This window comes from Triticum urartu, chromosome 3A, assembly GCF_056163025.1.
Source record: "Triticum urartu cultivar PI428250 chromosome 3A, HENAU_Tu73, whole genome shotgun sequence".
Classification (NCBI taxonomy): Eukaryota; Viridiplantae; Streptophyta; class Magnoliopsida; order Poales; family Poaceae; genus Triticum; species Triticum urartu.
In genome coordinates, this window is record NC_141875.1 from 634,613,143 (window position 1) to 634,685,231 (window position 72,089).

The 72,089-nt window shown below is 48.1% G+C and overlaps 1 protein-coding gene across 1 annotated transcript; it reads left to right on the forward strand.

Moving 5' to 3' along the window:
- Positions 1–2,855: 2,855 nt before the first annotated feature.
- On the forward strand, positions 2,856–40,623 carry LOC147980953 (uncharacterized). Its single transcript, XM_087515811.1, has 2 exons — positions 2,856–3,852; positions 40,616–40,623. Exons 1-2 carry the CDS (start codon positions 2,856–2,858, stop codon positions 40,621–40,623), a joined length of 1,005 nt encoding a protein of 334 aa, XP_087371937.1.
- Positions 40,624–72,089: the final 31,466 nt, after the last annotated feature.

Consider the following 72,089-nt stretch of genomic DNA (forward strand, 5'->3'; position numbering starts at 1 on the left):
CTTGGGCTTCGTGGGCGCGGGTCGCCCTGTTCGAAATATGCCCTAGAGGCAATAATAAAAGTATTATTATTATATTTCTTTGTTCATGATAATTGTCTTTATTCATGCTATAACTGTATTATCCGGAAATCGTAATACACGTGTGAATACATAGACCATAATATGTCCCTGGTAAGCCTCTAGTTGACTAGCTCGTTGATCAACAGATAGTCATGATTTCCTGGCTATGGACATTGGATGTCATTGATAACGGGATCACATCATTAGGAGAATGATGTGATGGACAAGACCCAATCCTAAGCATAGTACAAAGATCGTGTAGTTCGTTTGCTAGAGCTTTTCCAATGTCAAGTATCTTTTCCTTTGACCATGAGATCGTGTAACTCCCGGATACCGTAGGAGTGCTTTGGGTGTATCAAACGTCACAACGTAACTGGGTGACTATAAAGGTGCATTACAGGTATCTCTGAAAGTGTCTGTTGGGTTGACACGGATCGAGACTGGGATTTGTCACTCCGGATAACCGAGAGGTATCACTGGGCCCACTCGGTAATGCATCATCATTATGAGCTCAAGGTGACCAAGTGGTTGATCACGGGATCATGCGTTACGGTACGAGTAAAGTGACTTGCCGGTAACGAGATTGAACAAGGTATTGGGATACCGACGATCGAGTCTAGGGCAAGTAACATACCGATTGACAAAGGGAATTGTATACTGGGTTGATTAATCCTCGACATCGTGGTTCATCCGATGAGATCATCGTGGAGCATGTGGGAGCCATCATGGGTATCCAGATCCCGCTGTTGGTTATTGACCGGAGAGTCGTCTCGGTCATGTCTGCTTGTCTCCCGAACCCGTAGGGTCTACACACTTAAGGTTCGGTGACGCTAGGGTTATGAAGATATGAATATGCAATAACCCGAATGTTGTTCGGAGTCTCGGATGAGATCCCGGACGTCACGAGGAGTTCCGGAATGGTCCGGAGATAAAGAATTATATATAGGAAGTGCTGTTTCGGCCATCGGGACATGTTTCGGGGTTATCGGTATTGTACCAGGACCACCGGAGGGGTCCCGGGGGCCCACCGGGTGGGGCCACCTGTCCCGGGGGGCCACATGGGCTGTAGGGGGTGCGCCTTGGCCTTCATGGGCCAAGGGCACCAGCCCTACTAGGCCCATGCGCCTAGGGTTTCCACCACGGAGGAGTCCAAGTGGTGGAAGGCACCCCGAGGTGCCTTGGGGGGGAGGGAAACCCTCCCCTGGCCGCCGCACCTAGGAGATTGGATCTCCTAGGCTGCGCACCACCCCCCCTTGGTCCTCCTATATATAGTTGAGGAGAGGGAGGACTTCATACCTCAGCCTTTGGTGCTTCCTCTCTCCCCGTTACGTCTCTCTCTCGCAGTATAGGCGAAGCCCTGCTACTGTGACGCCCTGCATCCACCACCACGCCGTCGTGTTGCTGGATCTTCATCAACCTCTCTTCCCCCCTTGCTGGATCAAGAAAGGAGGAGACGTCATCCGTTCTTTACGTGTGTTGAACGCGGAGGCACCGTCCGTTCGGTGCTAAGATCATCGGTGATTTGAATCACGTCGTGTTCGACTACATCATCCCCGTTCTTTGAACGCTTCCGCTCGCGATCTACAAGGTACGTAGATGCATCTAATCACTCGTTGCTAGATGAACTCCTAGATGGATCTTGGTGAAACCGTAGGAAAATTTTTGTTTTCTGCAACGTTCCCCAACAATGGCATCATGAGCTAGGTCTATGCGTAGTTCTCTTGCACGAGTAGAACACAAAGTAGTTGTGGGCGTTGATTTTGTTCAATATGCTTGCCGTTACTAGTCTTATCTTGATTCGGCGGCATCGTGGGATGAAGCGGCCCGGACCGACCTTACACGTACTCTTACGTGAGACAGGTTCCACCGACTGACATGCACTAGTTGCATAAGGTGGCTAGCGGGTGTCTGTCTCTCCTACTTTAGTCGGATCGGATTCGATGAAAAGGGTCCTTATGAAGGGTAAATAGCAATTGGCATATCACGTTGTGGTCATTGCGTAGGTAAGAAACGTTCTTGCTAGTAACCCATAGCAGCCACGTAAAACATGCAAACAACAATTAGAGGACGTCTAACTTGTTTTTGCAGGGTATGCTATGTGATGTGATATGGCCAAAAGGATGTGATGAATGATATATGTGATGTATGATATTGATCATGTTCTTGTACAAGGAATCACGACTTATATGTCGATGAGTATGACGATCTACAAGGATGATCATGGAGCCCCAAGATGGAGATCAAAGGAGCTGTGTGATATTGGCCATATCATGTCACTATTATTATTTGATTACATGTGATGTTTATCATGTTTTGCATCTTGTTTACTTAAAACGACGGTAGTAAATAAGATGATCCCTTACAACAATTTCAAGAAGTGTTCTCCCCTAACTGTGCACCGTTGCTACAGTTCGTTGCTTCGAAGCACCACGTGTTAATCGGGTGTGATAGATCCTTTCGTTCACATACAACGGGTGTAAGAAGTTTTACACATGCAAAAACACTTAGGGTTAACTTGACAAGCCTAAGCATGTGAAGACATGGCCTCGGAACACAGAGACCGAAAGGTCGAACACGAGTCGTATGGAAGATACGATCAACATGGAGATGTTCACCGACGATGACTAGTCCGTCTCACGTGTTAATCGGACACGGATTAGTTGACTTGGATCGTGTAACACTTAGATGACTAGAGGGATGTCTAATCTGAGTGGGAGTTCATTAATAATTTGATTAGATGAACTTGATTATCATGAACTTAGTCTAAAATCTTTACAATATGTCCTGTAGATCAAATGGCCAATGTTGTATTCAATTTCAACGCGTTCCTAGAGAAAACCAAGCTGAAAGACGATGGCAGCAACTATACGGACTGGGTCCGGAACCTGAGGATCATCCTCATAGCTGCCAAGAAAGATTATGTCCTACAAGCACCGCTAGGTGATCCACCCGTCCCACAAAACCAAGACGCTATGAACGCTTGGCAGACACGTACTGATGACTACTCCCTCGTTCAGTGCGGCATGCTTTACAGCTTAGAACCGGGGCTCCAAAAGCGTTTTGAGAGACATGGAGCATATGAGATGTTCGAAGAGCTAAAAATGGTTTTTCAAGATCATGCCCGGATCGAGAGATATGAAGTCTCCGATAAGTTCTTTAGCTGTAAGATGGAGGAAAATAGTTCTGTCAGTGAGCACATACTCACTATGTCTGGGTTACATAACCGCTTGACTCAGCTGGGAGTTAATCTCCCGGATGACGCGGTCATTGACAGAATCCTCCAGTCGCTTCCACCAAGCTACAAGAGCTTTGTGATGAACTTCAATATGCAGGGGATGGTAAAGACCATTAATGAAGTATTTGCAATGATGAAAACAGCAGAGGTAGAAGTGAAGAAGGAACATCAAGTGTTGATGATGAATAAAACCACTAAGTTCAAAAAGGGCAAGGGTAAAAAGAACTTCAAGAAGGACGGCAAGGAAGTTGCTGCGCCCGGCAAGCAAGCTGTCGGGAAGAAGTCAAAGAATGGACCCAAGCCTGAGACAGAGTGCTTTTATTGCAAAGGGAAGGGTCACTGGAAGCGGAACTGCCCCAAATACTTAGCGGATAAGAAGGCCGGCAACACCAAAGGTATATTTGATATACATGTGATTGATGTGTACCTTACCAGTACTCGTAGTAACTCCTGGGTATTTGATACCGGTGCCGTTACTCATATTTGTAACTCACCACAGGAGCTGCGGAATAAACGGAAACTGGAGAAGGACGAGGTGACGATGCACGTCGGGAATGGTTCCAAGGTCGATGTGATCGCCGTCGGCACGCTACCTCTACATTTACCTACGGGATTAGTTATAAACCTCAATAATTGTTATTTAGTGCCATGTCTGAGCATGAACATTGTATCAGGATCTCGTTTAATACGAGATGGCTACTCATTTAAATCCGAGAATAATGGTTGTTCTATTTATATGAGAGATATGTTTTATGGTCATGCTCCGATAGTCAATGGTTTATTCTTAATGAATCTCGAGCGTATTACTACACATATTCATAGTGTGAATACCAAAAGATGTAAAGTTGATAATGATAGTCCCACATACTTGTGGCACTGCCGCCTTGGTCACATAGGTGTCAAACGCATGAAGAAGCTCCATGCAGATGGACTTTTAGAATCTCTTGATTATGAATCATTTGACACGTGCGAACCATGCCTCATGGGAAAAATGACCAAGACTCCGTTCTCAGGAACAATGGAGCGAGCAACCAACTTATTGGAAATCATACATACTGATGTGTGCGGTCCAATGAGTGTTGAGGCTCGCGGTGGCTATCGTTATGTTCTCACCCTCACTGATGACTTAAGTAGATATGGGTATGTCTACTTAATGAAACACAAGTCTGAAACCTTTGAAAAATTCAAGGAATTTCAGAGTGAAGTTGAGAATCAACGTGACAGGAAAATCAAGTTTCTACGATCAGATCGTGGAGGAGAATACTTGAGTCACGAATTTGGCACACACTTAAGAAAATGTGGAATAGTTTCACAACTAACGCCGCCTGGAACACCTCAGTGTAATGGTGTGTCCGAACGTCGTAATCGCACTTTATTAGATATGGTGCGATCTATGATGTCTCTTGCCGATTTACCGTTATCTTTTTGGGGCTATGCTTTAGAGACTGCCGCATTCACTTTAAATAGGGCTCCGTCGAAATGCGTTGAGACGACACCGTATGAATTATGGTTTGGGAAGAAACCTAAGCTGTCGTTTCTAAAAGTTTGGGGATGCGATGCTTATGTCAAGAAACTTCAACCTGAAAAGCTCGAACCCAAGTCGGAAAAATGCGTCTTCATAGGATACCCTAAAGAAACTTATGGGTATACCTTCTACCTCAGATCCGAAGGCAAGATCTTTGTTGCCAGGAATGGATTCTTTCTAGAGAAAGAGTTTCTCTCGAAAGAAGTAAGTGGGAGGAAAGTAGAACTTGATGAAGTATTACCTCTTGAACCGGAAAATGGCGCAACTCAAGAAAATGTTCCTGAGGCGCCTGCACCGACTAGAGAGGAAGTTATTGATGATGATCAAGATACTTCTGATCAAGCTCCTACTGAAATTCGAAGGTCCACAAGGACACGTTCCGCACCAGAGTGGTACGAAAACCCTGTCTTGGAAATCATGTTGTTAGACAACGGTGAACCTTCGAACTATGAAGAAGCGATGGTGGGACCGGATTCCGACAAATGGCTGGAAGCCATGAAATCCGAGATAGGATCCATGTATGAAAACGAAGTATGGACTTTGACTGACTTGCCCGTTGAACGGCGAGCCATAGAAAATAAATGGATCTTTAAGAAGAAGACAGACGCGGATGGTAATGTGACCATCTATAAAGCTCGGCTTGTCGCTAAGGGTTATCGACAAGTTCAAGGGGTTGACTACGATGAGACTTTCTCACCGGTAGCGAAGCTGAAGTCCGTCCGAATCATGTTAGCGATTGCCGCATTCTATGATTATGAAATATGGCAAATGGACGTCAAAACGGCATTCCTTAATGGTTTCCTTAAGGAAGAATTGTATATGATGCAGCCGGAAGGTTTTGTCGATCCTAAGAATGCTAACAAGGTGTGCAAGCTCCAATGCTCGATTTATGGGCTGGTGCAAGCATCTCGGAGTTGGAACATTCGCTTTGATGAGATGATCAAAGCGTTTGGGTTTACGCAGACTTATGGAGAAGCCTGCGTTTACAAGAAAGTGAGTGGGAGCTCTGTAGCATTTCTCATACTATATGTAGATGACATACTTTTGATGGGAAATGATATAGAACTCTTGGACAGCATCAAGGCCTACTTGAATAAAAGTTTTTCAATGAAGGACCTTGGAGAAGCTGCTTATATATTAGGCATCAAGATCTACAGAGATAGATCAAGACGCCTCATAGGTCTTTCACAAAGCACATACCTTGATAAGATTTGGAAGAAGTTCAAAATGGATCAGTCCAAGAAAGGGTTCTTGCCTATTTTGCAAGGTATGAAATTGAGCTCAGCTCAATGCCCGACCACGGCAGAAGAGATAGAAGAGATGAGTATCATCCCCTATGCCTCAGCCATAGGTTCTATTATGTATGCCATGCTGTGTACCAGACCTGATGTAAACCTTGCCGTAAGTTTGGTAGGAAGGTACCAAAGTAATCCCGGCAAGGAACACTGGACAGCGGTCAAGAATATCCTGAAGTACCTGAAAAGGACTAAGGAAATGTTTCTCGTTTATGGAGGTGACGAAGAGCTCGTCGTAAAGGGTTACGTCGACGCTAGCTTCGACACAGATCTGGATGACTCTAAGTCACAAACCGGATACGTGTATATGTTGAATGGTGGAGCAGTGAGCTGGTGCAGCTACAAATAGAGCGTCGTGGCGGGATCTACATGTGAAGCGGAGTACATGGCAGCCTCGGAGGTAGCACATGAAGCAATATGGGTGAAGGAGTTCATCACCGACCTAGGAGTCATACCCAATGCGTCGGGGCCAATCAAACTCTTTTGTGACAACACTGGAGCTATTGCACTTGCCAAGGAGCCCAGGTTTCACAAGAAGACAAGGCACATCAAGCGTCGCTTCAACTCCATTCGTGAAAATGTTCAAAATGGAGACATAGAGATTTGTAAAGTACATACGGACCTGAATGTAGCGGATCCGTTGACTAAACCTCTCCCTAGGGCAAAACATGATCAACACCAGAATTCCATGGATGTTCGATTCATCATAATGTAACTAGATTATTGTCTCTAGTGCAAGTGGGAGACTGTTGGAAATATGCCCTAGAGGCAATAATAAAAGTATTATTATTATATTTCTTTGTTCATGATAATTGTCTTTATTCGTGCTATAACTGTATTATCCAGAAATCGTAATACACGTGTGAATACATAGACCATAATATGTCCCTGGTAAGCCTCTAGTTGACTAGCTCGTTGATCAACAAATAGTCATGATTTCCTGGCTATGGACATTGGATGTCATTGATAACGGGATCACATCATTAGGAGAATGATGTGATGGACAAGACCCAATCCTAAGCATAGTACAAAGATCGTGTAGTTCGTTTGCTAGAGCTTTTCCAATGTCAAGTATCTTTTCCTTTGATCATGAGATCGTGTAACTCCCGGATACCGTAGGAGTGCTTTGGGTGTATCAAACTTCACAACGTAACTGGGTGACTATAAAGGTGCATTACAGGTATCTCCGAAAGTGTCTGTTGGGTTGACACGGATCGAGACTGGGATTTGTCACTCCGGATAACCGAGAGGTATCACTGGGCCCACTCGGTAATGCATCATCATTATGAGCTCAAGGTGACCAAGTGGTTGATCACGGGATCATGCGTTACGGTACAAGTAAAGTGACTTGCCGGTAACGAGATTGAACAAGGTATTGGGATACCGACGATCGAGTCTCGGGCAAGTAACATACCGATTGACAAAGGGAATTGTATACGGGGTTGATTAATCCTCGACATCGTGGTTCATCCGATGAGATCATCATGGAGCATGTGGGAGCCATCATGGGTATCCAGATCCCGCTGTTGGTTATTGACCGGAGAGTCGTCTCGGTCATGTCTGCTTGTCTCCCGAACCCGTAGGGTCTACACACTTATGGTTCGGTGACACTAGGGTTATGAAGATATGAATATGCAGTAACCCGAATGTTGTTCGGAGTCCCGGATGAGATCCCGGACGTCACGAGGAGTTCCGGAATGGTCCGGAGATAAAGAATTATATATAGGAAGTGCTGTTTCGGCCATCGGGACAAGTTTCGGGGTTATCGGTATTGTACCGGGACCACCGGAGGGGTCCCGGGGGCCCACCGGGTGGGGCCACCTGTCCTGGGGGGCCACATGGGCTGTAGGGGGTGCGCCTTGGCCTTCATGGGCCAAGGGCACCAGCCCTACTAGGCCCATGCGCCTAGGGTTTCCACCACGGAGGAGTCCAAGTGGTGGAAGGCACCCCGAGGTGCCTTGGGGGGGAGGGAAACCCTCCCCTGGCCGCCGCACCTAGGAGATTGGATCTCCTAGGCTGCGCACCACCCCCCCTTGGTCCTCCTATATATAGTTGAGGAGAGGGAGGACTTCATACCTCAGCCTTTGGTGCTTCCTCTCTCCCCGTTACGTCTCTCTCTCGCAGTATAGGCGAAGCCCTGCTACTTTGACGCCTTGCATCCACCACCACGCCGTCGTGTTGCTGGATCTTCATCAACCTCTCTTCCCCCCTTGCTGGATCAAGAAAGGAGGAGACGTCATCCGTTCTGTACGTGTGTTGAACGCGGAGGCACTGTCCGTTCGGTGCTAAGATCATCGGTGATTTGAATCACGTCGTGTTCGACTACATCATCCCCGTTCTTTGAACGCTTCCGCTCGTGATCTACAAGGTACGTAGATGCATCTAATCACTCGTTGCTAGATGAACTCCTAGATGGATCTTGGTGAAACCGTAGGAAAATTTTTGTTTTCTGCAACGTTCCCCAACACGCCCTTCAGGCAGCGCGTCTTCGACCGTGGCCACCTGCCGACTGGCGGGAGGTGGCGCAGGGCCCTTGCGCTTGTGGTCGTTCGTGTGTGGGCGTCGGCTGGAATCCCCTGCCGGCGTCTTGGGCACCGGGTTGAGTACTTTCCCGGACGCGTCTACCCGGAGCTCGGTCTTCATCGAAGAGTCGGCGGTGGCGTATTTGTCTGCTATGTCCAGAAGCTCGTCGAGGGTAGTCGGCTCGTCGCAGAGGAGCTTGTGCTTGAGGAGGGTACCTTCTCGGCACCCGGCAGTGAAGTATTCGATGGCTTGCACCTCGTGCACCCCCTCGCAAGAATTGCGGAGCTTGGCCCAATGCGTGAGGTAGTCGCGAGTGGACTCGGCTGGGCCCTGTACGCATAGGGAGAGCTGCCTGGGCTTGGGGGCACGCTTATAGGTGCTGGTGAAGTTGTGGATGAAAGCTTCGGTGAAATCTATCCAGCTGTTGATGCTGAGAGGCTTGAGGCTGTTGAGCCAGGTCCGCACCGTGCCTTGCAGCATGAGGGGCACGTACTACACGACAACGTGCCGGTTGCCGTTGGCTATGCTGACCGCCGTGGAGTAGTCGATCAACCAATCTTCCGGCTTCACGGAGCCGTTGTACTTGGGCGTGTCTCTTGGGAGCGAGAACCCTTTGGGGAAAGGCTCGTCGTGGATGCGGGGGCCGAAACAAGGTGGGCCGACATCGTCTTCTTCTTCCAACGCCAGGGATCGCGCCAGGCGGTCGATCCGATGGCGGGCGTCGTTCTCGCCGACTCCTTCGCGGCGACCTAGTCGGCCGCTGAGAGTCGGGTGCGCCACTGGCGGTGGGGTGGGATATCTCTCTCCACGGGGTGGAGGCGGAGGCGGGTTGCCCCGCCATTCCATGGCTCGGGGATGGCCGTCCGCGTCTCGCTCGATGGAGATTCGGGTCCGGCTTCGGCTGGCCGCCGGCTCTTGCTCGCGCCACGCGCGGGCGTTGCACGTAGTCGGTGTCCGGGACGTCGCGCCGTGATCTCGGCGCGGGGGAGGGCTTCCCGCACGGGCGTCGGCTTCGTGCCGCCGTGCGGCCGCGTCAATCAGTTGCTGGATGCGCCGGGTCATGTGGGGGAGTTCTTCGGCCTCCAAGCCATCCAACTCGTCCACGGCCGCCTGGGCGGCACGCAAGTTCTCGAGCGGAGTAGCATAGACCGGGCGGTCGACTCCCAGCATGTCGGCGATGACGGCGCCGCGTTGCTTGGCAATGCCGGCCCGGCTTGGCCCGCCCGGGGCCGGCATGCCGAAAGCGGCGCGGTCAGCTTCGAGCTGGTAGGCCTCAGTGAGGCGTCTCATGGAAGCGAGCCTCCGGCCCTCTGCGAGGAGGGCGAGGCAGCGCGCCTCCAGTGCTTTGTCGTCGGCATCAGCCGGGAGGGGGGTGGACAAGTCGTGGCCGCCGCGTGCGGGGCATCGTGGGCGCTCTCGTCGGCCGGGCCGCCGTGGCCGACGACCATCACTTCGGTGGTGACAGTATTGCGGCCGTCGGTCCGGGGAAGAGGGTCATTGTAGATCGCGACGTTGGTGGGGAAGGTGTCGAAGGAGGCCATGTCGGAGTCGACAGGCATCGGGTCGGTGGAGCCAACCGACTCCAGATCCACAGCGGGCTCGCTGGAGACATGGAGCTGGCCGAGGAGGTTGGCGAGGTGGTCGGTGCCCGCATCGGAGGCGAGCTCGTCGGAGATGAGGGTTTCATCGAGGAGATTGGCGAGGCTGCTCGCCGCGCAGATGCTGGTGACGCCTTGCAGCGCGTTGTGGCAAGCGCCATCGGGCGTGCCGGGCTTGCTACGCTCGCTGGGGAGGAAGAGGGTTCCCGTCCAGAACAGGTCTCCGAACGATGGTGCACCTGGCCCCACGGTGGGCGCCAAATGTCAGGTGGTAGGTGCGACATATGCCAACGGGTTGCTTATCATTGTGGGAGCTAGTAAGACGTCTCCGGTGCCTGGAAACGGGATGAGGCGAAGACATGCACGCCGGCGAATCTTACCCAGCTTCGGGGCTCTCCGTGGAGATAACACCCCTACTGCTGCTCTGCGGGGTCTCCGCATGATCACTAGATGGACAAGTAGCTACACAATGCTCCTTGAGCTGTTCGGTGGGAGGAGGAAGCAGGGCACGGCTAGCTTGCTTCTTCTCCTTGTGTGGTGTCTAAAACTAGCTGGGGGTCCAACCCTTTGCATGGGTGTCCCGGGGGGTTTATATAGGCCTACCCCCCGGGGGTACAATGGTAATCTGGCTGGGCATGGGGCCCAGCCGTCTGTGTCTTCGCTCTCCGGCTTCTGCGCCGGCTGCTGGGGCCCGCCGGCTGGTGGGTCCCGCCGCTGCCGGCTCCCTGGTCGACAGGCAGGCCCCACTGTCCAGGGCCTTGTCGGTGGCTGGTTACTGTTGCTCAATCTTGGTGACGAGGGCTTCGCCGAGGTAAGCATGGCTACAGTGCTGCCGTCCGGCGGGTGACCACTGTAGCCTCACCGCGTCTTGTCTCCTTAATGGGGCGTCTCCTTCGAGGGGGCGGCAAGCCGGCTGGAGAGAGCCGGCTCCGTCTCGGGCCGACTGGGGGAGGCCAGGCCGCCTTCAGGTGTCTCTCTGCCTGAAGGGGCCCACCGCCCGTGGGCCGTACTGGTAGCCCGTCGTGGATGACATCAGGGTCAGTGTGGCAACAGTGCCGCGCCGGACGGGTCATGGCCACCCGTACGGCGCACTGTGCCAGGCGTGCTCCGGGATTCGGGGGTGGCAGGCTTCACTGTAGCCACGCCCCGTCACATCGCCGTTATGTGGATGCAGACTTCGGGGGTACGGTCTTGACCGCTTTATGGGAGCCGGCTCCTTGGAGTCAGCCTTCTCGCAGCCGGCTCCTCGGAGCCGGCCCTCCCGCGGCTTTCTTCATGAGGGCTGAAGTTGGGCCGCCTTCCAATAGCCGGCCTGGGAGACAGCCGGCCAGGGGAAGGCGGCCCCATGTCTTGGATTCTTGAGAGCCGGATCGGCTCGTAATTTTTTCAGAAAGGCCAGGGGGAGCCGGCTAGGCTACCCGTGGTCACTTACTCCGACAGGGATGTGCAATGATCTAGCGTAGCAATGACATAAAAAACGGACAAGCCATGAAAACATCATGCTAGCTATCTTACGATCATGCCAAGCAATATGACAATAAATGCTCAAGTCATGTATATGATGATGATGGAAGTTGCATGGCAATATATCTCGGAATGGCTATGGAAATGCCATAATAGGTAGGTATGTTTGCTGTTTTGAGGAAGATATAAGGAGGCTTTGTGTGCTAGAGCGTATCATATCACGGGGTTTGGATGCATAGGCGAAGTTTGCACCGACTCTCAAGGTGAGAAAGGGCAATACACGGTACCGAAGAGGCTAGCAATGATGGAAGGGTGAGAGTGCATATAATCCATGGACTCAACATTAGTCATAAAGAACTCACATACTTATTGCAAAAATCTATTAGTCATCGAAACAAAGTACTACGCGCATGCTCCTAGGGGGATAGATTGGTAGGAAAAGACCATCGCTCATCCCCGACCGCCACTCATAAGGAAGACAATCAATAAATACCTCATGCTCCAACTTCGTTACATAACGGTTCAACATACGTGCATGCTACGGGAATCACAAACTTCAACACAAGTATTTCTACAATCCACAACTACCCACTAGCATGACTCTAATATCACCATCGTTATATCGCAAAACTACTGCAAGGAATCAAACATATCATATTCAGTGATCTACAAGTTTTATGTAGGATTTTATGACTAACCATGTGAATGACCAATTCCTGTCATCTCTCTAAATAGATATAAGTGAAGCAAGATATTTGAATTCTTTCTACAAAAGATATGCCCACGCTCTAACAAATATAAGTGAATCAAAAGATCATTCTATAAACGATGGTTTTTTATGTGAAGAGAAACATGCAATCCAAACTTCAAATGATATAAGTGAAGCACATGAAGCATTCTATAAAGCCATACTCAAAAGATATAAGTGAAGTGCAATGAGCATTCTATAAATCAACCATGGACTATCTCATACCAGCATGGTGCATCAAAGAAAAGTGAAAACTAAATGCAAAAGACGCTCCAAAATTTGCACATATCACATGAACGAAACGAAACCGAAAACATACCGATACTTGATGAAGAAAGATGGGATGCCTTCCGGGGCATCCCCAAGCTTAGACGCTTGAGTCTCCTTGAATATTTACTTGGGGTGTCTTGGGAATCCCCAAGCTTGAGCTCTTGCCTCTCCTCCTTCTCCTCACATCGAGACCTCCTCGATCTTCGAACACTTCATCCACACAAAATCAACAGAAAGCTCGGTAAGATCCGTTAGTATAATAAAGCAAATCACTACTCTAAGTACTGTTTCAAACCAATTCATATTTTGTTTTTGAGTTGTAGATAATGTAATATAACTTTTCCATGGCTTACTCCACTGATAGAAATCGATAGTTTCGTCAAAACAAGCAAACTATGCATCAAAAATAGAATCTGTCTTAAACAGGACAATATGTAGTAATCTGAACATTCACCATACTTCTGGTACTCCCAAAATTCTGAAACAATTAGGAAAAATAAACAATTTGTATAGAAAGACAGCGCAAAAAGTTTCAGAACCATTTGATGTTCGAGTAAAAAATGTAAAATCACGCACTACAGCCAAAGTTTCTGTTTTGCACCGCACGAACCAACAAGCAATGTAAACATCCTAAAGGCAAATCTTGGCACATTATTTTTATAATACAATGGATTTGTACTTTATAAAAGCACACAACAGAAATAAATGACTCTCTAAAACATCTGCGTTGTCTCCCTCGCAGCGCTTTCTTTAAAGCCATTAAGCTAGGCATATAGTGCTCAAGTAATGGATCCACCCGGATCCCAAGGTATATCAAAGACAATTTTAATTAACAATGATTTTTGATTTAGTAGTGAGCACAAAGTAACATACATCATGTAATTATGAAGTCTAACTCTCTTCCTATGCATCGGCATGTCATAAAAGAACAATTCATGCACACATAGTAAAGACCAATGCATAATATAAACAGTTTCTTGCAATTTTATCATATTGGAAACATGGAGAGGCGGATATGTAGTTCCTCTCTCATAATAATTGAAAGTAGGAGCAGAAAACACATGCATATTATAGTCATCAAAATTATCATGTGCAACGGTAAAATGCAACCCATCAGTATAATCCTTAATAAGGGCAAACTTCTCCGATATAGTTTAGTCGGGAGAATTCAAAAAGATAATAGGACTATCATGCGTGAGTGCAATAGCAACAATTTCATGTTTAACATAAGGAACTATAGCAAGTTCATATCCATAAGCATAATTCATATTGGCATCTTGGCCACAAGCATAACAAGCATCATCAAAAAGGGATATTTCAAAATAATCAACAGGATCATAACAATCATCATAGCATTCATCCTTTGGTAAATTCGAAGGGAAATTAAACAATGTATGAGTTGAAGAGTTACTCTCATTAGAAGGTGGGCACGGGTAGCTAATCCTCTCTTCCTCCTTTTGTTCTTTGCTCTCCTCATCATCTTTTTCATCCAATGAGCCCACAGTTTCATCAATTCCTTCTTCCATAGACTCCTGCAAAATATTAGTCTCTTCTTGGACAGCGAAGGAGTCCTCAATATATGGTTTAACATAGGCATTAGAAGCATAATTATCATAACAATATTTAAGTATGGCAAAATTTCAGATTTGTAAAGAGTAGCATCATACTTTCCAATCAAAGAAGCAATTTCACAAGCACCCTTAAAGGCAACAAATTCTTCAATTTGTTGAACATCATAGTAATTATAAACACCCTTGGCATACGAAGATACGATTCCATTATCACTAAAATCACGTTGGTAGGGAAGGTGTTTCTTAGGTCTTCAGAACAACAAGTAAAATCAAATATTTCACATAAATTCCAAGCATAGCATTGCAAACGATGAATTTGATCCAGTAAAAGTTTCCCTTTTTGAGATAAGTCGTGTCGCACATAACAAGCATGCTCATCTAAAGATTTGCCCTCAACTAAGCTACTTGGGGTTTCAGCACGAACACAAAGGGATCGAAGATGATCCAAGAAAAAAGCTTCAGGAGTGTGATAGATTTTGAGTGGTTCTTTGCTACCTCTTGAGCATGCGTTAGTTTTCCCTTGAAGAGGAAAGGGTGATGCAGCAAAGTAGCGTAAGTATTTCCCTTGGTTTTTGAGAACCAAGGTATCAATCCAGTAGGACACTACACGCAAGTCGCTTAGTACCTGCACAAACAAAAGAACCTCGCAACCAACGCGATAAAGGGGTTGTCAATCCCTTCAAGGTCACTTACGAAAGTGAGATCTGATAAAGATAATAAGATAAATATTTTTGGTATTTTTGTTATATAGATTGGAAAATAAAATTGCAAAATAAATAGTAAACTAGAATTGTAGATTGGAAACTTATATGATATAAAGTAGACACGGGGGCCATAGGTTTCACTAGTGGATTCTCTCAAGATAGCATGTATTACGGTGGGTGAACAAATTACTGCCAAGCAATTGATAGAAAAGCACATAGTTATGATGATATCTAAGGCAATTATCATGAATATAGGCATCATGTCCATGACAAGTAGACCGAAATGATTCTGCATCTACTACTATTACTCCACACATTGACCGCTATCCAGCATGCATCTAGAGTATTGAGTTCATAAGAACGGAGTAACGGTTTAGGCAAGATGACATGATGTAGAGGGATAAACTCAAGCAATATGATATAAACCCCATCTTTTTATCCTTGATGGAAACAACACAATACGTGCCTTGCTGCCCCTGCTGTCACTGGGAAAGGACACCGCAAGATTGAACCCAAAGCTAAGCACTTCTCCCATTGCAAGAAAGATCAATCTAGTAGGCCAAACTAAACCGATAATTCGAAGAGACTTGCAAAGATATCAAATCATGCATATAAGAATTCAGAGAAGAATCAAATAATATTCATAGATAATCAAGTTCAGAAACCCACAATTCATCGGATCTCGACAAACACACCGCAAAGAGTTACATCGAATAGATCTCCAAGAAGATCGAGGAGAACTTTGTATTGAGATCCAAAGAGAGAGAAGAAGCCATCTAGCTAATAACTATGGACCCGAAGGTCTGTGGTAAACTACTCACACATCATCGGAGAGGCTATGGTGTTGATGTAGAAGCCCTCCATGATCGAATCCCCCTCCGGCGGAGCACCGGAAAAGGCCCCAAGATGGGATCTCACGGGTACAGAAGGTTGCAGTGGTGGAAACGGTGTTTCGTGGCTCTCCCCGAAGGTTTCAGGGTATGAGAGTATATATAGGTGAAAGAAGTAGGTCGGTGGAGCTGCGAGGGGCCCACGAGGGTGGGGGGCGCGCCCACCCCCCTGGGGCGCGCCCTCCTGCCTTGTGGCTTCCTCGCTGCTTCATTGACATCCACTCCAAGTCTCCTGGATTGCGTTTGTTCCAAAAACGACCCTCGCGAAGGTTTTATTCCGTTTGGCTTCTGTTTGATATTCCTTTTCTGCGAAACACTGAAGTAGGCAAAAACAACAACAATTTGCACTAGCCTTCGGTTGCTAGGTTAGTCCCAAAAATAATATGAAAGTGCATAGTAAAACCCATTAAACATCCAAAACAGATAATATAATAGCATGGAACAATCAAAAATTATAGATACGTTGGAGACGTATCAATCTTCCCCAAGCTTAATCCCTGCTTGTCCTCAAGTAGGTAAATGATAAAAACAGAATTTTTGATGTGGAATGCTACCTAACATAATTTTCAATGTAATTGGATTTATTGTGACATGAATGTTAAGATCCGAAAGATTCAAGACAAAAGTTTAATATTGACATAAAAATAATAATACTTCAAGCATACTAACTAAGCAATTATGTCTTCTCAAAATAACATGGCCAAAGAAAGCTTATCCCTACAAAATCATATAGTTTGTCTATGCTTCATTTTCGTCACACAAAAATGCTCTCATGATGCACAACCCTGATGACAAGCCAAACATTTGTTTCATACTTTAGTAATCTCAAACTTTCTTCAAGTTTCACGCAATACATGAGCGTGAGCCATGGACATAGCACTATGGGTGGAATAGAATATAATGATGGGGGTTGTGTGGAGAAGACAAAAAGTAAGAAGTCTCACATTGACGCAGCTAATCAATGGGCTATGGAGTTTCCCATCAATTGATGTCAATGCGAGGAGTAGGGATTGCCATGCAACGGATGCACTAGAGCTATAAATGTATGAAAGCTCAACAAAAGAAACTAAGTGGGTGTGCATCCAACTTGCTTGCTCACAAAGACCTAGGGAATTTGAGGAAGCCCATTGTTGGAATATGCAAGCCAAGTTCTATAATGAAAACTTCCCACTAGTATATGAAAGTGACAATATAAGAGACTCTCTATAATGAAGATCATGGTGCTACTTTGAAGCACAAGTGTGGAAAAAGGATAGTAGCATTGTCCCTTTTATTATATTTTTTATTTGGCCTTTCTTCTTTTTTTTCTCTTTTTTGGGACAATGCTCTATTAATAATGATCATCACACTTCTATTTATTTAGAACTCAAATATTACAACTCGATACTAGAACAAAGTATTATCCTATATGAATGCCTCCGGCGGTGTACTGGGATGGGCATTGAATCAAGAGTGACATGTAAGAAACTATGCATGGTGGCTTTGCCACAAATACGATGTCAACTACATGATCATGCATGGCAATATGACAATGATGAAGCGTGTCATAATAAACGTAACGGTGGAAAGTTGCATGGCAATATATCTCGGAATGGCTATGGAAATTCCATAATAGGTAGGTATGGTGGCTGTTTTGTGGAAGATATAAGGAGGTTTATTTGTGATAGAGTGTATCGTATAACGGGTGAGGGAGTCCTGGATTAGGGGGTCTCCGGACAGCCGGACTATATCCTTTGGCCGAACTGTTGGACTATGAAGATACAAGATTGAAGACTTCGTCTTGTGTCCGGATGGGACTCTAATTGGCGTGGAAGGCAAGCTAGGCAATACGTATATGGATATCTCCTCCTTTGTAATCGACCTTGTGTAACGCTAACCCTCTCCAGTGTCTATATAAACCGAAGGGTTTTTAGTCCGTAGGACAACAACAATCATACCATAGGCTAGCTTCTAGGGTTTAGCCTCTCTGATCTCGTGGTAGATCTACTCTTGTACTACCCATATCATCAATATTAATCAAGCAGGACGTAGGGTTTTACCTCCATCAAGAGGGCCCGAACCTGGGTAAAACATCGTGTCCCCTGCCTCCTGTTACCATCCGGCCTAGACGCACAGTTCGGGACCCCCTACCCGAGATTCGCCGGTTTTGACACCGACATTGGTGCTTTCATTGAGAGTTCCTCTGTGTCGTCGCCGTTAGGCTTGATGGCTCCTACTATCATCGATAGCGATGCGGTCCAGGGTGAGACTTTTCTCACCAGACAGATCTTCGTATTCGGCGGCTTTGCATTGCGGGCTAATTCGCTTGGCCATCTGGAGCAGATTGAAAGCTACGCCCCTGGCCATCGGGTCAGATTTGGAAGTTTGAACTACACAACCGATATCCGCAGAGACTTGATCTTCGACGGATTCGAGCCACAGCCGGGCGCGCCGCACTGTCGCGATGGGTATGACCTAGCTCTACCGCCGAACAGTACCCCAGAGGCTACGCCCGCATCAGCTCCAACCATTAGCTCGGAGCCAACTGCGCCAGTTGAGGATGGGTGGTTAGACACCACCTCAGGGGCGGCGGTCTCAACGGCGATCGAGCCAAACACCAGCCTAAACCTCTGCGCAGCCCATGACTCCAAGGTGCCGGACTCTTTTCCGGACTCCGAACCATCCGCGCCCCTGCCAATCGAATCCGATTGGGCGCCGATCATGGAATTCACCACCGCGGATATCTTTCAGCACTTGCCCTTCGGCGACATTCTGAATTCACTAAGGTCTCTCTCTTTGTCAGGAGAGCCCTGGCCGGATTATGGCCAACAGGATTGGGATGCGGACAACGAAGAAATTCGACGCCCACTCACCACCCACTTCGTAGCCACTGTCGATGATTTAACCGACATGCTTGACTTCGACTATGAAGACATCAACGGTATGGACGACGATGTAGGAGACGAACATGAACCAGCACCTATAGGGCACTGGAAAGCCACCTCGTCATATGACATATACATGGTGGATACACCCAATGAAGGCAATGGTGACGAGATAGCGGAGGATGACCCCTCCAAGAAGCAACCCAAGCACCGACGTCAGCGGCGCCGCTCTAAGTCCCGCCAAAGCAAAAGTGGTGATACCGGCACAGGAGATAATAATACTCCGGATAGTGCCGAAGACAACAACAATCCCCTCCAGCAAGATTTAGAGCAGGAGGATGAAGGAGCCAGCTCTCCTAAGAGAGCGGCCGATGGAGAGGAGGAGGATGACAATTACATCCCCCCCTCCGAAGACGAGGCAAGCCTCGGCGACGATGAATTCGCCGTCCCAGAGGATCCCGTCGAACAAGAGCGCTTCAAGCGCCGGCTCATGGCCACGACAAATAGCCTGAAGAAAAAGCAGCAGCAGCTTTAAGCTGATCAAGATCTGCTGGCTGACAAATGGACTGAAGTCCTCACGGCCGAGGAATATAAACTTGAGCGCCCCTCCAAGAGTTACCCAAGGCGCAGGTTACTACCCCGACTGGAGTAAGAAGTGTATGATACGGCTGATCGGCCACCTCGTGGCTGCAATAGAGAGGCATTCAAGCCAAAAGCTCAGCCTCCACCCCAATGTCATTCAAATAAAAAGGCATGGGGAGATACGCCAGACCTGCGAGACATATTGGAGGACAAGGCAAAGAATTCAAGATCGATCTACTGATCACGAGGGCGCACCACTCTGCGAGAGGACAAACGTCACCCCGGATATAGTAAAAGCAAATCCGGCCGGGCCAAACACAGCGGGCAAGACCCATTCGAGCTGCGTCGAGATATAGCCTAATACAGAGGCGCCGCACACCCCTTATGCTTCATAGACGAAGTAATGGAATATCAATTCCCAGAAGGTTTCAAACCTGTAAACATTGAATCATATGACGGCACAACAGATCCAGCAGTATGGATTGAGGACTTCCTCCTCCACATCCACATGGCCCGCGGTGATGACTTACACGCCATCAAATACCTCCCACTAAAGCTCAAAGGACCAGCGCAGCATTGGCTTAACAGCTTGCCAGCGGACTCCATTAGCTGTTGGGAAGATCTGGAAGCCGCATTCCTCGACAACTTTCAAGGCACCTATGTGTGACCACCAGACGTCGATGACTTGAGCCACATAATTCAACAACCAGAAGAGTCGGCCAGACAATTCTGGACCCGGTTTCTTACAAAGAAATATCAAGTCATCGACTGTTCGGATGCGGAGGCCTTAGCGGCTTTCAAGCACAACATCCGAGACGAGGGGCTAGCCCGGCACCTTGGTTAGGAAAAGCCAAAATCTATGGCAGCTCTCACGACGCTCATGACCCGCTTTTGTGCGGGAGAAGACAGCTGGCTGGCTCGCAGTAATAACATATCAAAGAACCATGGTACCTAAAATACCAAGGACGACAATAGCAGGTCACGTCGCAACAAGCATAAGCGCTGCATTAACAGCGAAAATACTGAGGATACGGCAGTCAATGCTGGATTCAAAGGCTCTAAACCCGGTCAGCGGAAAAAGCCATTCAAAGAAAGTACGCCGGTCCCGTCCAGCTTGGACCGTATACTCGATCGCTCGTGTCAAATACACGGCACTCCAGACAAGCCAGCCAATCACACCAACAGGGATTGTTGGGTGTTCAAGCAGGCCGGCAAGTTAATTGCCGAAAACAAGGACAAGGGGCCGCATAGCGATGACGAGGAGGAGCCCCGGCAGCCGCACACTGGAAGACAGAAGAGGTTTCCCCCACAAGTGCGGACGGTGAATATGATATACGCAACCCACATCCCCAAGAGGGAGCGAAAGCGTGCGCTCAGGGACGTATATGCGCTAGAGCCAGTTGCCCCAAAATTCAACCCTTGGTCCTCCTGTCCGATCACCTTCGATCGCAGGGACCATCCCACTAGTATCCATCATGGCGGATTCACCGCACTGGTCCTAGACCCAATCATCGATGGATTTCACCTCACTCGAGTCCTTATGGACGGCGGCAGCAGCCTGAACCTGCTTTATCAGGACACAGTGCGCAAAAATGGGTATAGACCCCTCAAGGATCAAACCCACAAAAACGACCTTTAAGGGCATCATTCCAGGTGTAGAGGTCCATTGCACAGGCTCAATTACACTGGAAGTGGTCTTCGGATCCCCGGATAACTTCCGAAGCAAAGAGTTAATCTTCGATATGGTCCCTTTCCGCAGTGGTTATCACGCGATGCTCGGGCGAACCACATTTGCTAGATTCAATGCGGTACCGCATTATGCATATCTCAAGCTCAAGATGCCAGGACCTCGCGGAGTTATTACAGTCAATGGAAACACAGAGCGCTCTCTCCGAACAGAAGAGCACACCGCGGCCCTCGCAGCAAAAGCGCAAAGCAGCCTCTCAAGGCAATCAACCAGTTCGGCGCTTCAAAGCCCGGACACCTTCAAGTGCGCTCGGGGCAATCGGCAAATAGACCGCCTGGCGCGATCTAAGCTCGCGTAGCAATACGGCGGCCACCCCAATCCCAGCCCAATGGCGATATTCGTGCCGCACGTACATAATTACGCATTAAAAATACCATGGGCATAGGTGGGGAGGGGGGCACAACTACGGCACGCCCCAAAACGCGGCCTAAACCGCACTAGGGGCTTCCCGTTTGGTTATTTTTCTTTTTCTTTCAGGACCTTAATCTCTGGAAACACTGTCCGGCAGCACTATTGTCGAACACATGATGCAACAACCAAGGAGGCAGACAGCTATGTTATACCACAGAATTCCCAGGTTGATTACAATAACGAGTGAAATATTCAATTCAATATCATTCCTCAGCTTGCCCTTGGAAGGGACATAGTCCTACTCTTTGCTTATCGCACTATCTGTATCACTCTGCTTTAACGCAATTTTTTAATAAACAATGCATGACATTATGACTATTATTGCACTATATATATAGGGTCACGCTATTCGTCACCCTGGATGAGGAATAGTTATTCTTCACCCCCCTCTATTTTACCATCAATGCACCATAATTTTACGTTCCGTAAGTTTTGTCTTATTTTCGACGCAAAAAGGGACCGTAAGAAAATATATAATCGTCATAAAAAATATTTTATGTTATGTAAAATTACAAACGTAAAAACATAGTCTAAAATACACATAAACTGCAAATTTTCTTGTCTTATGACCTATATTTTTAATTTTTTTATGTCAAATTTTACGTAGTGAATCAATAGGAATGTAACTATTTGAATTCAAAACATAATTTAATTATGAAGTGATCATAAGATTACCTCGGGTGAAAAATAACTTATTGTACACCCTGGGTGATGAATAACATCACTATATATATGTGTGTGTGTGTGTGTGTGTGTGTGTGTGTGTGTGTGTTCATTAATGACACCTTGCAACCATACACTCTGGTACGCCCAATACACCAGGGGCTTGCGTACCCCACAATGCGATGTGAAAAGTCCGAACACTTTCACAAGTGCGGCACCCCGAACTTATAGCATTATATGCATCAGCTCCGAATCATGTCTTTGGTCAAATGTTGGGTTTGCCCGGCTCCTATGTTTTGGTACCTTACGTTCCGCTCTATCGGCTAAGGTAGCGCTAGGAGAACTACTGCGATTGTGCCCCGGTTCTGCCGAGCTTAGCACCTCAGTAGAGAAAGCTAAAACTGACTGTCATGATAAGGCGAGAGACTGGTCGCTGTTCGGTGAGGTTTTTCGAGTCCCTAAAGACTTATGCCGCTTAGGGCGAGGGGCCTGCCCTGGCCGGCTTACAGGCGTGTATTGCGCCCCGAATTAGGCCTTCCGAATACCAGGGGCTTCGCCGAAATTTAAAATTATAGAATTCTATGGCTAAGTGAGAGTGATAAAGCATTATTAGTCCGGTTGCCTTGTTTGTTGTGCTGAGCACCTCCCTCGAAGGACCCAAATATGGGAACAAGAGTGCTCAGGTTTATCCCGAACACCCCAGCACTCGTGGCATGGGGGCAGAAGCCGAGGACTAGCCATATCTCAGATTGGATAAACAGTCAAACAGAAGGTAATATTTTAAATTCAAACAAGCGTTGCATAGCGCATATGAAACAAGTTTTCATAAATACAGGATAAAATGAGCAAGTTTACTCAAATATTACATATTTTGAACACTCGTCCGCGATGAGACGGGCACCCGACAGAACACCCTCGTAGTACATCTCGGGGTGGCAGTGCTCCTTGCCCTCTGGCGGCCCCTCCTTGATCAGCTTCACGGCGTCTAGCTTGACCCACTGCAATTTCACACGGCCGAGAGCCCGGCGTGCACCTTCAATGTAGACAGATCGCTTGACGACCTCCAGCCGCGGGCAGGCATCCACAAGCCGCCGCACCAGGCCGAAGAAGCTGTTCGGAAGGGCGTCGCCAGGCCACAGCCGGACTATAAAGCTCTTCATGGCCTGATCGGCCGCCTTATGTAGCTCGACCATCTGCTTCAGCTGGTCGCTCATTGGCACCGGATGTTCGTCCTCAGCATACTGAGACCAGAACAACTTCTCCGTCGAGCTTCCGTCCTTGGCCTGGTAAAATTGTGTGGCATCGGACACACTGCGGGGCAAATCTACGAATGCTCCTGACGAGCTCCAGATCCGGGTAAGTAATCGGTAATTTACTTTTACATGATTGCTTTGCATATAGAAAGCCTTACCCTCTGCTATCTTCTTCATTGCGTTGATCTCTTGGAGGGCCTTCTGGGCCTCGGCCTTGGCACTCTTTACGCTCTCAAGGGCCGCGACAAGCTCAGACTCTCGCGTCTTTGAGTCAAGCTCCAATGCCTCGTGCTTCGTCACGAGAGCTTGGAGCTCTTGCTACACCTCACCCACCCGAGCCTCGTGCTTCTCTCGCTCGGTGTGCTCCTTGGCCGCTTTATGTTCGGCCTTGGATAGCGCTTGCTTCAGGGTCGCCACCTCGGTCGTGGCCCCTGGCAAACATACGATGATCCTGTCATTTTGCAATCGCGTCCTTTTTCATATATACATATCTATAGACGGGGTACTACTTACCCTTGTTCTCCTCGAGCTGCCTCTTAGCAAGGCTGAGCTCTTTCCTGGACCCCTCGAGGTCCCGCTTTAGTACGGCGACCTCCGCAGTCAGTGCGGCGGACGCCAGCAGCGAAGCCTGCATATGCATATTGACATACTTATATTAGACTCCTGCGATATTATTTGATCCTCTGTTCGTATTTTCTTTGTGAACACCAAACAAAGCATCAAGGGCTACTGTATATGCGGTAATATTTCTACTACATTTTAAAACACTTATGTCGGTGTCAAAACTGGCGGATCTCGGGTAGGGGGTCCCGAACTATGCGTCTAGGCCGGATGGTAACAGGAGGCAAGGGACACGAAGTTTTACCCAGGTTCGGGCCCTCTTGATGGAGGTAAAACCCTACGTCCTGCTTGATTAATATTGATGATATGGATAGTACAAGAGTAGATCTACAACGAGATCGGAGAGGCTACAATGGTAGGAGATCTACATATCTGTATCGCCAAGCTTGGAGATCTACATATCTGTATCGCCAAGCTTGCCTTCCACGCCAAGTTGGTTACAATGGTAGGAGATCTACATATCTGTATCGCCAAGCTTGCCTTCCACGCCAAGGAAAGCCCCTTCCGGACACGGGACGAAGTCTTCAATCTTGTATCTTCATAGTCCAGGAGTCCGGCTGAAGGTTAGTCCGGCCATCCGGACACCACCTAATCCAGGACTCCCTTAGTAGCCCCTGAACCAGGCTTCAATGATGACGATTCCGGCGCGCAGATTGTCTTTGGCATTGCAAGGCGGATTCTCCTCCAAGTACTTCATAGAAGATTTTGAACACAAAGATAGTGTCCGGCTCTGGAAAATAAGTTTCCACATATTGCCATAGAGAGAATAATATTTACACAAATCTAATCTGCTGACGTATTCCGTAGTGTGACGCACCATGGCCAAGCCTTTATTCGAATCGTTTTATTATCCCACCTCAGCGTGTCACGCGAGGCGGTTTCCTTGGCATGTCTTGTTAAAGCAGAGATCGTGTCCCCTTATTCTGGGATTCTCATCAATACAGGCGTGGGTAACCCAACCGCTTCTAGGACTCCTAGACTATAGGCAAGTCCAAATGGCCACGGAGAGGACGCTTGATATTCACCCTCTTTATAAAGGGACAAGGCTTTTACTTTTTTCCCTCCCATGCTCAATCGAATCCTTCCCCCACCTCAAGCTCAAACACCTAAAGTTCAGGTCAGGTGCTCCGAACCTTTAATCATGTCCGGATCTAGCCTTCAAGGCCGATGGGTGCCTTCCTCCGTCACGGAAGAAGACATCAAAAAGTTGAGGGAGGCCAGATATCTGACCGCCGAGGTTGTGCATCGGCTGCCTGCCCGAGGGCAGGCCATCCCCTCCCCCAAACCCAACGAGAGCGTCGTGTTCGTCTCCCACTTCCTCCGAGGTCTAGGCCTTGCTCTGGATCCTTTCGTCAGGGGCTTGATGTTTTATTACGGGCTAGACTTCCATGATATAGCTCCGGACTCCTTTCTTCATATCACGACATTTATTGTCGTGTGTGAGGCCTTCCTCCGGGTTACCCCTCACTTTGGCTTGTGGCTCAAGACCTTTGAAGTAAAACCGAAGATGATCGAGGGGCAACATGCAGCGTGTGGAGGTGCCTCAATTGGCAAGATGACGGGAGCTCCATGGCCCAAAGGTCCCATTCCAGAGGTGTCTGAATTGTGGCAACAGGAGTGGTTCTACATCACGGCTCCAAGAAGTGCCAAGTGGGCGGCCGCCCCTGTTTTCCGCTCGGGCCCTCCACCACAACTGATGTCATGGATCAGCAGAGGTCTGAGCTGGGGTCCAGCCAAGGACATGCCTATAATGCAAAGTCGCATTCGAGATCTCTTCAATGGAGATTTTAGTTTGGTTGCGGTAATACAAGTTATGCTGGTTCGTCATGTCCAGCCTTGCAAACGCCGGCCCCTTCGCTTGTGGGAGTTCAATCCCGAGGGACCGCGTGTCATCCAAAATTTCCTCGACCTGACGCACGAGGAGATGTACAAGTCATTCTTTGGACCTTAGGTAGAGTGTCCAGAAATCACCGAGGACGTGGGCCTGAGCAGTAACCGCGCCGCCGAACAGGTAAGGAATCTTCCGGCCGAACATACTATCTCTCATTTGTTACAAAGTTATTTCTGAGAGTTCGCTTTTTGACCAGGACTGGCTAACAAAGGCGAAGTTGATTCGGTGTTCGGCCCCCCTCCCTGAGGGTTTGGAAAATCCGGTATTGGAAAAGATGCTCCAGGTCACACCTTGCCCGGAGCCCTTGAAGGAAGATACTGGGAAGGATAATACGGGCGGATGCGGGCCCCCAACGCTGCCCATTCTAACCGAGGGAGCGAGCGTCTCCATGAAGGAAGACGACCGGAGGAGGAAAAGGACTGTGCCCGGGGATTTGGACGCCGAAGCTTCCAAATGGGAGAAGAAGTCTCCTACTGAGGGTCCTACCTTGGGGGGTGCTTTTGCCGCACAAAGTCCGCGGGGGGATCAACTCTCCAGCGAGTCGTAAGTGACCCGAAATACTTTAATAGTACAGGTATGCCATCTTTTTCTTTTGAGAAAATAACCACCGCATATATCTTTGCAGTTCGGGCCTTTACCCTTCTCAAATGAGCTCGTCTTCGAGGGATCTTCTTCCAGAGATGATGGAGAGCGAAACGCCCCCTCCGGACTCCTCCGCTCCGGAAGCGGGCGACCCCGAAGTGTCGTCGCGGAGGGCCTCCCGGGTCCGGTGAGGCCAGAAGATAATCCCATTGACCCCCGAAGCTCCCAGTGTCCGGCTCCCGAAGAGAGCGGAAAAAAGAGGCCGGCACCATCTGGTGTGCGATCGGATATTCTGAGTGAGATCAGATGAACACCGTGTGCTGATGAATACGGTGATGGAGAGAATCTCGTCTGCTGAAAGCGGATTGCATGAAGCTTTTATGAGTCTACTGACAGGCTTTGAGGTACGTAAAATAATGTATGATAGTCCTGCACATGCTAGGTGTGCCCTGTGTAGATAGTAGCCCCTGAGACTCTGGTTGTCGTCGGAAACGACGACGAACAGAGGATCATATTCCCAGGTAATAGCCATACTGCCTCTATGTGTAGGTGATGGAAGCTCCGGTGGCTAGCCGGACTAGCGAGTTTGCCCATTTAAAACGGCAGTTGGATGCGGCAGACGCCGACATCGAGCTTGTTAACAAAAGGCTTGACGAGGCATAGGGTAAGTGCCATTATCTGGTAAACGCCACATAGTAAGAGCAGCATGATGCCAGTATCTTTAATATGTTGTGACTGCAGATGGAGCTGCCACTGTTGAAGCCTTGCGGGCAGAACTTGCCCGAGCCAAGGAACAAGCGAGGTTTAGTAATGCGGGTGCTTTGAAGGCGGCTGAAGAGTTGAAAACCGAGAAGGCCGCGCATGGTGAGAGCCGGGATAAGATGGCCAAGATGGCCATAGAATTAAAAGCCGCCGCCGACCGTTGCCGGGTTCTTGAAAAGGAAAACCTAGTGAAGGCATCGGACCTTGAGAAGGCTGCTGCGACGAGAAAAGACATCCGCTCTGCTATGAGGGCGAAGAAGGAGGAGCTGCGGGAAGCCGGGGGTATTGCAACTGGGAAATCCTTTATGTTGCAGAGGAAGTTCGGAGATCCATGGTATGCCTCTCTGGATCGGCTGTGGAGTTCGGAGGATGTGTATATGGATTTGGCAGCGAGCGCTGCCGATGCGGCCAAGTACTTCCAGGTTCAGACGGATCGTGAAGTGGACCAGCTGTTTTGGACACAATTCCATTCTCCCGAGCGTCCGCTTTCATTGACTGACCAATTAGCCGAATGGTCCGAACTGAATAGGTTGTCCGGACTCGCCATGAGGTCTGTTGTGGATCAGCTATGGCCGGAAAGGCCAAAACCGAACAGCTATTTCAGCTTGGTGTAGCAGCTCCTTGACGTGGTGCCGCGCATTGATGCGATGAAGAGGTCGGCGTGCATAGAGGGCTCACGGATGGCCTTTGCCAGTGTTAAAGCATACTGGGCGGAGATGGATGCTACCACTGTTGTAGCGCGGGATTCGGCCATAGGCCGAATGGCTGCTGAGCACTACTTTGAAGAAGTTCTTGAGGGTGCTCGTTTGATAGAGACCTAGTGATCAAAAAATATTATGTTTGAGTGATATGTAATCTCATTGTAAGCGAAATGCTTTTATAAATTTTTTATAAGGCTATTTTTATACTTTTTCCTGAAAGTAATATGATGCCTCCTGGGCGGCCGTTTATGTATACATGTGTATAACCTGAAAGATTGCAGCCGTCGGCTTCAACCCCCATGCATATAATGCGGAGGTGCTCGCAAAAGACACGCGTTCACAATTAACCCAACGTCTTGGTCCTATTAAGAAGGTGATAGCGGAGCGAGCGAGGCAACCAGACTATAATGCTTTAGCACTTTCACTTAGCCATAGGAGTTTGATAGTGGGGCTACTAGATAGCCCCTGGTGGCTCCGCACTCTCCCGATCCCGGGGTGCGTACATGCCTGGCTGGAAAACGGCCCTTCGTTAAGGCAGGGGAATTCTAACATTCCAACAGGTCATCGAGTGGTTGACCAGTCTCACGCTATATCATGACAGTCAGTTTTCGGCTTTCTCTACTGAGGTGCTCGTCCGGATGAACCAGGGCACAATCGCAGTAGTTCTCTTGGTGCTACCTTAGCTAGTAAAGCGGAACGTAAGGCACCAAAACACAGGAGCCGGGCAAACCCAACATTTGACCAAAGACAATGATTCGGAGCTGATGCATATAAGGCCAAACTCGCGACGCCGAACACTCCCTAAGGTATTCGGTCTTTGTGGTATAAACCGGGCCTGAATAATGGCCTTTGTAAGAAGCCCCTTGTGTCCAGGTACTTGCATTGTTCTGGCGTGGCCACATGCCAATACGCCAGCATCCTTCTCAACGGTGGATATGTATCAACAAGAGACAGTAAAAAAGGTTTACGCAGGGTCTTAATCTAAAAAGAATCCTTGGAGAAGGTCCCTGCTGCACGTCTGCGCCTGTGTCTCCATTGTGCCGTATCCTGGACGGATGTAGCACGATGATCGTCTGTAAAAGACAGGAATCTAGGTGAAAAAGTTGTCGTGCAAAAAGATAGTTTTTAAAGAAACCATGTATAATTCAAGATGAGAAAAAATTGCCACTTGTCTGCGCGCGTTGAGCCCCTTGTATTGACAAATAGGGGTGTGACCACTTATTCGGTATAAATAGCGGCGCCGGACTTGATTAGTTGTGTCTGAGGTCTTGACGACCTATTGGATGCTTTCGCTGGTCCGGGCGCCTTTAGTGTGTGGCTGCCAGGGCAGCCGCACTCTCTTCGGCGCGCAGAGATCACTTGATATTTCCATTCGCTGAAATGATGCCACGTGGACCGGGCATCTTGAGTGTGAGGGAGGCATAGTGTGGTATTGCATTAAAGCGAGCGAAAGCTTCACGTCCGAGCAGTGCTTGATAGCCACTTTGGAACGGAGCGATGTGGAAGGTTAAATGCTCGCGACGGAAGTTATCGGGGGAGCCGAATATAACTTGTAGTAGGAGGGAGCCTGTACAACGAGCCCCTGGGCCCGGCGTTACTCCTTTAAAGGTAGTATTGCTATGGCGAATTTTTGTTGGGTCTAACCCCATCCCGCGGATTGTATCCTGGCATATTAGGTTTAGATTGCTGCCACCGTCCATTATGACTCGTGTGAAGTGATATCCGCCAATTACTGGATCTAATACCAGGGCAGCCCCTCCTGCGCATCGGATACTTGCTGAGTAATCGCGATGGTCGAAAGTGATCGGTTGAGACAACCAGTGGCAGGACTTCGCGGTGACAGGCACTTGGGTATATTTTCCTGGGAGTGCCGCGTTCTTTTTTCCCTTGATCACGTGTAACACGTTTACTGTTTTAACTTCTCGTGGAAATTTCTTTTGTTCCCAAGTGTCTTGCTTGGGAGGCTCGTCCTCGTCTGCACTTGGTGTATCCTCCCCCTTGTGTACGGTGTTGAGCTTGCCGGACAGCTTGAAGACCCAACATTCTCTGTGGGTATGATTAGCAGGTTTACCAGGGGTACTATGGATCTGACATACTTGGTCCAGAATTTTGTTGAGGCTAGACAGTTCATCCCTGGTGCCTTTAGAGGGCGGCTTTTGCTGACCTGGCCGAGAGCTTTTGAATCCGGCGTTTACTGCCGTGCCCTTCGTGTTGTCTTCTTTATTCCAACGTTTGATATTGCTGTTGCACCGTGATTTCCCGTTTCCATCTCTAACTTCAGATGTACTGGGGTCGCTGGTGCTGCATCTGGCTAACCAGCTGTCCTCACCCACGAAAAGCGGGTCATGAGGCTTGTTAATGCGGCCATCATTCTCGGCATATTTTGGCCGAGGTATCTGGCGAGCCATTCGTCACGGACGCTATGCTTAAAAGCTGCCAAGGCTTCGGCGTCCGGACAGTTGACAATCTGGTTCTTTTTAGTAAGAAACCTGTTCCAAAGCTTTCGGGCCGACTCTCCGGGCTGTTGAGTTATATGACTCAAATCGTCCGCATCCGGAGGTCGGACATAAGTCCCTTGAGAATTTTCCCGAAAGGCGTCTTCACGCTCTTCCAAACTTCCAATGGAGCTTTCGTGGAGGCTTTTAAGCAAGTGACGAGCTGGCCCTTTGAGCTTGAGGGGTAAGTACTTGATGGCGTGGAGATCATCTCCTCGAGCCATATGGATATGAAGGATGTAGTCCTCAATCCAGACCCCAGGGTCTGTTGTTCCGTCGTATGTCTCTATGTTTACGGGTTTGAATCCCTCTGGAAATTCATGGTCCAGCACCTCATCGGTGAAACATAGGGGGTGTGCGGCATCCCTGTAGCTGGGTGTACCGCGTTGTTCGGATGTTTGTTATGTTGCATTGTATGCTGGGGCATGCTTGCGTGGTCCATAGATGGATCTTGTTGCGCCATCCTTTGGGTGCGAGCCCTCGCATGGGTCGCGTGTTGTATTGTGAGTGGCGTTGTATACCGCTCTGTGTTGGCAGAAGGGTTGTCTATCCGGCCAGGTGGCTGCTTTGATGTTTGGTTGTGGGGGGTCTGAGGCCTCCTCATCGAATTCAGGTAGCAGCTTCCGCTTTGGGTAGCTCTTGGAGGGGCGATTGTCGCCGTACCTCGCTGCTGTGTTGAGTATTTTACTCCATCTGATTTGGAGTGTGTCTTGCGCAGCCTTGAGCCTTTGCTTCTGCTTTTTAACACTCCTCGCGGTGGCAACAAGCCTTTTACGGGCATTCTGCTGCTCCGGGTGCCTGTCCGGCGTTATGTCGTCCGGACCATTATCTTTGATAGAATTTGTTTGTTCGGTTTGATTATACGGATTGCTGTTGTCCGGCAGCGGTTCGCCCTGCTCCAGTGCTGGGTCTGTGTGATCGTTATTTCTGTCGAGGCGGGATTTGGGGCGGCGCTTGCGTCGCCGGTTCTCGAGGGAACAAGACTTCGGTGCGTCCTTCCGCTCCTCGTCGTCATCTTTTGGTGCGTCCACCATGTATACGTCATATGACGGGGTGGCTTTCCAGGGCCCAATAGGCGCTGGTTCTTCATCGTGTATTTCATCGGCGTCCATACCGTCGATGTCTTCGGAGTCGAAGTCGAGCATGTCGGTTAAATCGTCGACAGTGGCTACAAAGTGGGTGGTGGGTGGGCTTTGAATTTCTTCATCGTCCGTATCCCAACCTTGCCGACCGTAGTCTGGCCAGGGCTCTCCTGATAAAGAGAGAGACTTTAGTGTCTTCAGAATATCGCCGAAAGGCGAGTGCTGAAAGATGTCCGCGGCAGTAAACTCCATGATCGGCGCCCAATCGGATTCGGAGTCCAGAGAGGAGTCCGGCTCCTTGGAATTACGATTCTCGCGGAGTGCGGGGCTGGTGTCCGGCTCGATCGCCGTTGGGATCGCAGCCCCAGAGGCAGCGTCCAACCACCCATCCTCGATCGGCGTAGTTGGCTCCGAATTAAGGGTCGAAGCCGATGCGGATGCGGCCTCCAGGGCACTGTTTGGTGGCAGAGCTAGATTATGCTCGTCATGACAGTGCAGCGCGCTTAGCAGTGGCTCAAATCCATCGAAGATCAAGTCCCCGCGGATGTCAGCCGTGTAGTTTAAACTTCCAAATCTGACCTGACGGCCAGGGGCATAGCTTTCGATCTGCTCCAGATGGCCAAGTGAATTGGCCCGCAGTGCGAAGCCACCAAAGATGAAGATCTGTCCGGGGAGGAAAGTCTCATCCTGGACTGCATCGCTGTTGATGATCGTAGGAGCCATCAAGTCTAACGGCGACGACACAGAGGAACTCTCAATGAAAGCACCAACGGCGGTGTCAAAACCGGCGGATCTCTGGTAGGGGGTCCCGAACTGTGCGTCTAGGCCGGATGGTAACAGGAGGCAAGGGACACCATGTTTTACCCAGGTTCGGGCCCTCTTGATGGAGGTAAAACCCTACGTCCTACTTGATTAATATTGATGATATGGGTAGTACAAGAGTAGATGTACCACGAGATCGGAGAGGCTAAACCCTAGAAGCTAGCCTATGGTATGATTGTTGTTCTGTATGTTGTCCTATGGACTAAAACCCTCTGGTTTATATAGACACGGAGAGGGTTAGGGTTACACAAAGTCGGTTACAATGGTAGGAGATCTACATATCCGTATCGCCAAGCTTGCCTTCCACGCCAAGGAAAGCCCCTTCCGGACACGAGACGAAGTCTTCAATCTTGTATCTTCATTGTCCAGGAGTCCGGCTGAAGGTATAGTCCGGCCATCCGGACACCCCCTAATCCAGGACTCCCTCAACTTACCTCGAAGCCGGTTAGAAGGCTGGCACAGGCTTCAGCCAATCCGCTCTTGGCGGACTGAACCTTCTGGATCACCGCACTCATGATAGTGCGGTGCTCCTCGTCGACGGAAGCGCTGCGAAGCGCTTCCAGCAGATTGTCCGGCGCCTCTGGATGGACAGAGGTCACCGGCACAGGCATCTTGCCCCTCTTAGAAGGAGGCCGCCTACCCGAGCTCGGAACCGCTGGAGGGTCTGGCGCGGTGTTCAGCTAAGGGCCAAACTCAGAGCTCTCGGGGGCGCCGTCCCCTCGGCTCCCGGAGTCCGGAAGGTCGCCTTGAGGCACCTCCGGGACTGTCTCCCCTCGATCCGGTGCCTCTTGAGACAACACCTCGGCGTCGTTGGCAGGATGAGGGGAGGTGGCGGTCGGGACTGGATCGCTATCCATGTCCGACGAGCCCAGGGAGCCATCCGATGATACCTCGATATTGGCTCGGGGCGGCCTGCATAATTATGTTCGGCGATTAGGGAAAGCAGTGCAACAAATGAATCCTATGAGTTACTCTGGTATCCGAATACTTACAATCTCCCCGGGGGCTTGACCCTGGGCAACCACTCATCTTCGCCTTCGTCGGCGGCGGTGGAACTGTCCGGAAGGAGAGTCCTTCCCTTCTTGGACCCTCTGGCCTCCCTAGTTGGGGCGGCCTTCCTTTTCTTGTCTCCCCCAGTCGGTGGGGGAGCATCTTATTCTTCCTCTTCTTCGGGGGAAGAGTGCGCTGCAGAGTCATCGGACGGTGAGTCCGACGACGCCTGGCGTTGGGAACTCTTTCGGGTTCCCTTGGCCTTCTTGGTCTTCTCCGGCACCTTATAAGGGGCCAGAGTCAGCATCTTCGCCAGAAGAGCGTCTACGGGGCCTTCAGGCAAAGGAGCCGGACAGTCGATCTGTCCGGCCATCTTCTGCCAGTCCTGTCAAAGGTACAGGAGTTTAGATCCTGCACAGAGTCAATCTATAGAAAATAAGTATCCTGTGAAAGGTAAAGCAGCTTACCGCACTAGCTTGGCGCTTCGCGCTGAATCTATGATCCTCAGTAATAGGGGGGGACCTCGGCACTTTTGAACAGCACCCTCTAGGCGTCTTCATGAGTCATGTCGAAGAGCCTGTTCAGAGTTCGGTGCTGCGCTAGATTGAACTCCCACAAGTTGAACTCCCGTTGTTGGCATGGGAGTATCCAGCGTATGAGCATAACTTGGACTATGTTGACAAGCTTGAGCTTCCTGTCCACCATGTTTTGAATACATGTTTGGAGTCCGGTCAGCTCTTTCTAATTACCCCAGGACATGCTCTTCTCTTTCCAGGAGGTGAGCCGCATGGGGATACCAGATCGGAACTCGGGGGCCGCTGCCCATGCAGGGTCGCGCGGCTCGGTGATATAGAACCACCCCGATTGCCACCCCTTTATGGTTTCCACAAAGGAGCCCTCGAGCCATGTTATGTTGGGCATCTTGCCCACCATGGCGCCTCCGCACTCCACCCGGCGGCCGCCCACCACCTTCGGCTTGACATTGAAGGTCTTCAGCCATAAGCGGAAGTGGGGCTTAATGCGGAGGAAGGCCTCACACACGACGATAAACGCCGAGATGTTGAGGACGAAGTTCGAGGCCAGATCGTGGAAATCCAGGCCATTATAGAACATGAGCCCCGGGACGAATGGATGGAGAGGGAATCCCAGTCCGTGAAGGAAATGGGTGAGGAATACTACCCTCTTATGGGGCCTGGGGGTGGGGATGAGCTGCCCCTCATTTGGGAGCCGGTGCGCGATGTCGTCGGGCAGGTATCCAGCTCTCCTCGGTTTCTTGATGTCTCCCTCCATGATGGAGGAGACCATCCACTTGCCTCCCGCTCCGGACATGATTAGAGAAGGTTGATGTGGAAGTGTGGACTTGGGCGCTAGAGCTCGAGTGTGCGGAAATGGATGAGCAAAGGAGGAAGAAGGCGTGGATAGAAAGGTGAATCCTTATCCCTTTATATGGGCAGACGAAACTAAGCGTCCCCACTTGCCTAGTAAAACTTGCTTATCCCCCAAGCGCCGCAATTGATGGCGCGGTTGGGTTACCCACGCCCGTATTGATGAGAATCCCGTAATAAGGGGACACGATCTCTACTCTGACAAGACGTGTCGAAAAAAATGCCTCGCGTTATGTGCGGGGCTGGTTAAAAGAAACGGTTCGAATAATCACCGTGCCATGACATAACGTCATGCTGCCAAAACAAGCCAGCAAATTAGATCTGCGAAAATATTATTCTCTCTATGGTGGAATGTGGAACTTATTTTGCAGGGTCGGACACTATCCTCGTACTCAAATTCTTCTGATGTATTTGGAGAAGGAACCCACCTTGCAATGTCAAAGACAATACTGCGCGCCGGACTCATTGTCATTGAAGCCTGGTTCAGGGGTTACTGAGGGAGACCTGGATTAGGGGGTCTTCGGACAGCCGGACTATATCCTTTGGCCGGACTGTTGGACTATGAAGATACAAGATTGAAGACTTCGTCTCGTGTCCGGATGGGACTCTACTTGGCGTGGAAGGCAAGCTAGGCAATACACATATGGATATCTCCTCCTTTGTAACCGACCTTGTGTAACCCTAACCCTCTCCGATGTCTATATAAACTGAAGGGTTTTTAGTCCGTAGGACAACAAAAATCATACCATAGGCTAGATTCTAGGGTTTAGCCTCTCTGATCTCGCGGTAGATCTACTCTTGTACTACCCATATCATCAATATTAATCAAGCAGGACATAGGGTTTTACCTCCATCAAGAGGGCCCGAATCTGGGTAAAACATCGTGTCCCCTGCCTCCTGTTACCATCCAGCCTAGACGCATAGTTCAGGACCCCCTACCCAAGATCCGCCGGTTTTGACACCGACAACAGGGGTTGGATGTACCGGCGAAGTTTGCACCAACTCTCAAGGTGAGAAAGGGCAATTCACGGTACCGAAGAGGCTAGCAATGATGGTAAGGTGAGAGTGCGTATTATCTATGGACTCAACATTAGTCATAAAGAACTCACATACTTATTGCAAAAATCTACAAGTCATTAAAAACCAAGCATTACACACATTCTCCTAGGGGGATAGATTGGTAGGAAGATACCATCGCTCGTCCCCGACCGCCACTCATAAGGAGGACAATCAAAGAAACACCTCATGCTTCAAATGTCACACAACGTTCACCATACGTGCATGCTACGGGACTTGCAAACTCTAACACAAGCACTTCTCAAATTCACAACTACTCAACTAGCATGGCTCTAATATTACCATCTTCATATCTCAAAACAATCATCAAGTATCAAACTTCTCATAGTATTCAATGCACTCTATATGAAAGTTTTTATTATACCCATCTTGGATGCCTATCATATTAGGACTAATTTTATAGCCAAAGAAAATTACCATGCTGTTCTAAAGGACTCTCAAAATAATATAAGTGAATCATGAGAGATCAATAATTTCTATAACATAAAACCACCACTGTGCTCTAAAAGATATAAGTGAAGAGCTAGAGCAAAATTATCTAGCTCAAAAGATATAAGTGAAGCACAAAGAGTATTCTAATAAATTCCGATTCATGTGTGTCTCTCAAAAAGGTGTGTAAAGCAAGGATAATTGGGGTAAACTAAAAAGCAAAGACTCAAATCATACAAGACGCTCCAAGCAAAACACATATCAAGTGGTGAATAAAAATATAGCCTCAAGTAAAGTTACCGATAGATGATTACGAAAGAGGGGATGCCTTTCGGGGCATCCCCAAGCTTAGGCTTTTGGTTGTCCTTGGATTTTACCTTGGGGTGCCTTGGGCATCCCCAAGCTTAGGCTCTTGCCACTCCTTGTTCCAAAATCCATCAAATCTTTACCCAAAAACTTGAAAACTTCACAACACAAAACTCAACAAAAAATCTCATGAGCTCCGTTAGTATTAGAAAACAAATCACCACTTTAAGGTACTATAATGAACTCATTATTTATTTATATTTGTATTAAACCTACTGTATTCCAACTTCTCTATGGTTAATACCCCCCGATACTAGCCATAGATTCATCAAAATAAGCAAACAACACACGAAAAACAGAATCTGTAAAAAACAGAACAGTCTGTAGATATCTGTAGGTTTCGAATACTTCTGTAATACAAAAATTATACCAAATTAGGAAGACCTGGGTAATTTGTATATTGATCTACTGCAGCTGGAATTGGTATTTTATCGCTCTCTGGTTAAAAATGAAAATTATTCTCGTGAGCGCATACTTTCTGTTTTTTTCCTGCAAGATCAAACAACAATCATCCAAGAAGATCCTAAAGGCTTTACTTGGCACAAACACTAATTAAAACATAAAAAACATAATCATAATAGAGGATAGATGATTTATTTATTACTAAACAGGAACAAAAAGCAAGAAACAAAAATAAAATTGGGTTGCCTCCCAACAAGCGCTATCGTGTAACGCCCCTAGCTAGGCATAAAACAAGAATAGATCTAGGTATTACCGTAATGATAAGGCAAATTGCGAAAAATCATCTCATACTACCTACGTTCAGCAGCAAGCTTTCTTTGTGGCAGGAAAAAGTAATCAAAAGTGCTATATTTAATGGGACAAAAGTCCCCAAGATGAAGCTCGGGAGGTATTGGTTCCTCCTTTGGCCCCTCATACTGCACAACCAATTCATCATTATAAGCATTCTTTTGGCAAAAAGTCATGAGCCTATGTTCAAGAGAGAAACCTAGCCCATTGTTCTGAATAGCAAAATTATCATTAAGCTCGGAAATTCTATTAACTAGAACATCGGTAGGGACCTTCTTTCTAAGATTTTCACTATAAGCAATATGATCTAAAGATTGTAAACGCATTATATATTCCTGATTAAAAAGGATAGCCTCTATGGGTGGACGGCCAGCATCCACCCTATAATGAGCAAAAATTTCCTTAGCCTCTTTCATAATAAATCTGAACTCATGTGCCAAAAAGATAGTAGCTGCATGTTTAACAAAAGAATGCTCAATATTGGAATATTCTAGAAAAATCCTTTGTATGCAAGGATGCATATGCATAAATTGTCTTTCAAGTTCAACTACGAGCAAAGATATAGTGTCGGTGTCAAAACCGGCGGATCTCGGGTAGGGGGTCCCGAACTGTGCGTCTAGGCCGGATGGTAACAGGAGGCAAGGGACACGAAGTTTTACCCAGGTTCGGGCCCTCTTGATGGAGGTAAAACCCTAGGTCTTGCTTGATTAATATTGATGATATGGGTAGTACAAGAGTAGATCAACCACGAGATCGGAGAGGCTAAACCGTAGAAGCTAGCCTATGGTATGATTGTTGTTCTGCATGTTGTCCTATGGACTAAAACCCTCCGGGTTACACAAAGTCGGTTACAATGGTAGGAGATCTACATATCCGTATCGCCAAACTTGCCTTCCACGCCAAGGAAAGTCCCTTCTGGACACGGGACGAAGTCTTCAATCTTGTATCTTCATAGTCCAGGAGTCCGGCTGAAGGTATAGTCCGGCCATCCGGACACCCCCTAATCCAGGACTCCCTCAGTAGCCCCCGAACCAGGCTTCAATGACGATGAGTCCGGCGTGCAGATTGTCTTCGGCATTGCAAGGCGGGTTCTCCTCCAAATTCCGTGTACCTATTGAATAAAGTGCGGTTTCTGGTAAATGTTGCGCTCCTTGGCTTCTACACCCAATAATGGCCGTCTCCCACGTGTCAAACGAATATGAAAAGTCTGAGTGTTTTTACATCCACACCCCTAGCCGCGTAAATGACTCGCGCATTTAAAGGGGACGAGGATTTCGATCCAAACCACACCTTCTCCCCTTCGCGAGTGTTCATCAGAGCACATCCGACAAAGGTCCATTCCACCATGGCCAGCCGTCACAACTCCTCCTTTCGCCCTTCCAGCCCTCAGCCTGGATATTGGGAGAGATGCTCCATCCCGCATAGCGAGCTAGTGACGCTCCAGACCAAGGGATTTCTCCCCCCAGCCTATATGGTCCCGGTTCGAGCCAGCCTTGCCATCTATAATGGCGGAGAGCAAGCAGAGAGTGCCCCTAATCCCTCCAAAGGAGAGCAGGTATGCCTTGTCCCTTATTTAATAAGAGGGCTCGGATTTCCAATCCATCCGTTTCTCCAGGGGCTCCTGGAGTTCTATGGCCTCCAGCTACACAATCTTACGCCTGCCTCCGTATTGCATATCGCGGGCTTCGTAGCCCTCTGCGAGCTGTTTTTTGGGTGTTGAGGCTCATTTCGGGGTGTGGAAAGAGCTATTCTGCCTTGTGCCCCGTTCTCAGAAGGGGTAAATATATCAAGTGGGCGGAGCCGAAGTGTGGCGCATCCCCGGGACCGGATATCTATCCGGAACCGCAAAGAAGGCGTCCGAGGACTAGCCTTCGGAATGGTTTTACATAGAGGACGTCCCGCTGCCGGATCCTGTCCGGATCGGCCTCCCTGAGTTCGACAGTGCTCCACTAAAGAAGCGCCTAAGTTGGCGTCCACGAAGCCCTCAGAGGGAAAGTGACAAGGACGTCCGTTACCTGATGAGCCAGATAAGATTGTTAGCTCATTCCGGACTAACCATGATCGGGGTCATGGCCGCATGCATCATGCGAGGGGTGCAACCGCTACAGTACAGAGGCCACCCCATGTGGGATTTCAACGGGGAGGACGACGCCACCCGCTACGGCCGTAAGGGACCGGATTCGGCTGCGGCTCTAACAAAGACCTTTTCCGCTTTGTACAAGGCAGAAGAGGAGGAATTTCTCCGCGTCGGCCCACAGGGTGGATTCTCTATGTACAATCCCCCAAGCTGGGTAAGTGGTCACATCTACTTGCCCATCCGTTTTATATTCCCATTGTTAAATATTCAGTCCAGCAACTTCAACGCAGGAACTGCGCCAGGCTGTTAAAGAAATAAACAACCCTCCTCCACAACCCGAGGACCCAGGACGGTCCCTCGACCCGGCCTCTCAAGAGGATCCGGACTTATTTGTGGAGCTGATTGATGGAGTGTTCCATCATTTGAGCAAGGACGACGCCTTGGTGGCCATTACGGCCGATTACCCAGGAATAATCTCGGCCTCCCAGGTAACTGAGATCGAAGTCCCAGTACCCCGAATAGGGGTCTGCCCTCTCGTGTTTTCAGTTTCCTGATTACAACCGAGCTTTGCAGGGGAGGTTTTTGAGACGGGAGGCCGAACCTGCGGCGACAAGCCAACGAGGGGCCGCAGGGCCCCGTGGGCAGAAAAGAGGTGCAGTCCGTACCGAGACGTCAGCGCAAAGGTATGGCGCGCCCCCTTATCCCAGGTCTTATATCTTCGAGGTATGTCAACACTCGTGCTCTCTTCAGGACAAAGAGACCTCGCCGGACTATATTCGGAGAGGCTGCCAATCGTGCTTCCACCAGCCAGGCTCCAAAGCCTGGTCCGGAGCCGGAGGCGAACACAAGGCACGTACCGGACGCTCCTCCGACGGAGGATGTGGACAGGTTGTCTGCCACCCATTCTGAGGTGGAGAGTGCCATGAACCACATGCGTCGCCGGACAATTATTCGCGACGCTTGTTTCCCCCAAGAGGCATTAGATGCCTTCAATTCGGGAGATGCGTACCTCCGTGCTGCTCAAAATGGTCTAGCCAGAGCCACGGAGCAATATGTAAAAGACATACGGGTAAGAAAATTTTGGTAATTATATATATATATATATATATATATATATATACCAGTAGCCCCCGAGACTTGAAACAGTTAGAATAACTGATTTAAGGATGATTTGTTATGCAGGTTCTTAAAGAAAATAATTCCCTACTATCCTAGGAGCTGGAAGAGTGCAAAGCCCAACTTGAGGCCGCACTAGCCGCGGCAGGGGAGCCCAAGGAGACCGCCTCTGGTATATACACTTCGAAAGATAAGTATTTTGCGAAGCACGGCATGGATGCGAATCTGATAAATGAAATTGTAGATGGCGCTGGATTGAATCCAGAAAGGCAACGCCTCCTACGCCAGCTAAAGGCTGGTGAGAAGGTGCTAACAAAGGTGAGGCGGGAGAAGAACGATCTCCAAGATGCCAACACCAAGCTAGGCGTCGACCTGAAAGATGTTCGTGCCCAGCTGTCAGACTCCATTAAGGAGAATCAGCGGCTTTGGCGCCGCATATATAGTAAGTGCTTGAACGAACCTTTGAAAAAAAGTTCGGCGGGGAAGTCGACTAACAGAGTAATGTCTGTAGGTGTGCTAACAGGTCGTCCTGCAGAGGAGATGCCTGGTTCTACGGGTGACCTTCTTCCCGAGCTCTCGCAACGGCTCGAGTGAGTTCGGCAGGCGATGCAAGGCGTCGCCCAGGACTTGTGGCCATCCATCTCCATGCCCGAAGGTCTTGGAGAGCTTGCGGAGAAGCTAAAGGGAGCACGGCGGCGCTTCCGATTGTGGAAGATATCGGCCTGCCGTCAAGGCGCTAGGGAGGCCTGGGCCATGGTGAAGACGCGGTACACAAAGGCTGACCCCAACCACATGGACGAGGTCGGTCCTGTGGGGCCCAATGGGAAGGAGATCCCTGTAAGCTTAGTATACGGTCAAGTAGAATTGGCCGCAAAGTATTCCCAGCAGGACTGTAAATTAGACAGCCTGCTAGATGGTATTGAAGAGGAATACAATCAGTCAGAACGACTATGTAATTTAATTCACATTTATAATGCCTTGTAGCCGGATTGTAGATCCTTTGTCATGGCCGACCTTTTCGCTTCAGCCTCGGGACCTGACGGTCCGGAGTGTGTCCGAATTCCCATGCGGTTATATAAGAACCGGGGAATGCATGGAGACCAGGCATAGGGGTCATTAGTGCGTGAACAAACAAGTGCCCAACTAGTTATGTTATATTATATGGTTAGTAAGAAACATCTTCCAGGGAGAATAGTTCCGTTAGGGGTTCCTTTCCCTGGGAGGCATGCCCTAAAGTGCATGCCCATTCTACGAAAAAAGACACGGGAAAAGTCATCTGGGGGCGCATAAATAAATAAGTGAAAAGATCATCTTTTAGGTCACCGACCGAATATTCCCACAAGAACGCTAGCTTTCGGCTTCTCCCAGTCTGAGGTACACATCCGGCTGATCCGGCAGTAACAATCACAGAGGTGCTCCCTTTACCGCCTAGCCGAATAATCCGGAACGTAGGGGTAAGCACAGGAGCCAGGCAACCCAGCTTGGCCAAAACTTAAGTCATATCGATGCATATAATGGTGAAATAAAAGGTACATGCGAAAGCGTAACACATGTGTTGGGCATGAAGCCCGTATAAATAAGCTTCTGTTAAAAGAAGCCCCCAGGTTTAATGAGTGCGAATAGCACGTCATGTGATGAGCCTTTAAGGGCTATAAGAGAAAGGAAGGGGAGAAGGAGAGAAATGTAAGACAGACAGTATATAAAAAATGGACAGAGGAAGGAGACGAACACAGAGTCCGGCGCTAGGCATAGAATCTTCGGAGACGGGCTGCGTTCCATGGGTTCGGCTCGAGTCGGTTATCCGATGCATCTCGCAGGCGGTACGCTCCACCAGTCAGGACTTGGTCAATTATGAAGGGACCTTCCCACTTGGGCTTGAGTTTGTCCTTTTTCTTGTCCGGCAGGCGTAGAACTATTTCGCCAACGTTGTAATTTTGGCTCGTACTTCTCTGCTTTGGTATCTTCGAGCCTGCTCTTGATAGAATGCGGAACGGGCTTTTGCCACGTCACGCTCCTCCTCCAATGCGTCCAAACTGTCCTGCCGATCGAGCTCGGCTTCTCTTTCTTCGTACATGCGCACTCGAGGTGAGTCATGAATTATGTCGCAAGGTAAAACTGCCTCTGCGCCGTACACCATAAAGAATGGTGTGTATCCGGTGGTGCGATTCGGCATGGTCCGTAGCCCCCAGAGTACGGAGTCGAGCTCCTCTACCCAGTGCGTGTTAGATTCCCTGAGGGACCGCACTAATTTGGTTTTGATGCCGCTCATGATAAGACCATTTGCACGTTCGACCTGGCCGTTAGTTTGTGGGTGATAGACGGAAGCATAATCGAGCTTGATGCCCATGTTTTTGCACCAGAGTTTTACCTCGTCGGCCGTAAAGTTCGTGCCGTTATCAGTGATGATGCTGTGGGGGACACCGTAACGGTGTACAACCCTGGATATAAAGTCTATCACCGGTCCGGATTAGACCGTCTTAACAGGCTTGGCTTCTATCCATTTGGTGAATTTATCCACCATGACCAGTAAGTATTTTTGCTTGTGGGTTCCGCCTTTAAGGGGTCCAACCATGTCAAGCCCCCAGACCGCGAAGGGCCAAGTGATGGGGATAGCTTGGAGGGCGGTGGGTGGCATATGGCTTTGGTTTGCAAAGAGCTGGCAACTGACGCATCGTTGGACTAAGTCCTGAGCGTCTGCCCGGGCCGTCGACCAGTAAAAGCCTGTACGGAAGGCCTTGCTTAGAAGGGACCGAGCTACAGCGTGATGACCGTCGAGTCCGGCATGAATTTCAGCCAGGAGGTTCCGCCCTTCCTCTTCGGAGATGCACCTTTGAAGGACTCCGGTAGTGCTTTTCTTATAAAGATCTCCCTCGTGGACTTTGTAGGCTTTGGATCACCGTACTATGCAGCGTGCCTCATTTTGGTCCTCGGGGAGTTCCTGCCTAGTAAGGTAGGCGAGGAATGGTTCTGTCCACGGGGCGATGACGGCCATTATTACATGGGCTGAAGGTGTTATTTCATTGGCAGAGCCTCTGATTGTGTCAGAATGTTTGGTACCGGGCAGTGCGGTTGCGTCCGGGCTGTTATTGTTCGGCTCCCCTTCCCATACTACGGATGGCTTGAAAAGCCTTTCCAAGAAGATGTTGGGGGGGACTACATCGCGTTTTGCGCCGATGCGTGCCAGGACATCTGCCGCCTGATTATTTTTCCCGGGCTATATGGTGAAATTCAAGCCCTTCGAATCGAGCTGACATTTTTAGGACGGTGTTGCGGTAAGCTTCCATTTTTGGATCCTTGGCATCGAAGTCTCCATTTATTTGGGATATTGCGAGGTTTGAGTCCCCGCGCACCTCTAGGCATTGAATGCCCATGGATACTGCCATCCGGAGACCATGTAAAAGGGTCTCATATTCGGCTACATTGTTGGAGTCTGTGTACATAATCTGGAGTACGTATTGAATTGTGTCTCCTATGGGGGACGTCAAAACGACACCAGCCCCTAGTCTGGCCAACATCTTGGAGCCGTCGAAATGCATGATCCAATTTGAATATGTGCCGTACTCTTTAGGGAGTTCGGCCTTCGTCCATTCTGCGACGAAGTCGGCCAAAACTTGCGACTTGATGGCTCGCCGTGGCTTGTAAGTTATGTCGAACGGGAGGAGCTCAATGGCCCATTTTGCAATTCGGCCCGTTGCATCACGGTTGTTTATAATATCGTTAAGTGGTACTTCCGAGGCTACTGTTATTAAACACTCTTGAAAGTAGTGTCGTAGCTTCCGGGATGCCATGAATACCACGTATGCAATCTTTTGATAATGTGGGTACCGTGATTTGCACGGAGTGAGGACGGTGGACACATAATAGACCGGCTTTTGAAGGGGGAATTTGTGTCCGTCTGTTTCTCGTTCGACGACGAGCACTGCGCTTACAATCTGATGTGTTGCTGCAATGTACAATAGCATTGGTTCGCCAATGTTTGGCGCGGCCAGGACTGGGTTTGTTGCCAATATGCCTTTTATTTCGTCGAGTCCAGCCGTGGCTGCATCCGTCCATTCAAAGTGTTCGGTGCGCCGAAGGAGGCGGTAGAGGGGTAGGGCCTTTTCTCCCAAGCGGGAGATAAAGCGGCTTAGAGCCGCCACGCATCCGGTTAACTTTTGTATTTGTTTGAGGTCCTTTGGAATATCCAATTGTGACAGAGCTCGGATCTTGGCTGGATTTTCTTCGATTCCTCTACCGGATACAATGAAGCCCAAGAGCTTTCCGGCTGGAACGCCGAAAATGCATTTTTCCGGGTTGAGCTTGATGTCGTATGTTCGGAGGTTATCAAATGTGAGCCTCAAGTCGTCTACTAGAGATTCGACATGTCTTGTTTTGACGACCACATCATCTACATATGCCTCCACTGTTTTGCCAATCTGGTTTGCCAAACATGTCTGAATCATGCGCTGATATGTTGCGCCGGCGTTTTTGAGCCCGAAGGGCATTGTGTTGAAGCATAATGGGCCGTATGGTGTGATAAATGCCGTTGCGGCTTGGTCTGATTCTGCCATCTTGATTTGATGGTAGCCGGAATATGCGTCGAGGAAACACAACGAATTGTGTCCTGCGGTAGCGTCGATAATTTGATCGATGCAGGGGAGGGGGAAGGGATCCTTTGGGCAAGCCTTGTTAAGGTCTTTAAAATCAACGCACAGGCGCCAGGATTTGTCCTTCTTTGGTACCATCACGAGGTTTGCTAGCCAGTCCGGATGTTTTATATCTCTGATGAATCCGGCCTCCAATAGCTTTGCTAGCTCCTCTCCCATGGCCTGTCTCTTAGGTTCGAAAAAATGCCGAAGAGCTTGTTTGAAAGGTTTGAATCCTTTTAGGATATTTAAGCTGTGCTCGGCCAGCCTGCGTGCGATTCCTGGCATGTCTGAAGGGTGCCAGGCGAAAATGTCCCAGTTCTCTCATAGGAACTCTTGCAGTGCGGCGTCTACATTAGGGTTTAACTGTGCCCCGATGGAAGCTGTTTTATTGGGGTCCGTTGGATGGACCTGGAATTTGACTATTTCGTCGGCCGGTTTAAAAGAGGTGGACTTGGATCTTTTGTCGAGTACCACATCATCCCTATTCACCGTGGAGCACAGCGCAGTCAGTTCCTCAGCCGCTAGGGCTTCGGATAGTGCCTCGAGGGCCAGTGCGGCTGTCTTGTTTTCGGCGCGGAGTGCTATGTCCGGATCACTAGCGAGAGTGATGATCCCGTTAGGCCCGGGCATCTTGAGCTTCACGTACCCGTAATGGGGTATTGCTTGGAAGATTGTAAATGCTTCCCGCCCTAGCAGAGCGTGATAACCGCTGCTGAACGGAGCCACATGGAACGTGACCTCTTCAGACCTGTAATTATCCGGCATGCCGAACACCACATCTAGTGTGATTTTTCCTGTACAACGCGCTTCCCGACTAGGGATTATTCCTCTAAAGGTTGTGCTGCTCCGCTTAATGCGGTTCCAGTCTATTTCCATTTTTTGAAGGGTTTCCTCATAAATGAGTACCTTGGTAAGACGAAGGCCGTCCACTATTGAACTGAGGACCAATGCGGCTGGTGCTCGGGCTGTTCGGAATTTAGGTTCATCGCTGGCGTTAAAGGTAATAGCCGTGTCACTCCATGGGTTTATTGTTGCTACTTGGTAGACTTCGGCAAGGCTGCGGAGTGTCCCTTTTCGCATATTATTTGATGCGAAAGTCTCGAAGACTGTTAATACCGTATTGGTGTCTCTGGGTTGCTTTCTATGGCCTCCGGAATTAGGAGATCTTCGCCAATTTTGGCCACCTGCCGGAGTATCCAACATGCTCTAAGGCTGTGAGTTGGTGTGGTGTCCTCTGTACTGTGAATTTTACAGGGTCCATTAAGCCATCCTTCCAGTACGGTTCCATGTCCTGTAGAGGGTTTTTGCTTTTTGGTGTTTGACCTGGGTGTCTGGCGATGATGCACCCTTTTATTTCGGAATGGGTTTGTATTCAGGGCCGGATCATCCCAAAATTTTATTTCGGTTTTCCAGGCGCTTTCCATCGCACAGTATTTTCGTACAATGGACGCCAAGATAGCGAAGCTTGTAATATCACGGCGACTTATGGCGTTGAGGATTCCCTTGTCCATGCAATTATTGCAGAAGATTGAGATTGCGTCTTCCTCGCGGCAGTCCCTTATCCTGTTCCTGACCAGGAGGAATCTGGCCCAGTAATGATGTACTGTTTCTTCGGGCTCTTGCCTGATTTGGGATAGATCGCCTATGTTCGGGTGGGTGGGTGGAATTAAATCCGCAGCCTCACCCAATCTGAGGCTCAGAGGCCGAGGAATTTCCGAACTTCAAAAATTTGGATTCCTGGATGTTGTCCAATGACTCTAAGTTAAGGTCTTGAGTGATATCCTCCCCTCCGCGGGTATCCAGCTTGGAGGGATCGGGAATCCGGACGTAGCTAGTCCTTAAGATAGATGAAAGGTCGTCGCACTGTCCCTCTACCACGGCAACGTGATGGGTGACTTGGGGAGAGTTAATCTCTCTCAGATCGGGTTTAGGCCCAATGTGGTTGTAAACCGTAGCGACTCCCAGGGCGGCGATGCGATCCAAGAGCTCGTTTATGGAGGAGAGCTCCATTGGATCTAACTGCTCGGCAAGTTCCGAGCTAACATGAAAATTGTTTTCGATGGCTCGAGAGGTCATCGTCGGTGCAGAAGCCGAACAAGCGGTCATAAGAAAACCACCTAGCCGCACCTAGCCGGAGGGTTTGGCCGACAGCCAAAGCTCCCTTAGCAACGATGCCGTCTTTAAAGACAGGGTGAGGCATCCTTCCTGATGGCGACGACACAGAGGAACTCTCAATGAAAGCACCAATGTGGGTGTCAAAACCGGCGGATCTCGGGTAGGGGGTCCCAAACTGTGCGTCTAGGCCGGATGGTAACAGGAGGCAAGGGACACGAAGTTTTACCCAGGTTCGGGCCCTCTTGATGGAGGTAAAACCCTACGTCCTGCTTGATTAATATTGATGATATGGGTAGTACAAGAGTAGATCTATGACGAGATCGGAGAAGCTAAACCCTAGAAGCTAGCCTATGGTATGATTGTTGTTCTGTATGTTGTCCTACGGACTAAAACCCTTCGGTTTATATAGACACCGAAGAGGGTTAGGGTTACACAAAGTCAGATACAATGGTAGGAGATCTACATATCCGTATCGTCAAGCTTGCCTTCCACGCCAAGGAAAGTCCCTTCCGAACATGGGACGAAGTCTTCAATCTTGTATCTTCATAGTCCAGGAGTCCGGCTGAAGGTATAGTCCGGCCATCCAGACACCCCCTAATCCAGGACTCCCTCATATAGCATCCGCAAGACTACTAGTTCTATGGAGAATAGGCCATCCCATAGTGGGCAGGGCTCCGACACAAGTAAAGAAATCTTGAATAACTCCTTTTCCAATAATATTACCACTACCAATCCGAAACTTTTTTGTTTGTAAAGTAGTAGGTTCTTTATGAGGTTCATCAAAAGCATCAAAGTTTCCCCCATTATTACTATTATCCTTTTAGACGATAACCTCCCCAGTTTTATACATGATGGCAACAAATAACACACAGAGTGAACACACAAGAAGCAAGCAAAAAGAGGCGAACAAAAAAGGGCGAATGAGACGGCAAAGGTGAAGTGGGGGAGAGGAAAACGAGAGGCAAATGGCAAATAATGTAATGCGAGGGATAATGGTTTGTCATGGGTACTTCGTGTGCCTTGACTTGGCATAGATCTCCCCGGCAACGGCGCCATAAATCCTTCTTGCTACCTCTTGAGCATGCGTTGGTTTTCCCTTGAAGAGGAAAGGGTGAAGCAGGAAAGTAGCGTAAGTATTTCCCTCGGTTTTTGAGAACCAAGGTATCAATCCAGTAGGAGACTACACGCAAGTGGCCTAGTACCTGCACAAACAAACAAGAACCTCGCAACCAACGTGATAAAGGGGTTGTCAATCCCTTCACGGTCACTTACGAAAGTGAGATCTGATAAAGATAATAAGATAAATATTTTTGGTATTTTTGATATATAGATTGGAAAATAAAGATTGCAAAATAAATGGTAAACTAGAATTGTAGATTGGAAACTTATATGATATAAAGTAGACCCGGGGGCCATAGGTTTCACTAGTGGCTTCTCTCAAGATAGCATGGTGGGTCAACAAATTACTGCCGAGCAATTGATAGAAAAGCGCATAGTTATGATGATATCTAAGGCAATGATCATGAATATAGGCATCACATCCGTGACAAGTATACCGAAACGATTCTGCATCTACTACTATTACTCCACACATTGACCGTTATCCAGCATGCATCTAGAGTATTAAGTTCGTAAGAACGGAGTAACGCTTTAGGCAAGATGACATGATGTAGAGGGATAAACTCAAGCAATATGATATAAACCCCATCTTTTTATCCTCGATGGCAACAATACAATACGTGCCTCGCTGCCCCTGATGTCACTGGGAAAGGACACCGCAAGATTGAACCCAAAGCTAAGAACTTCTCCCATTGCAAGAAAGATCAATCTAGTAGGCCAAACTAAGCTGATAATCCGAAGAGACTTGCAAAGATATCAAATCCTGCATATAAGAATTCAGAGAAGAATCAAATGATATTCATAGATAATCAAGTTCATAAACCCACAATTCATCAGATCTCGGCAAACACACCGCAAAAAGAGTTACATCGAATATATCTCCAAGAAGATCGAGGAGAACTTTGTATTGAGATCCAAAGAGAGAGAAGAAGCCACCTAGCTAATAACTATGGACCCGAAGGTCTGTGGTAAACTACCCACACATCATCAGAGAGGCTATGATGTTGATGTAGAAGCCCTCCATGATCAAATCCCCCTTCGGCGGAGCGTCGGAAAAGGCCCCAAGATGGGATCTCATGGGTACAGAAGGTTGCAGTGGTGGAAAAGGTGTTTCGTGTCTCTCCCCGAAGTTTTCAGGGTATGAGAGTATATATAGGTGAAAGAAGTAGGTCGGCGGAGCTGCGAGGGGCACACGAGGGTGGGGGCGCGCCCTCCTGCCTCGTGGCTTCCTCACTGCTTCCCTGACATCCACTACAAGTCTGCTGGATTGCGTTTGTTCCAAAAACGATCCTCGCGAAGGTTTTATTCCGTCTGATATTCCTTTTCTGCGAAACACTGAAATAGGAAAAACAACAACAATTTACACTGGGTGTTCGGTTAATAGGTTAGTCCCAAAAATAATATAGAAGTGCATAGTAAAGCCCATTAAATATCCAAAACAGATAATATAATAGCATGGAACAATAAAAAATTATAGATACGTTGGAGACGTATCATTCTTCAACCATTGGTGTAGTACGTACAACTATTTTTTTGGTATTTTGTGTTTCCTACCCATAACTAAAGATAGAAAACAAGAGCACAAAATAAAAACTACTTACTGATAAAGCAAACAAGCACACACGAGAATATTCACCCCACGCTATAACTTCCCGACAATGGCGCCAGAAAAAGGTCTTGATAACCCACAAGTATAGGGGATCAATTGTTGCCTCTTTCGATAAGTAAGAGTGTCGAACCCAACGAGGAGCTAAAGGTAGAACCAATATTCCCTCAAGTTCTATCGACCACTGATACAACTCTATGCATGCTTAACATTCGCTTTACCTAGAGCAAGTATGAAACTAGAAGTACTTTGTAGGTGTAACGGGATAGGTTTGCAAGAATAGAAAGAGCACGTAAATGAAAACTAGGGGCTGTTTTAGGTAAATAAGCAATAAATTTAGTATAGAGAGTGTGAAAAATGGTGGTAGGAGTTGCGAAATTGTCCCTAAGCAATTGACTACCACTACAAAATAGACACATCCGTGACATTTTGGGCCGAATGGATTTTTTTCTGCCATACCTATGACACTTCTATGACGATAATTGTGACAAAACCTGGTATCATCATAGATGTGGTGGGGTCCTACTACTATGACAAAAAATCATGACAAAAAATGGGCTTTTCGTCCTGGGCGGGCCGGAGACGCAGCTGCATGACATTCTTTGGGTCGTCCATGACGGAAAAAACCATGGTAGAAGCGAGGACGAGAAAAATATCAGGGTGTTCTCGGTTACGGTGGGTGGTCGGGGCCGAGCGATGTGCGTTTCTCTCGTACACGCACGCGCGTGGGTGCGAGGTGTTGGGCTCTAACTGAACCCGAGCGATTGCGCTGCTGGTTACGCGTTACTGAACCCGAGCGACCGATCGATGGCTGTTAACTGAACCCGATCGAGCGATTCCTTCGCTACTGCTGCTAACTGAAGCCGATCGATGCTGCCTCTGGATGAACAGTGAGCGTTGCTGGGGGTTTGGATGAACAGTTCCCGGTGGGGGTGGATGAACAGGACCCCGTGGTGTTGCCTCTGGATGAACAGGACCCCGATCGATCGAGCCGGTTGGGGCTGGATGAACAGGACCCCGTGGAGGCCAGGATGAACAGAACCACCCCGTGGAGGGCTGGATGAACAATAGACGGTGGAGGGTAGGATGAACACACTACAAAAAAATACACTTCCGTGATGATACGTGTATGTCACAGTAGGTCGCTTTTTTTGTCATGCATGTACATCCATGACAAATTTATGACAGAATCAAGATAGTCATACCTATGCTATCGTAGAAGTGTTCCATGACATTACCAAAATTATCATCGCAGAAGTGTCCACTTCCATGACGATAAATCACGCGTCACAGAAGTGCTTTCTTAAGGGTGAACGACACATGGCATCCACCGTAACGGAACGTCGTTAAGCTATCGGGTCGGGTTTTGGATCCGATAACCCGTTAACAGCCCCGACCAATGGGAATTTTCCATGTGTAAAATTCTTATTGGCTGGACGAAACACGTGTCAGCTCGTCAGTGGGTTAGATAGGCGCCTATGATACGTCGACACGTGGCACGGCCCAACAGAGGCCCATTCCTATGAAAAGGCCGGCTCGTTTGACTTGGTTAAAAGCTGGCGGGCCGGCCCATGGAAAGCGTGTTAATGGCCTGTTCGCATATAGCCCGTTTATAGCCCACTAACCGAAGGCCTGTTATGACCTATCCGTATTAGGCCCAGTAGCGTCATCTAGGCCATCCAATATGATTCCAGCCCATTTTCACTTCTGGCCCATGTATGGCCCATGACGTCTTTCGGCCCATATGAGGCCCTATGTAACTCTTGGCCTATTAACGGCCCGTGGTGAAACTGGCCCATAATGAACAGTGTATCACTTTACACCGATTAACGACCCGTGGTGAAACTGGCCCGTAGTGAACAGTGTATCAATTTATACCCATTAACGGCCCGTTATTCCGTTGGGCCGTTTCCATCCCATGTTATCTTTCGGCCTTCTCAGAGCCCATTTATTCTTGGGCTCATTTCCAGCATTCGTTTACTTACGGCCCGTTACTGTCATTTTCTGCTTGTGGGCCAAATTCAGCCTGTGGTTATAGTCGGCCCGTTTGTGGTCCGTTAATACATTGGGCCGTTTTCATAGCGTCATCAAATACGGCCTATTAATGATGGCCCGTTACGGTCGGCCCATGAACGGACGATTCCAACTCTAGACCGTTTACGGTCATAATGCGGCCTGTTATTGGCCCATGTTTGGCCAATTGATCATACGGCCCGTATAAGGCCCATTGATGATACGCCCCGTATAAGGCCCATTGATGATACGCCCCGTAAAAGGCCCACTGTTTCTACGGCCCGTAGGAGGCCCAGTGTCACTACAGTAAATATTACCCCATGGTTTATTGTGGCCTATTTTTAAAAAATATGTTCTTGCAGCCACTAGTTAACCGCGGAAAAAGAACTGCAATGACTACAATCAAACAAATAAACAAGACAACAAGGAAATAAATAAGCAAGCAACTAACGCTAGGCTATCACGGCTATTACACATATTACATCCACTCGGCATCAAAGTTTGCCACCAGTGCAAATATAGGGAACAAAGCTGCATATCATATACACTGTCCATCAAAATTGGCCACCAGTGCAAATAAACGCGGCAGCAAAACAAGAGCATAACTGAAACAACTTCAGAACAGCTCAAGAAACGTTATCCTGGGTATCCACCATGCTAGCAATAAGCTTAGCAAGCTGACTAGCTTTGTCCTGTTTGGCGCTAAAATCCTCCAACACTTGATGTTGCACCAGAAAGTATGCATCTGAATGCTCCAGGGACTTCCGCAGTCCTTCCACTTCTTGTCGCAGCATAGCTGATCGATGTCTTTCAGCTTGTAGTTGAGACTCAAGAAACCGAACTGATTTAGACAGTGAGTTTGAATAGCTTGTGCAAGCGGTAGTGGCCAGTAACTCCAACAATAAACCAAGACAGGGTGTGTCACTATCCTGAACCTTATCTGCATTACTTCCTTTACCGTTGCTTAATAAGGCACTCTTCCCCAATATTCTGTTAGCATTCTAAGAGAAGAAACAAGCAGACACATAACAAGTTTAGCATGTACTACTATATGAAAGTCATTTCGGTGAACCAGTTCATTAGTAAGGTGGACAGGATTAAACTACCAAGTCTTCTATTGCCAAGTACCAGTACATAATAAAAGCATCAAACAAACATATATCTATGTCCTATGGTAGCAATGGAATCTTAAATTAAAACAATTGTTCTTCAAGTTTAGGCACTTGTTCTACATGAACAGAGTACAGTAAAACACAAGAATATAATACTTAAAAATAGAAAATGAGCTCATAGACCTTACCACATTCTTGGTTCGGGACCAGTACAGAACAAGGCGTTCCCAGTCATCGTCCAGTAAATGTGTCTCACGAGAATGTAAGGGAATTTGATGAGTTTCTTTGCCAGTGAAGTACGTTTTCTTTAGGTAATTCCGATACTACCACCAAGCATTCTTGAAGATAGCAGAGGTATTAGCACAGGTTACCTCATCCTGAGTTTCCAAATCGGTCCTTCTCTATAGAGAAAAATGGGAAAATTTGCTGTATTATAACCATCATGGAGGTAGGATGTATGGGACGAAGCAAAGTAATTAACATGAATAACATTACTTACACATAACTCCAGGACAAACACCTGCAACTGGCATTTTCCTTCATCTTCAGTATAATATTTCCAAGATGGGAAGATACGCACATACGATTTAACAACATCAAATGCGATAGATGCTAAACTATGACTAGCTGGTTGTGCTTCCTCCACAAGAATAGGCGTACTAACTAGTGGAGTTGGGGTTCGCCGTGATAGTACTGGCCCTTTGGGCACTGGAGCTGCCTTACTAACTGCTCTTGTTTGGGAGCTCTGTGATGGAGATGATGCTGTGTCAACAGGAACTAGGTTACTATCGACTGGGGTTGGGGTTAGATTGGGTGAAGCTGGTTCTCTATCCATCGTAGTAGGGGTACAATCTGCGAGAGTTTGGGTTATGTGTGGTAGGGCTGGTTCTTGTGCATGTACAACCGGGGTGCTATCTCCACCAAGAGGTAGCACTATTTTATTTGAAGACCGTGTTTTTAGTCCGCTAGATACTAGCATCACCCGCTCCAATTCAAATGGCTGATAAACAGGAAACATAGTTGAATGTACAGACATTGTATGAGAGACAGATGCAATAGATAGTGTGGTAAAAAGAGGGCATGAAATAGTTGACATGTATATTGTTTAACTAAAACGGATAGCATGACATAATTTCACATATATGATGTCTATCTAAACTGGATAGCATAGCATAACATAATTCAAAGATATGATGAATAACTAAACAGGATCGCATGACATAATTCACCTACATGTTATCTAAGTAATCAGGATCGCATCATTTAATTCACATATGTGATTTATATGCTAAACAGAGGGCATTCGATATGATGTCTGAACTAAGAACATGGTGGTGAATATTGTGTATATGATGTCTAAACTATGCAATGCAAGACACTGTATGAATGTTATGAACAGTATAACCGTGCCAAGTTAGAGCATACACCTCAGTGGGGGAATAGGACTGGTCATCTATCTCTGAATCCATCTCTGAGGAGCTATCGGGACCCAACAAGAGATCTGCTTTGACAGGTAGCACTGTCTGCTCTGAAGGCCTTGTTTTCACTACAGATTTTTCCATCTCCCACCCAAATGGCTGATTCACAGGAAGAGTAGTTTAATGTACAATCATTGTCGACAAATGGAAATGTAATGAAGAAAAGGAAGGGCAAGATATCATTCAAATATATGATGCCTGGTTAAACAGGATGGCATTGCACATTTCACATATATTATGGCTGGCTAAAAGACATGAGACTGCATAATTCCCATATATGATATAGAAACTAAATATGTGGCATTACAGAACATGTCTAAACTAAGCAGATGACATATATGATGTCAAAAGTAGGCACTGCAAGGCAACATATGCATGATATGACTAACATCATCATGCCAAGGTAGAGCAAACACCTTGGGGGGTAAATAGGAGTGGTCAGCGGCGTCCAACTCCGCCTCAGAACAAATATCTTCCTCTAGATTACAATCTGGAGAGGGGTGGGGACGGTTTGCCATTGAACCCACCATGGAGCGATGTCTGCATGACATTGTATTGCCGCGCAAAACTCTTCTCTTTTTCTCTACATGTTCAGCATGACTGTGTACAATATCTGACATGCATACGAAAAAAATATGGTGAGATTATGTAAGGAGAGCATGCAGAAATTTAGAGTGATGGTAACAACCAGTGGATCGATGTTTTTCCGTTGAACCAAAATAGCCCTAATGGATCGACATGAGTGTATAGTAATAAGTGATGCAACAACTGTACAACCTCTTTGCCGTAGCCGTGTCGACCTCAGCATCATTGGGTTGGTCACTGAAGCAGTTGAGGCAGAGGTGGATGTTGAAGGTGTGGAGGAAGATCTGAGGAATCTGTAGACGGTGTCCAGGGCACTGCTCTGTTGTGATGGATCGTTCTGTCGTTGGAGCAGCTCCGGTGAGCCGTAAGACGTCAAGGCTGAAGCAGCACAAGACAGACATCGTCAATCTCAAGTGGGATTCTAATAGCATTTCCAATAGATGATGTAAAATGGATGTAAAATTAACATCACCAAAAAACACCTGACTACAATAGATGAGGTAAAAACTGTTGACTCTGAACTTAACTGTCGAAACTGAAATTTACTGTGGAATCTGAATGCTACTGTCGAAACTGAACGCAATGGTAGCAGAGAGGCACTTGACATGTAGTTTAGGGAGGGCCTGCAGTTCATCTTCAACCTGCACCCCGTGAGCCACCACCCACCACCGGCCGAACCGCCGGCCCCAGCGCCGCCCCGAAACAACTCGCCACCGCCGCCCCGGCCAGCCTTCTAGGCCCCCCGCTCCCACCCTGAACCCTAAGATAGATAGTGGGGTACCTCTCCGGCGAGCCCCCGTCCCCGCTGCGGGTGGTTCTTCCTTAACTCCGGCGAGCCCCCCCAACCCCTGAAAATCGACTGACCCAAAAGTCGATTCAGTCGACTGAAGTGTGGCTTAATCGGAGAAGAGCAGCAGCACGAGCGAGGGGGAGAGCAGCAACAGCTGGGCGAGCGAGCGATCGAGCGAGAGCCAGAGCAGCAGCAGCAGATCCGGCTGGTATGGACGCCACCGAAGGGGCCTCGCACTGGGGGAGAGCCGCCATGGAGATGTCGCCTGCGGCGCCGGCTTCAAGGTAGCCTCTCCATGGGGGTGCGGGATGGAGCACCATCGGCGCTGGGAGGTCGAGTTAAGGAGAAGGTGCGATGCGATGAGTGTACAACCTCTTTGGTGGCGCCGAGTAGGCCTCGGCTTCGTCCGAGGAGTCGGTGAGGATGCTGCGGTTCCGGTGGAGCAGGTTAAGGCGGCACTGTGGGGATGGAGCAGCCGCGATAGACGAGGCGATCGTCAGAGCAGCTCCTTGGAGGTGGAGGACGGGGCAGCTGAACCGGCGGGACGGCGAGATGGACGACGGATCCTCATATGGGGAGGTGGACGAGGGACGTCGAGCTGTTGCGGTGGACGACGCCGTCGGGGAAGAGGCTCCGGCTAGGCAACGGTGACGTGGCGGACGGAGGAGGGTGGGGTTTCACGGCTGGAGCGGAGAGGTTATGGCGGCCTGGGATTTCGAATGGCGAAAAGGGGGTGATGGGAGGGGGTGAAGCATGACTTAGGAACACGCTTGTCCAAAATGTAGGGTGTGTTACAAAAGTACCCCCCACTGATTTGAACTAGCGGCGCTTTCGGCTCAGAGTTAGAAGGGGGATTTCACGTGTCGGGATTTGGCAGCTGGAGGGAGTTTTCGTGCGCATTGTAATTTCGGGATAGCAAGGCGCGGGTTGTGAAGGCGCCAGTTTTGGGAGCACGATATCTGAATTTTCGGGATATAACAAGACGCGGGTTGAATTTCAGGGACAAGCCTAATGTGTCGTAATATTGTACTTGTATGTACCAAATCAATTCGCACTTCCCTCAACAAAAAAGAAAACGAAAAAAATAAAACTATTCACACCACACAAAGAGAGAGTCTTGCCCCGTTTTACTATACAAATGCTATTCAAAGCTACTCCCTCCTTCCATCTATATAGGGCCTAATGCGTTTTTCGATGCTAACTTTGACCAAATATTAGAGCAATGATATATGACATGCAACTTACACAAAGCACACCGTTAAATTCTTCTGTGAAAGGTTCTTTCAATGATATAATTTTCACACTGTGCATGTGATGTACTATTAATCTTGTCAATAGTCAAAGGCGGTCTTAAAAATCTCATTACGCCCTATGTAGATGGAAGGAGGGAGTATGAATCCATGTTATGTCCGATTAAATTTTTTCGCTTGCTGTATAATGCATGTAACTTACTCATACCAACATTTTAGTGCATTCCAAATGTCTATGCTTCCGCTGCAATTCGAACTAAATTTGAATTCGTTTATCTATTTCAATAAGAATCTACAATCATGATTGTTGCCAACTTCAACCATCAAAGTTTCCTTGCTATCCGCCAGATATAAATCAGACGACCTATAATGCAGGATGGCAGGCACACCATCATCAACAACTCCGTTTTTATAAGAGTAGAGATAAAATATATTAAATGTAGTATACCATGTTCATAACCACATCCGTCGGTTTTAAACACTATGATAAATTCTTCAAATATCCAAATTCACTTTTTATAATGAAGTATATATGATCTCTATTCATCTTTTACACCCACACAACCCTCTTATCTTTGTAGCTAGCGCTAACTTTCTCTTGTGCATGCACCCTCCCTCAGCATTCTCTAGCTCCATTGCGCAAATTCGTGTTTTCACTTTAGGTCGTTCACCCACGGTGTGTGTAGGCCCCCAGCTCCTTCTTTACGGCACACATCGATCGATATGCCTCTCTAGCTAGGTGTGCCTAGCACAAACACAAGCTTCCCCTCTTCTCTTGTCACCGTCCATGCCTCACTCCCACCACTCTTTTCATCGTTCTCGTACTCGCACACTCCTCCCCCTTGATATAGTATGCCTCTTGTACCACCTCCTACATGCACCCCTCTCTCTCTATCCTTCTCCTCGTGCCGCATTTGCTTCTAACACACACATGCATGTATACCGATCGATCTCCCAACATATACCTAGATCAACTTTAACTACCCCCCCCATCGATCGACGTACCTCACAAGTTATGTCTCTCCTTTCTCTTACAAAGGGTGATTGATCTTCCTATGTAGTTACGTCTGCTTACCACAGCCACATCGTCCCCCTCATCATTCGTGCATGCCTCCTGACCCGTCTCTCACACGCACGTGCACAGATAACAAGCAAACATCTCCTCTCTTATTGATATTGCGGGCGTGCCCTCCGTTTGTCTAGCAAGCCTATCCCACCATTTGTTAGAAGCAACTCCACTACCACCCCCTCCAACACTCTAGCTCTGTCTCTCTCCCAACCTTATTCATCTCCTGCACATATGCATGGATGCCGATCGATCTCCCTTAATACATGAGGCAGATCGATCTCCTTAATACATGAGGTAGGCCTCTCTCCTCCTCCACACATATACCAGCCATTGTACCTCTATAGTTAATTGGGCCTCCCTCTTCCCCCACCACACACCGATAGTCGAGCACTGCAGGTAGGTATCCATGCCACAGAGACAAACTGCACATGTCCCATCTCACATTCCAGTAGGCCAGCCACTCTATATCTTTGACGTGGGCACACACAAATTCGATGGCACTCTTTATCGATCGCGCGCGCGCGCACACACACACATCATCATCCCTCTCTTCGATTCTATAGACACCTCAAGCCGATGATACCTCCACTCTCTTCTCGTGGATCGCCCCCTCTATTTATATGTTATATCCAGGACTCTATTTCACACACATTGCATATGTTAAATTTTTTGATTAACCCCCCCCCAAAAAAACTCTCAAGAACCCACACACTATATCTCTCTAGGTTTGTGTCTCTCTCACACAACCCCATGTAGGTGGTGTACGTATACAAGAAGAGAATAGGTGCACCGTGCACGTACTCACGCTTCGTGCCCAGCCACACCCGCGCGGGTACACGGTGGAGCTCATTTCATTACGAAATGGCAGCCCACGTGCTAATTTGAACGCCTGTAGCGGTTGTTTACCTAGGGAGGTCGTGTACCACGCGTGCACGAAACAAAGTTTGACTTGACGCATTGCCGCGTTATTTTTAAATAAAGTTATAGCGCTCAATGGCACGTACACAGAATATAAAACGATTTTTATGGAGGAAAAGGTAGTCCCCTCTTCAGAGTATCTCACACAAGGCTCCGGTGGCCTCTCTCTCTCTCTCACCGTTGGTCACTGATCCGGCCACATCCCGTCCGCCGGGGGAAAGGGAGTGCGGTGGCCTCTCTCTCTCACCGTTGGTCACTGATCCGGCGGCATCCCATCCGCCGGGGGAAAGGGAGTGTGGTGGCCTCTCTCTCTCTCTCACCGTTGGTCACCGATTCGGCCGCATCCCATCCGCCGGGGGAAAGGAAGGAAGTGCATCGTTTCTCCGTTCAACGTCGCCGAGGCAGCACGTCCTGATCAGCGGTACACGACGTTCTCTCTGACCAAGCTCCGGCGCGGCAGGGCCTACGCCACCTGCTCGCAGATTCTGCCCGCCGCCACTCACCTAGTTACATCCCAACGACCTCCAGGTATCCCCTCCGGCCTTGCTCCACTGCCTGTTTTCCCACGTCACTGCATGTGGATCTTCCATAGTTCTTTGCCCAAAACGTAGCTCGTCCGGCGTACTTTCCATATTGCATTCTCGTCCTCACACCGTTTTAGACAAACACAACCGTGTTGTTATCTTCCCTTAGGACAAGGAATATACTTCTTTTTTGTCGTCGCATGTGTCGTCAATTGTTATTGGCCAATAATTGTTTCCTTTCTACCTCTTTTTTGCAAACAGGGCTATCCATTTCACCTCGTTGCTATTGCAACCTTTTGGTGAACTGCACAAATCACTTTTTTCTTAAGAGTGTTTTGTGCAGTTGTACTAAAATGTCACACGGGCAACGTCTCTACATTTCAATGCGACTGCACAAAGGGAGATTGGTTTTGCTCTATCCTCCTCATCCAACTCCGAGCCTAATCTTCTCCAACTAGTTAGTCTTAAGAGAGACCGCAAAGGTGACCGGTTTCTATTTGTGTGTTTATCGTTTCATCAGCAGTCCTCTATTATCGTAATCACACTTGATATCTTTGGAACAGGGACACTCAGCTCTATTTTAGTTGAACTGCACAAAATGATCGGAATGTTGCATGCTCCAGACAGCTACTTTTTTTCCAACATGCCTTGTTGATTTAGACAGAGCTGGGGGGACGTTGCTGCCAATGAAAGCATGGATCAATTTTAATTTCACACCTTCTCACAACTTTGTCTTCATTTGTGATGTAATTATTAGCTCTGATCTGCTAATAATTGACATGCATTGGCAAGGAAGTTAGTTTTTTTATTGTTTCCGAAAGAGCATCGATGGCAAGACACGCGAAACAAAAGCTGAAAGCTCACACCATTGTACAATGTCATGCCACTGGAAAATTATTTGTATAGTATGTCAATTATGTAAACAAATGATGGAAGCTTGATAGCATTGCCAGATGCCTCTTCATCATCCGGGTCCATGTGCCATGCATGTAATTATACTCCTTCGTTCCTAAATATTTGTCTTTTTACAAATTTCAAATAGGCATATTTTAGAGTGTAGATTCACTCATTTTGCTTCGTATGTGTACTCCCTCCGTTCCTAAATATTCTATTCGTCCTAACAGAGATTTCAACATAGTTTAGAAAGACAAATACTCCGGAGTATATTTAAGAATCAAGGGGGTAGTGCACAACCGCATGGGAGACTCAGCCCGGTCGTTGCACCGCATTAATAGTGAGTAATGAGCAGTCAAATCATAAGCCCCACCTTTCCAACTGTAAGTTGCTCTGAAGAAGCAACCATCAATACACTCTTCTTTGAATCCGCTCATACTACTCCATCCGTCACTGTTTATACAACGCGCTTCAGAAAAAAGAAAAAAGAAATCTGTGGGACCAAGGCGACTAGCGATCGGCCTAAAAAATAGCATTGGTAGTTATAGCACGGCGTCTATTACTATAGGGAATAATGCGTACACACATGCATGCAGTGCTTCCACCCCGGGTACACACATACATGCACTCCGTAGTAGTACAGTACATGGAGAGAAAATTGTAGACTTGATTGCGGTCACCACGCCCTAATTAATTGAGCATTAAACCAAACGCGTCTAAAGTCTCTCTAGTGGTGGAAATGCATTGAGAGAAATGCATCATAATGAAGCGCGCCCTGTAAACTGTGACGGAGGGTGGAGTAGTATGAAGGTGCAAAACCAAGTACGCGTACTAGTACTGTGCTTGGCTCTTCGCCCCTTCGTGAAGTCGAACAATGATGGTACTCCGCATGTTGGGTACTACAGTGTATGCCGCTAACAATCTGACACCAAATGGACTAATGCATGTCCACCGAGGGTAGGTTGCATTAGTCAAAAGGCGTAAGCGAGCTTCACCTTGTGCTGCAAGCTTCTCCTTGTTCTGCAAGTTGACGGGACACACCAAAAAGTAGTGCTAGTCCATACTCCCTCCTTTCTGGTTAATATGGCTTAATCTTTTTTGCGGGTAAATGAGAGAGCTTTATTCATATATAAGCATTCTTAGGACGATCCGCCAAGACACTGGTCACTAGGAAGCTAAAAAAAAGAAGTAGGAAGCGAGGTGTTTCATCAAGCTAGCTCTCGGCCACATTCAAAGTGCAGCAAGCACGGTTCCCACAAGATGCGCCGCAAGGTTTGCTGACCTGTTTACATGCTGAATAACAAAAAAGAGGAAATATTACTGAGCGCTACTATTTGTAACAGGATATGAGCCAGAATTAAGCGAGAATTCTGGTGAGTGTTCCATGCAATCAACTTCCATTATCACATGCGAGAACCCTCAAAGAGAACCAAATGTGTTGAAGATTGCTTTATCACATTTTAAAATTATAATAAGAGTGCAGACGCTCCTCCATCCAGTTCCTAGTAGTATAGTGTAGTATGCTTCTGGCAATCTGACACCGAATTACCTGTTGCACGTCCATCGCCTGAGCGAGGGAGAGCTTGCATTGGTCAAAAGTTTCTCCTTGTCCTGTGAGCCACCGCGCACAAGCTTCTCCCGTCCTGCAACCTTCTCCTCGTTTGGCAAGTTGACGGGACACAGCAAAGTAATGCTAGTCCATGCTGCCTCCTCTCTGGTTAACATGGCTTAATTTCAAACGAGATAAATACACTGTCTGTCACTGTATATTTGTAAAAATACGGTCAATGACTTCATAATATGCTCATTGCGCTCAATATATATATTTTCCGGTGTTCATACGGTCACTAGCTCACCCTGACTGAGTATGTGTGTGCATGCACGTGTAGGTTGAGCACTTGAGCGTCACCGTGTGTGTTCCGTCGTGTGCTCGGACATGCATGCATTAGGGCGTCGCGCGCGTTTTTGCGTCCATGTGTACGTGTGACTGTTGCATACACGTAGGGGGAGTACGTGTAGGGGCCACTAAGGAGTAGTCAAATCACACAGTAAGTTAGTCGGAAGAAGCAACCATCATTTCACTCTTGAATGACATGTACGCAATATAAAATGGTTGATATGGAGAGAAAAAGAAAACCACTATATATACACTAGCAGGAGCCTAAGCTACAAGCCTGCTTTCTTAGGTTGCTCTCTTCACAAGCATAGAACGACGGGCCTAATCCTGCAGCTGGGGGAAGGGAACAATGTTCTGCGTAGACGCGGTCGACATCGGCGAGGGAGAAAACCCACAGTCGGTGCGTCCCAATCGGGGGTCACCGCGGTATGGGCCGATGTCGCGTCCCAAACGCCCTTCTAGCTACATCCCGACGTCCTAGGTAGTCCATCTTCCTTTTGGAGCCGGCTTGCTCCACTGCCGTAGCTCCATCTCCATGTCGATCTTTCTCTACTTCTATCGGCTTCTACTTGTGATGAGTTTATGTCTCATGAACTAGTGCCAGTACTATTATTCTAATCACACTTCTTCAATATCTTTGCCATCAGGGATGCTTAGGTCGATTTTAGTGGAACTGCACAAAAGCATCGTATGATCCGAGGGTGCCAGCCATCTTTCCTTCGACAGGTTCTACCTGGCCAGGAAATTAAATCATGTTTAGGGTTTAGGGTTTAAGTCGTAGTGACCCCATCAGTAGTTTTTCTTTAGTACACGCTCTCACAACTTTTTTCTTTAGTTGTGAAGTAAATATTGGCTATGATCTGTGAATCATTGAGATGCATCAGCATGCGTGTTAGTTTTCCTTTGTATTTGATGGAATGTTGTAACAGGGCAACCTTGGAATAGGAATGAAAATGGAGTGGAAAAGTTTCCATTTTTCTGAAGAAAAAATGGAAACGGACAGAAACCAACGTTTCGTTTTGTTGGATCGCGCCATCGAGCAAAACCAACGTTTAAATCACGTTTGTCGTGTTCGTGTCTCACACGGTCGCTCGGCATGCCACTCACCGCAAACTGAGTAGTATACCATAACTTTCCCGCCTGCTTATCGATGGATCGCGCCATGGAGTACTAGCACTACTGGAAGAGATTGACGAGTTGGGGGAGGACAGCTAGCTGTAGCACGGACTCCCAAGAACTTTTTACATGCATGTTGTAGCCGACTATTGCGACCTTTGAACGCGGAGCAGCCGCGTGCACCCGGAAGTGGCGCGGGCGACGCTGTCTCGGCCGGCGCCAATGAGAGGTCGCGTCCGCTCTAGCCGGGCATGAATGCGGCACTGACCGTTTCGGGCGGGAAGCACGCGCGGGTGATGAAGAGGGTTCGGGTTGGTCAGGACCGACCGTGGCAGCTGTCCGGACGTGCGCAAACAAGAGATGTTGTACGTTAATATTGCTGCGTATATAATTAACAGCGTAAATAATGTGCCAGTTGGACAAATATGGTTGGAGATGGAGATATATAAGTGGGAGCCTCAGTGCTTGTTCGCTAGGGTTTGCACTCTCCACACGCTCGCCGCACTACATATATGTTACACGCTGGAGGCTCATCGTTCATTTGCTAGGGTTTGCTATATTCATAGTCTCTCACCCTCTCTTCACCAGATCTAAACAAGACTGCGTTGGCCTCTTGTCTCTCTCCCCCCCCTCACAGCTGGCGGAGGAGGCGTCCGTATCCCGTCGCACCGGGAAGGGGAGGAGGTGCAGCGTTCACTCTATCGCCTTCGGCGAGGGAGGCAATCCACTGCCGGCTACGCTGTTCTGTTTCACCAAGTGCCTATGCGGGAGGGCCACCGACCCCTTCTTCCTCGCTGCTGTACGTAGTGTGGGCGGATCCGGCCTCCCGCCGCATGCCTTGCCACATCCCGACGACCCTAAGGTATAAGTTTCTTTGAAACCGTCGTTGCTCTAGCTGCATGTGGATCTTTTTCGATCTATAGTCGATTCTAGGTCTTGGTTCAAAGAGGAAAGAAGGGTGCGGTGGGCTGGAGCAAGAATCTAGGACGTGGTTCAATGAGGAAAGGAGGGGCGGAAAGTAGTATAGACTGGCTATCGAGCCGCTTTGTAGGTCGAAAAGGGAAAAATGGGGTAACCCAGTACACACATCTGTAAGGAACCGATCTCTTTGTTGAAAAGGGAAAGAAATTGGGGGGTCGGGTAGTTTGTGCACGACTAGATTTGCTGCCCTCACATAGGAAGAAGGTTCAAAGAGAACAAATATGGGACCAGCGCATATATGCTGCTGGGCTACATACTCTACATCACCCATTTATACGTGTGGACGCACATGGTGCTGGCATGTCCCATGCAGCTATTTTGCTGTTGTTAATGTAAGAATGCCGCCGGAAAATTGAAGCAATGCCACTGTTAAAAGTAATTACATTTTTTAACGAATGTTGTTTCAAGAGAATGTCTCTGTTAATATGAATCAATGCAACCGTTTTAAATAAATGATGAATTGAAGCTATTGTATTGCTGTCTTTTCCCATTAAGTAGTGAACAAAAATGGGACCAACCCAGACATGATGCTTGTTGCTTTGTTATAACAAATTCAGCATCACCCCCTTTATAAGCCAGTAATTGATGCCACTCTCAGAATTAACTACTAATCTGTTTTAAGAGAATTTCTCTGTTAATATGAATCAATGCAACCGTTTTAGAAATGCTATTGTCCTATACTTTGTTTTCCATCAAGATAAGGTAGATGCTTCTTTTTGTGGCCGCATGTTTCACCCTCCTTTATTGGCCAGTAATTGTTTTCTTTTTTGCCTCTTAAAACAGGGATATCTATTCAACTTGTTGCTATAGAAAACTTAAATGTCACACCGGCAACTTTGCTTGATTTCAGTGCAACTGCACAAAATTTGATTGGATTTCCTATTCGTGTTGGTAGATTCATATTTTATCTTGGTCGTCTCATGAAAGGTCAGTACAGACCTTCATCCACATGATTGTGCAGTGTGCTTTGAGATGTTGTGCTACTTGTATTGGTACTATTTTAAATAAATGATGAATTGAAGCTATTATATTGCTGTCTTTTCCCATTAAGTAGTGAACAAAAATGGGACCTACCCAGACATGATGCTTGTTGCTTTGTTACAACAAATTCAGCATCACCCCCTTTATAAGCAAGTAATTGATGCCACTCTCAGAATTACCTACTGAATCTTATTTCAAAACTACAACACTTGTTAGGGATTGGCGGGATTGCCATTATTGTGGCCGCATGTTTCATCCTCCTTTATTAGCCAGTAATTGATTCCTTTTTTGCCTCTATTTAAACAGGGATATCTATTCAACTTGTTGCTATTGCGACATTCTGCTTCGCTACGCGAAACACTTTGCTTGATTTCAGTGCAACTGCACAAAACGAGATTGGATTTCCTATTCGTGTTGGCAGATTCGTATTTTATCGTTGTTGGTTTCATGAAAGGTCAGTACAGGCCTTCATCCACATGATTGTGCAGTGTGCTTTGAGATGTTGTGCTACTTGTATTGGTACTGTTTTAAATAAATGTTGAATTAAAGCCATTGTATTGCTGTCTTTTCCCATTAAGTAGTGAACAAAAATGGGACCAACCCAGACATGATGCTTGTTGCTTTGTTACAACAAATTCAGCATCACCCCCTTTCTAAGCCAGTAATTGATGCCACTCTCAGAATTACAATGTTTTACAAATGGTACTATCCTGCTTTGTAGTTCTTTCTACATGTTTAACCAAGGTATTGTTAAGATAATGTATCTGTTAAAATGAGTCAGTCGCATTGTTTTAGGAATGATACTTTTCGGCTTTTTCGTTCTTTATACATCTTGAAACAAGGCATTGTTAAGATAATGTCTCAGTTAATATGAATGAATCACACTGATTGAGAATTGCTACTCTCCTGCTTTGTTTCCCATTAAGATAAGGTAGATCAGTAGATGTTTTTCTTCTGGGAGTACAAGTCATCAACCGTTATTTCTCAGTAATTCTTTCCCTTATACCTTTTTTTGCTTACAGGGATATCAAAATTAAAGCTCGGTTTTATTCCGACTTTGATTTTAGTTCAACTGCACAAAAGGAGCCAATGTGTCCAAGGCAAACTGCTGCATTACTGGGTCCAGTTGGTCGTTCCACTTTGCAGAAATAAGCAGTCACTGTTTGCACTACATTACAGAAGGAATGACCGAGAAGCTTTACAGAGTATTATTAGACACCGGTGACATGACTAGTCTGCAGAGACCATTGGCAATTTAACAACACATGGAGTGCCTCCACGATCATAGGCATTACATATTTTGAATGGGAAAAGCATGTCAAAGTTTAATCATTGATGTTAGCAAGAAGCAACAGGACTCCACGATCATAGGCATTACATATTTCGAATGGGAAAAGCTTGTCAAAGTTTAATCATTGATGTTAGCAAGAAGCGACAGGACTCCATGATCATAGGCATTACATATTTTGAATGGGAAAAGCTTGTCAAAGTTTAATCATTGATGTTATCAAGAAGATGTTAGTTTAGTATATTGGAGTTGGAAAACCTTGTCAAAATTTGCTCATTGATGTTAGCCAGAAGCGTCGAGTGTTTTTTCCTATTCCTGTGTTCAGTTTAGAAGTAGATAGTTACTCTGCTGAGATATTCCTGTGTTAAGAGTTTGTTCTGAATACTGTCTATGTAATGCCAGGCCTTGTGTTTGATTGCAAAGTTGAGCTTGGAATGTTGTGGCATGCGGCATCACGAGCTGTTCACCGTGCCTCCTGAGAATAATGCTTCGTATTGTTTTGCATGTGGATCTAATGCCAGTGATTTTCTTGTTAAGAAGATCATCCTCTTCTGTTGTTTCCGTGCTTAAGAAGTTCATCGTCTGATGTTTCATTCATAGCCTATGCGTTAAGTCGGGTTGGTTAGACGTGAAACCATATGATCTTCCGACCAACTCATGATATTAGGCCGTGATTGGATCGTCGTTTTCCAACCAATACCGCTTGTAAAACTGATGCTTGTAAATTAAAGCAGATGGTCTTGGGCAAAGGCGCTTGGTTGGTCGATTTCCACTAGTAAAATATCGGAAGTACTTGACACATGATAAAAACGCCGGACGACACTCAGACGATTGCTAATCCAGCCGTTAGCTACTGTTTCAGCCTTGCCCATGGATGGCATGATACGCACGTCGTGCATGTATCGTCTAGTAATGTCGTCCATATAGAAGTGCTCGTAAAATATACATTGGTCTCTCAACTTACACGCGTAACCTGCTGGTTTTACATACAGACCTCGGGCCCTCGGTTTCATTATGCCTGTATTTTACGCGTTGTTTTCGATGACGAGTAAATTACACTTGTATGTTAATACAGGTTTGAAATAAACCAGAGCTCCCAAGCGCGGCCTTAATATTTCATGCCGTCTCAGTTTCTCGAAGGTGCTCATAGGTGTCCGATGATCCTGGCTTCCTGAATGAGTAGCGGGCGCTGTATCAGACCATCCATAGGGCCCGCAAGGCCCTCTCCGTTGTCCTTCGAGTTGTTGCGCTCGCCGTGGCGCCGAGCATTGTTAACATCGTCAACGAACATGAGGATTCAGGAGATGACTTTATTTTGACTGGATGACACTAGGGACCCACTAGGGCCGTAGCCGTACGTATGCAAGTGCCTCCTTATTATGTACAACTATATTTTTTTTGCTTTCTCCTGGTTTCCTGACATCACGGTCCCACACCATTGTCAACCTATGTAGTCAATATAAACGAGAGAATTGCACAAGGTGCTGCCGACAGTTGGGACCAAGCAGCTCGAGCAGTATTGAGGAGAGCAGGGTATTAACTGGGTGGGCTGTGGCCCATCTAGCCCAGGCCAGATATCCAGCCCAGATACTAATTTTTTTCAAGATGAAAATGGCTAGCCCAGCTATACGTCTTTTTGAGGAATACCCGCTGGGCTGCAAATCTTTCCTAGGAGGGATGCATTAGGCTTAACAGGAAAATGGGCATTAAAAAATAATAAATGGGATGTAATTATAAGAACTGGGCACTAACTATAAAAAATGCACCAAACACGAAATTAGTTTATAAAATATTATTTATGGATTTTGGAAAATCTTAAATTTTCATTGTTGCGCGCACAATGATTCGTTAGATTTTTAAGTAATACAAATTTATATTTAATCTGACTAGAAATTTCGGGATAAAAATACTTTGGAGCCCATCAAAATGTGGGAAATTTTATTGAATTCTATCTTCAACGGTTGGTTGAAATTATTAATCATTGTCCTATCTCGAAAATGAGCTGTACTTTTAACAAACTGTAAATGGGCTGTTGTAAATTCCATTAGAATTCCAAAATGGGTTGTACATTCTTACAAAACGTAAATGGGCTATAAGTTCTCTGCCACACACTTGTGGGCCTACTAAGTGACGCGTCCCCTAAAAAAATAAGTTGACGCGTATGCAAGGCTTTGCCAACTTATTATAGTCAACACACGGTTCTAGCAGCAGTGGCCGTTGGATGTCTATCCAACGGATGTCGTGCTTCTTCTTCAATTTCGGATATTCTTAGCTTCGGCCGGCCAAAAAATGATTCCTCCCCCTGACATCTGGGGCACACCGTTTTGGAGGCTGACCTATGGGCCTACTAAGTTGGAGCGTACCAAGGGCTTTGTCAACTTAGTCAATAATAAACGTTTCTAGATTCAGTGACCGTACGATGTCCATCCAACGGTCGTAGTGCTTCCTCAACCTCTGGTCTTCTTGGTCCAGCCGCCCAACGCAGCGCCGGTCGTGCCACCTGCTCCTGCCTCCCGTGGCCGGCTGTGCTGCCGCGGAGGCCTCACCGCCCCCATACTACTCCCACCGCTGTCCAGGTCATCCCTCCACTCACCCACACCCCCTGTTATTCTGCGGCGACGGCAGCCTCACACCGCAGCCGAACCAGTGAACCCTCGTACTCCTCTCCGCGCGGGCTTCCACTGCTGCGTCTTCCCCGGCTCCGCGTCGTCCCCTTCCTAGGCCTCACCATCCTCCAGACCACCGCCCTGGTGCTCTCGGCGCGGCGTGGTCAACGTGGGTAACGACCGACTTCCATTGGAAGAGTACTGTATATGGAGAGGCTGACAGCTGGGTCCAGGCAGCCGCAAGGAAGTGCCTCCTTATTATGCGCAAAATAATTATTCCTCCACCTTACAGCAGGGACCCACCGGATGGGCCACCTTATTTCGCGAAAAAAACGTTGCCCCCCTGACTGCTCGGACCCACTGGACGGGCCAGCGTATTTCGCGAAAAAAACGTTCCCCCCGCTGTCAGCTCGGACCCACCGGAAGTGCCTCCTTATTACGCACAAAAAAATGAATACTCCCCCTACTAGCTGGGACCCACCATGGTGGGAGGCTGACTTGTGGGCCTACTAAGTTGACTGCGATGGGGGCCTTTGTCAACTTTAGTCAATATGAACGATTCTAGCTCCAGTGACCGTACGATGTGCATCCAACGGCCGTAGTGCTTCTTCAACCTCTGGTCTTCTTGCTCTAGCCTCCCAAAGCAGCACCGGTCGTGCCGCATGCTCTTGCCTCCCGTGGCTGGCTATGATGTCGCGGGGGCCTCACCGCCCCGTACTACTCCCACCACTGGCCAGGCCATCCCTCTACTCACCCACACCCCCTGTTATTCTGTGGCGACGACAGCCTCACACTGCAGCCGAACCAGTGAACCCTCGTACTCCTCTCCGCACGAGCTTCCACTGTTGCGTCTTCCCCGGCTCTGCGTCGTTCCCGGCTCCGCGTCGTCCCCTTCCTAGGCCTCGCCATCGTCCACTGCCCTGGTGCTCTCGGCGCGGCGTGGTTAACGTGGAACGACTTCCATCGGACGTGGACTGTACGTGGAGAGGCTGACAGCTGGGTCCACGGCCGCAGCAAGGAAGTGCCTCCTTATTACGCGAAAAATAATGTTTCCTCCACCTGACAGCAGGGACCCACCGGACGGGCCACCGTATTTCGTGAAAAAAACGTTTCCCCCCTGAGTGCTGGGACCCACTAGCTATACCTTCGCACGCAAGGAAGTTCCTGACAGTCAGGACCCACCTGGTCGAAGCGTACGTAGCATTGTCATTCTGGTCGTGAACGTGTACGTACATATATACTAGTGGATGTAGAGGCGCGCACGTGTCGTAGTAGAGGCGCACACGTAGCATGTACACGTACGTACAGCGGCCAGGGTGCAAGAAAGAAAATACGACCACGTATGTGTACATATGGGCGGGGTCTCGAATGCCTACTCGCGCATACGTACGGCGAGGGCTCGTGTACATGGCTGGGTCGGAACGGAGACACAGCGTCGTCGTCGTGTTCATGGGTCAGAACGGAATGCTTGGTCGTGTTCATCGGGAGGGCTTGGACGGAAGATGCGATGGAAACGAGGCCTGGCGTACCGCACAACGGAGGAAACAGACCTCCTACGGTCGAAACGGGGGTCCTGTTGATCGGGAGGGGTGTGGCGTACCGCAAAACGGAGGAAACGGACCTCCTATGGTCGAAACGGGGGTCCTGTTGATTGGGAGGGGTGTGGCATACCGCAAAACAGAGGAAACGGACCTCCTACGGTCGAAATGGGGGTCCTGTTGATCGGGAGGGGTGTGGCGTACCGCAAAACGGAGGAAACGGACTTGTGTTGGAGCACTACAGTCGAAACGGGGGTCCTATTCATCGGGAGAGGTGTGGCGTACCGCAAAACGGGACTCCACGGGATACTGTTCATCTCCACCGTCAACCCCCTCAAGCCTCCACGAGCTACTGTCCATCCACCGTCGACCTCCGCCAGCCTCCACGGGCTCCTGTTCATCCAGCCTCCACCGCGCGCTACTGCACCGGCTACTGTTCAACCAACCCTCCACCGTCTACTGTTCATCTAGCCCTCCACACCACGGGGTCCTGTTCAACCACCCCTCCACGGGCACCCCTCCACCCTCTACTGTTCATCCCGCCCTCCACACCATGGGGTCCTGTTCATCCACCCCTCCATGGGCACCCCTCCATCGTCTACTGTTCATCCAGCCCTCCACCACACCACGGGGTCCTGTTCATCCAGAGGCAACGCCACCGCTCACTGTTCATCCAACCCCCCCCCCCCCCGCAACGCTTACTATTCATCCCATCGATCGGCTTCAGTTAGCAGCAGTAGCAAAGGAATCGCTCGATCGGGTTTAGTTAACAGCCATCGATCGATCGCTCGGGTTCAGTAACGTGTAGCCTGCAGTGCAATCGCTCGGGTTCAGTTAGAGCCCAACGCCTCGCTCGGGTTCAGTTAGAGCCAATGCCTCGCACACACGCGCGTACGTGTACGAGAGAAACACACATCGCTCGGCCCCCGACCACCCACCGTAACCGGGAACTCCCTGAAATTTTCCTCCCCCTCGCTTCTACCACGGTTTTTTCCGTCATGGACGGCCCAAAGAATGTCATGCAGCTGCGTC

Bases quoted from the DNA above. Each gene is read 5' to 3' on its own strand.
- LOC147980953 (XM_087515811.1), top strand. From the start codon at position 2,856: ATGGCCAATGTTGTATTCAATTTCAACGCGTTCCTAGAGAAAACCAAG.